This window comes from Poromitra crassiceps (genome assembly GCF_964638095.1).
Source record: "Poromitra crassiceps genome assembly, chromosome: 6".
In the NCBI taxonomy this organism is placed as follows: Eukaryota; Metazoa; Chordata; class Actinopteri; order Beryciformes; family Melamphaidae; genus Poromitra; species Poromitra crassiceps.
In genome coordinates this window covers 30,430,921-30,503,009 of record NC_139627.1, presented here as the reverse complement: position 1 = coordinate 30,503,009, position 72,089 = coordinate 30,430,921, and the positions used below count along the sequence as shown (strand labels likewise).

At 44.0% G+C, this 72,089-nt stretch overlaps 2 protein-coding genes across 2 annotated transcripts; one reads left to right on the top strand and one right to left on the bottom strand.

The window, feature by feature from the left end:
• Positions 1-16,806: 16,806 nt before the first annotated feature.
• Positions 16,807-37,187, top strand: LOC310778947 (gap junction gamma-1 protein-like). The gene is given in 4 exon segments (XM_083639419.1): positions 16,807-16,953; positions 33,660-34,488; positions 34,490-34,841; positions 35,636-37,187. Coding segments are annotated over 3 exon segments (1,161 nt in total). The 5' UTR covers positions 16,807-16,953; positions 33,660-33,693; the 3' UTR covers positions 35,650-37,187.
• Positions 37,188-40,664: 3,477 nt separating this feature from the next.
• Positions 40,665-61,713, bottom strand: LOC310777838 (lactase/phlorizin hydrolase-like; the record flags this gene model as incomplete). Its single annotated transcript, XM_083638188.1, has 17 exons — positions 40,665-40,912; positions 41,245-41,481; positions 41,784-42,007; positions 42,777-42,908; positions 49,154-49,260; positions 52,563-52,765; positions 53,323-53,521; positions 53,636-53,926; positions 54,369-54,637; positions 55,119-56,669; positions 56,753-57,401; positions 57,493-58,165; positions 58,288-58,372; positions 59,149-59,242; positions 59,727-59,801; positions 60,244-60,311; positions 61,098-61,713. The coding sequence occupies 17 exons, from the start codon at positions 61,711-61,713 to the stop codon at positions 40,665-40,667; spliced, it is 5,721 nt and encodes a 1,906-aa protein (XP_083494314.1).
• Positions 61,714-72,089: the final 10,376 nt, after the last annotated feature.

The window sequence follows — 72,089 nt, the reverse complement described above, 5'->3', positions numbered from 1 at the left end:
GAATAAGAACCATAATGAACTAATAAGCGTCTATCACAGTTATGCCTGAGAAACGTGTCCGGGAAATAGCACAAAATTGCTCATAGGGTCAAATGATGTATGACTAACTGGGTGGTTCGCCTGTCGGGCGTCTGCACTTGTTTTCATGTAATGTGTTGTGCATGACTGCATTTGCAACTCTCTGCGGTGAAGAGGAGACCTGCATCTTTTTTGGCCAGTGCACGTGCATGCTTTTTGTCTCGTTGGTACATGCCGCCTGATAGAGTACACTCCAGGTAAACAAAGAAACTTAGCCTATTGTATTCCAATTTCAGAAGACTCCCAGGAGCCCAGCTATATACTGTATGTCTGCTTTTCAGGCAGACATGAAGTTGTCGTGAGCAAAGTACGGTAAATAAAACAAATGTCAAAGAAAAGATAGAAAGTCCACATGGTTTGGATTATCTATGGTCCAGACCAGACGCCTTTTCCCACCTTTTTGACTTTATTGAGAAATCTGGTATTTTTATATTAATATTATTGTGAAAGCCTTGTGGTTTAGGCCTGGTAGTCAAGCCACATATTGAGGAAAAATGTCAAGAAGTTAGTCTTACTCCTAAGATGTCAAACAATTGTGAAAGCAAGAAGACACATTGTGTGTGTGTTTTGATTTGAGAGGAAATGTCACAGATTCATAAAAGGGGTAGAAACTAAAGTGCACTCGGAGAGCGCAGACCTCCGCCAAGGCCAATAGTCCAGTCTGCTATGATGTGCAAATTTTGTCAGTCGGATCGGATCCACTCCAAAATCTAATGGGTTCTTTCTTACTGGTCCCATGCTACATCCTTCCACCAGGTTTCATGAAAATCACCCCAGTAGTTTTTCCATCATCCTGCCAACAGACAGACAGACAGACAGACAGACGGCAGACAGACGGCACCAGAAAGATAACCATCTTGGCACATAGTTTAGAGTAGTATATACACAACAGCAGTACCCTGTGACTCTATTGACTGTAGATGCCCTCTAACACAGCTCAAAAAGTTGTGTTTGTTCTACAGCCCCTTAAATCAGTTGGACATTTATAGTTGATGCATGGGTGCAGGGTATGATTTATTTTTGTCAACTGGCCATAGTGGCTAATAGATTCAGACTTTCATCACCAGCCAATTAAGCTTTTAAAACCACTCCTGCATGAACAAGCATTTGAAGACAAGATAACTCCATACATTTAGGTCTGAGAAGCCTTTTTGGTCCACTGATGACATGCACCAACTAGCTCCAGCTTATCTTCATTGGTGATGAGAGGCAGAGCAGGCTTGCGTACGTCCGGAGCAATGTACGGTACATACTTTCTGCCTGGCTCTCATTCCTTTCCCTGTCACATTCACAGACTATAGAAGAAATAAATATTCAACAAACCTTTGAACATGGTGCTTTGAGCCTTGCATTTGTTCCTATTGGCTGCCTGTGATGTTGGCGGTACGGCTTAACGCTGAAAGGCAAATAGAGCCAGGTAGGACTTGTTTTAATATCACGTGGTAAAGGACACACCTTTTACTCTGATTTCTCCTCAAGCCCTGTGTTCTTCACATTAGTCATAAATCACACCTAATGCACACGTTTTTAGCCTCAGAGCGACATGAGGCAAACCAGGGCTAAGTCACTATGAATGTGATGCAATATGGTCTGATGTGCAGGAGGTGGAGCTGGCTACAGCCAAATGGATGTCCTTAATTCTATATATTCTATATATATATATATCCAGATTTCTTTATCAAACTTTAAATCCATTTATCTTCCGCCTTTGTGTCAGTTAAGGTTAGGGCTAGTATTAGACGTGTTTGATGTTTGGTTGCTGATTCTGACTGCTGTTGGCCCCCCTCAGGTATTGATCGCTTTTTTGTTATCTGTGAATCCATGAAATAACACTTCACACTTCCCACTTCATTTAAAAGCTGCTATTGAGCCAATGATCAATCACTTAACTTTTTTCTCTTGTTGGACTGTCGCTAGTCTATGCCACTGTTTTTTCGACATTGTCCATGGGACATTATAGATGGCTTGATCACATGGCAACAGGAGGCAGTTGTGCAATTAGAGCAGCCAATGGAGAGCAAGCTCACTGACGTGTTGTCCAATGAGGAAAAAAAGGGGGATGTTGTTGGGGTCACAGAAGGTTGCCCAGTCCATCAGCATTAACAGCATTGTCCGTCTGTTGCCGTGCAGTTTCCCTAGTCAGGACATAAAACTTTTCAATGACGTGAGTTTAAAAGAGCAAAGTCAGACCTGCCCTTCATGCGCATTCTTGTGTCGCACTTACACAATAGAGTCAAAACAAGGCTAGACGTGCTAAAGAAAGCTATAAACACTTCCCATGGCCATGCCTGTCCAAATTCAAAGTCTGTCCTTGTTTGTGTGGTCCACAAGACGGTTGTTTTGTTTGTTTGCTTATTTTTTAGCTCAACTGTTTTATTAGATCCACTCACTCACAGAAACATGTTTTCTGTGTTTTATAAAAGTAATATGTAGAAATAAACCACACTACTTGTTTTGTTCCAAAATGAAATGAAAAAATACAGCATTATGAGAGTTATTAGTTAGCCAGACATGTAGGCTATCCAAGGTTCGGAACAGCGAACGTTTCCATCGCATGAGTTGACGGGATGGTAATGATTGTTCCAGGTATTAGTCGGTTTCCCAAGTGTTGCTAGGTAAACACTTATATGGCTTGTGAAAAACGATTTTGATTGCTAAACTTGCACCAGAAATTTGTGAATATTTTTTATTTTATATTGGAAAATGAGCATGGTATAAGCGGGATAATCAACTCCTAGGTGTGCGTTAAACAACTTGAATGCACTTTGCAGAGGCAACCGAGGAGGTTCTTCACCTCCACGTCACGCATTAAAATAGTTTAACGCACACCTAGGAGTTGATTATCCCTTACAGCTAACCATGAAACACCACCATTGCAATGATGCAAACTTATCAGCTGACCATTATCCAGCCATTGCTATTTTCCTAAATAAGGTGACGTTAGCCACGTGACCTCCATGTACTATCAGTCACAAAGAAACTTATGTTACAGGCATAGTCTGTGACGTCACGTTGAAGGCTGGGTTCACGCAGGCTAAGGTGACGTAGCAATCGACTGCCACAACCTCCATGTCCCAACTCCAGAAACTGGAAAATTAGGACTATTTTGTGATATCAAGATTTTAATCTGACTGTGAGAGCACACAAGAGGATGTTCTTCTGATATGGGACATTTTCTGGTTGTGAACTGATACCACTTGGATTAAAAAAAAATCAACTCCTGTTGAGCAGCTCTAGATTTTACAATTAAATGACAGCACAAATAATTCAGCTCTCTCAATCTCTGGTTTGGCTTCAAACCAGCTCATGTAGAGTCTAACTATTTGCCCACCGACAGTAGGCCCCTACTGTTACCAACCATATCCTCTAACTAACAGATGGAAACAGTATTTTGTCACAGATCTACCAATTTTGTAAGTCATCTTTACTGGATATACCGTACAAGCTTTGTGAGAAATCAGGACTCATCGCTCTTAGTCATGTGTCCAGAGATGTGAGTGTTGCCAGATACAGCTAATGGTTTGCAGTCCAAATACTGTTCAAAACCCACCAAAACACACACAAAACCACCCAAACAGATGCAGGTCTATGGAAACAACCCACCTGTACATCTACTTTAAACCCACCCACGCCCATTTCCCCCCGCACAATGCATTGAGCTTATATATTAACTGGAGAAGGCACTGAAAATGACGCCACGTTCATTCCAATAAAAGTTGATCACTGAAAAGGTTTCGACTCCTACTTCCCAGTATTTTTATTGGGGGAGAGAGGTATAGATAGAGAGAGGGAGCTCCTGAAAACAGCTCTTGGTGGCTTCTCAAGACAAATTTTACCATAATTTAAAACTTGATAATTCAATGAGTGGTTTTTGACTTTGAGTGACAGCCAGTAAAATGTTCCCTGAGTTTTACAGCTGCTTCTTTCCCCTTATGTGTGTATGGGGAAAAGCGTGACTTGCAATACTTGCAATGTGGCTTGGACACAATGCCAAAATTGCTTCACAGCCCAGAGCTGTTCCTGGGGGCTTGGCACAATGGAACCCAAAACAGTCCAATCGGCGGAAAACCACCCAATCTGGCAACACTGGATATGTGCCCTTACAAACAAACATTTACCTGGTTCATTGTGTAACGAGAAGCTTCTGGAGACACTGAACCGCTCATTTAATTGGGGCTATGTTGATGACATCACCACTTAGACATGAGAGGCCCGGGCCAGATGGAACAAAACACGCACTCGCTGCTGGATGAGGACCTCTAGCTATACCCCCCCCCCCCCCCACACACACACACACACACACACACACGCATGTACGTACGCACACACACACACACACCCACACACACCTCCTATCACCCAAGTTCAGACTGTTTTGAAACGTAATACCTCTTGTCGTTTCCTCAATTACTTGGATGTGGAATTGTCCAAATAGTGGGGTGAAAGTTCAGCACAGCTTTCACTGTTGACCCCTGGCCTCAGCATGTTAACCAGAACAACAGCAGTGAGTGACTGGATTGATGGGAGAAAAATAGTTGCCCCTCAACCTATGGAGATGGAGAGGGTGACTCAAGTTGAAGGATGAATTCATTCCTTAGTACTGCAACCAGTCGCTGTGTGTTTTGGCATTTGTGTTGATGGTATGTCGAGTCATGTGACTCCTTTTTGTAGGAGGAATATTCAAAAACATACCTGACTGCAACAACAAAAAAATCCACTCTATAGGGCTCAAACTTTTTGCTAACCTCTAAGTGTGAAACTCCTCTCTATATATCAAAACTCTTCACTTTCTTTGCATTCTCATAGTTGTACGGTCACAAATCCCCCCCCCCCCCCCTTCCCTCTGCAGTCTTTTACTGCGGCCTTGATAGAGTATCTCATTTTCCCGTCACCTGAAAGGAGTATACTTGCTGAATCAATGGTGATCTTAGCACTTTTACTCAGTCCATAAGTCCTCAACATCAGGCAACATGGCTGCCAAGTCTCTGACACATTAATGAGCCTCCGTTTGGCATAGTCATGCTGACATCACCAGTGGTGATGGCAAGAAGATGTTGGGGTCTGATACACGGAAATAGCTAGGTCAATTACATTACGTTTTAGGTGTTTAACTCATGCTCTTATCCAGAACAGCGTAGAGTGAGTGCTCCAGTAGAATGAGTTTACATTGCTGGATCGCCAGCAATGAATAGAAATGGTACAAGGGTCAAAGCAGTAGTAGCCCAGACAGTAAATATAACAAATGTCCCTATAACATTCATGTAAAATAGATGAGTGCTTTGTAAATTGTTAATATTATTATTATTAATAATAACAATCATCAACATCATATTCATAATCGATTTATTGATTGGTTTTTACAAGACAGAAAAGGATGGGGTGTAACTAGAGGAGAGGGGGGACGGGAAGTGTTTCTTGAGGAGAAGGGTGAACTTTGGGTTTTTTAAAGTAACAGTGATGAAGCACTGAGTTACGAAACCTCAAAACCAGATGCAGGCAGCTGTGGGGTTGAGTTACATGTGGAGGGCGTTAAGGGATAGGGTGCACATGCTTTTGGAAAATGTTTAACATAGTTTGTAGGCTACTCCTACACAAGTTCTTATCTACGGTGTCAAGTATAACAACGAAGATGTTTTTTTCTGATTCTGAGTTAGAGAGCCAGAATAAGCCCACATAGGGTTTCCTGTCTCTACATGCACATGCTTTTGTTGATTCCCTTTTCTCTGTTTCTGTTTACTTTCTTCTTTTTTAATATGTGTGTGTGTAATATGTGTGTGTGTGTGTGTGTGTGTGTGGGGGGGGGGGGGGATAGGCAAATGCTACAACTTTGGAGTAATCAAAAAAACTAATGTTATTATAAATGCAAGTCTCTTCCAAACCCAAAAGTGTCTTTTGTTCCTTGTTTTGTTCTTTCCTGTGAAGCGTCCTTGGGTTTGAGAAAGGTGCTATATAAGTCCAAGTTGTTATTATTATTATTATTAAAAGAGATCGAAGTTGGACAACGAGGAACCAGAAGAGAAAACGGAGATAAACATGCATTGAAAATGTTTTAGTAATGTTTTTGAAATACTGTTTGTGAAATAAATTTCTCTTCAAGGATATAAGTTCACTCCAAAACGAAAATTCAGTCATTATCTCACCTCTATGTCGGTGGAAGGTCGGGTGACGTTTTTAGTCCATAAAACATTGGAGTTTTCCACGGAAACAGAATTATCCTAAACAATTGAGGTGAATAGTGACCAACTTTCAAACGATCTTCACCGTCTGGGGGTGAGAACATAATGATTGATTTTTCATTTTGAGAAGATAATGACTAAATTTTAATTTTTGGGTGAGATTAATCGATTTTAAATAGATTTGACAGACGGACGGACGGACGGACGGACGGATGGAGAGGTTGATTGTACTGTACTCAACAAGTCAACATTTTCAGAAATGACATCCACTATTTACACATGTCTACTCTTTCAAGATGATGGCGGACATGAAAGTAATACACATGCCAGTGTGGGTGACATCACTGATGATGTCATCAGTGGGACAGACAGACAGACAGACCAGCTCCCATTTATATACTGATGATGATGATGCATTTCTGACGCTCTCCCCTCATCATCGCAGGAGGAGCGTCATCATGGAGCCATTATGCCAAACCTGAATCTTGTCTTATTGTATATCATTAAAGTTTATATTGTGAACTTTCATTCTAGTCTCTCATGATTGAAAGACCATAAAGGTGTTTGGTGCAACTTATTCCACACGCTGACTTTTTACAGTTTTCTATGTGTACAGTTGCAAGCAAAAAAAAAATAGTCGTTTCAAATAAGAACAAATAAGTTCTTCAGGAGCCGACTACTAGAAAGGCAACAAAAGGGTCAGTGCTCTGTGTTAAGCAGAGAAGTGTTGTGAGTGCGGGGGCAGGGGCCAGCAGGGCTCACAGCTAGGTCATCCTTAATAACCACAAGTTTCCTGTGCCTTGAAGTGGCCCTTTTCCCTCGTTCTTAAATGACTGCCTTTGCTCTCTTCTCTCACATCAACATGTTTGCATCAAAGATTCAAACACTGCACTCCTGGACACGTCACTTGTCAGTGCTGGAACTTGCAGATATGTCTACATTTCACAAATAAAGACTAGGAGTTGCTGTGTATTTATTGTATTGTACATCATGATTAAAGTGATTCTGATTCTCTGAAGCTGAAAAGCTAAGAGAGCTGGAAAATTCAGGACTTCAGATGAAAAGCAAAATATTTCAGTGCTTCAAATTCAAAAATAGAGTCAAATAATGTGGTTTAGGGCAATTAATTCAAATTGAAATTAAACCAAAAGATGCAAATGAAGCACTGCTCTCAAGATGAACTAATCAATAACTCCTGTAATCCACACCTACTGTATAAAGCTCATTGATCGCATACCTAAACTAACTCGTCAAGACACTTGACACAAGCCTAAATTTAACTGACATATCAAGTTCATGATCAGCTGATGCACTGCCCTTAATAACCCTCTCTAAACACTTTGTTAATGTTAATGTTTCCACACAAAACCAACCCATCTAATCAACTGCTCTTTGTTTTAGGAGACACACAGAAGCTGTTGTTTAAGGAGGGAAACCTGGAAGAGATAATCATCTGGGTCCCGCCATCAGTCTACAACCAACCCCCGATACCCTCACAACCACCATCTGTTCCGGGGGTAGGGCTGTCTGTTTCCATGGCAATATAGCCTATACCCCTCCTCCCTATAAGCACTGGGGGTTCTTTTGTGTGTCCCACGTGCATTCTGTTCCAACTGTAACCCGACCATGCTCCTGAGGGGCTGCTTGTGTTGACTGCATGGCAGAGACACACTGTAGCGTGACCATCGAGGGACCTGGGCCGGATTTCGTAATAGCATCTTAGCAGCTTTTTCATAGCCTAGTGAAGCAAAGATGGTGTTACCCTTGGAGTGAAACTGGACAACTCTAACCAATACCTACATAGGACAGTCCCATTACTAAGAACATCAGTCCCCCTCCCCCATGCTAAAGAAGGTGACCTTGCAAATTAGGTCCACCCACCCCCCTTTAACCCAATGCCCAGTCAGCTTGTCCCGCGTACGGACTGTCCCAGAAATGGGGTGATAGGCGGGAATTATATGGAAGTGGCGCATTTTTAGGCGCTGAAGCTGTAAGGACTCTAGTTTGCATTTGAACCGATTTGAACTGACCATGTCACCTACTGCAGCAAGGGAGAGGCAACAACCCAGAATGCATTTATTTCAGAGAGAGGGGGAGAGAGAGCAGATAATTCACATGCATTCACCCTAAGGAGGGTCAAAGTTGTTTCTGTGAAGTGCACAGATTGATGTCAGCGAGAAATCTTATCTTTATTGAAGGGCATGTACCTCCTGGACACCACCATCATTTCCGGCCCAGCAAAAGCTGCTTAGTTGTATAGTTTGTGTAGTTTTTGCTTATTTAATCCGGGCAATGTCGAGTAATTGCTAGTAACCAATAATGATTACTTTCATGCTAGGAAGCATTTTGGCAGTTTATTCAAATGGTGGATATCTTGCTTTGAAGTGACACTCTTCAAATATTTGCCATTTTACTTCTAAACTCTTGATAAGAGTATGCAATGAGGATTGAAAGCTGTTGGAAAGTATTCTTGAACCAGTTTAAGCAAAATGTAGGTTTCTGTAACGGGTGTTATGGTGTCAGTTGCTCCATAGAGCCCCAGTCAAAAAACAGACAACAGAGATCATGCTTGCTCTGTTATTACAGGAGCTCTTTAGGATCATAATTATTAATTGCTCTGATTTTGTAGGCTTAATGCACTGTACATACTGAGTGTAGAAGACCCTGTCCCTATCCACAGTTCCGCAGTTCAACTTCATCACACTGACCCCCCCCCCCCAATATTATTAATCCCCAATATTGAATAGAATGTATGGGCTATCTGTAGACAGGCGCATATTTGACTGTCCATAGTTTGTGTTGTTGTGTTGGACTCTACTGAGATCATATTGCCCTTGTAGCCTACAGTACCACGTGTGTCAGTATGTGGTGTGAAACACAGTAGGCTGCCAACATGTCTCTACCAATGACACCAAGTGAAATCCTTCTACATCTAGTAGCCTATACTTTGGGGTTAAAGTGTTATTCTGATCTGAGGCAGAGCATTTTAGGAACTGTGCAGGATACACAGACTGCTAAACAACACACAGATGGAAAGCATTAGTCTTGCTGGCAGGAAACTCAACTTCCCTGTATAGTACTGTGAATGAAAATGTAACAGTGTGGGCTAAGTTTACTGCTCAACTTAATTACTCTAGTATGTCCCATTGTATAATTGCCAACCCCCTTACAGGTGCAGGTGATATTTTGCTACGTGATATTATGAAAGACAAACCAAAGATTTCACCAGTTTCTACATTCACCTTACCTTTGTAGCCAAAGGCAACGATGACTGCAAGCTCATGGGTGCTTGATAAGAGGATTCTGTAAAGAATAAAAAACAAACATCTGCAGTGGACAAATGAATAGAAACAAGTTTCATAACTGACAAACAGGCTGCAAGAGAAAAGAATTCCATTCTGGTCTGCAGCAATGACTTGCCTGGTTCATTTTGGAACGTTGCCATTCAACAAATGGCTCCCACTGCTGCGCATTTTGTCTGGGTGTGTTGGCAGGGAGATGTCTGGGTGTGTTGGCAGGGAGATGTCTGGGTGTGTTGGCAGAGAGATGTCTGGGTGTGTTGGTAGAGAGATGTCTGGGTGTGTTGGCAGAGAGATGTCTGGGTGTGTTGGCAGGGAGATGTATGTGTGTGTTGGCAGAGAGGTGTCTGGGTGTGTTGGCAGGGAGATGTCTGGGTGTGTTGCAGAGAGATGTCTGTGTGTGTTGGCAGGGAGATGTCTGGGTGTGTTGGCAGAGAGGTGTCTGGGTGTGTTGGCAGAGAGATGTCTGGGTGTGTTGGCAGGGAGATGTCTGGGTGTGTTTGCAGGGAGATGTCTGTGTGTGTTGGCAGGGAGATGTATGTGTGTGTTGGCAGAGATGTCTGGGTGTGTTGGCAGGGAGATGTCTGGGTGTGTTGGCAGAGAGATGTCTGGGTGTGTTGGCAGGGAGATGTCTGTGTGTGTTGGCAGAGAGATGTCTGGGTGTGTTGGCAGAGAGATGTCTGGGTGTGTTGGCAGGGAGATGTCTGGGTGTGTTGGCAGGGAGATGTCTGGATGTGTTGGCAGAGAGATGTCTGGGTGTGTTGGCAGGGAGATGTCTGGGTGTGTTGGCAGAGAGATGTCTGGGTGTGTTGGCAGAGAGATGTCTGGGTGTGTTGGCAGGGAGATGTCTGTGTGTGTTGACAGAGAGATGTCTGGGTGTGTTGGCAGAGAGGTGTCTGGGTGTGTTGGTAGGGAGATGTCTGGGTGTGTTGGCAGAGAGATGTCTGGGTGTGTTGGCAGAGAGATGTCTGTGTGTGTTGGCAGGGAGATGTCTGTGTGTGTTGGCAGAGAGGTGTCTGGGTGTGTTGGCAGGGAGATGTCTGGGTGTGTTGGCAGGGAGATGTCTGGGTGTGTTGGCAGAGAGATGTCTGGGTGTGTTGGCAGAGAGGTGTCTGGGTGTGTTGGCAGAGAGATGTCTGGGTGTGTTGGCAGAGAGATGTCTGGGTGTGTTGGCAGGGAGATGTCTGTGTGTGTTGGCAGAGAGATGTCTGGGTGTGTTGGCAGAGAGATGTCTGGGTGTGTTGGCAGAGAGATGTATGTGTGTGTTGGCAGAGAGATGTCTGGGTGTGTTGGCAGGGAGATGTCTGGGTGTGTTGGCAGGGAGATGTCTGGGTGTGTTGGCAGAGAGATGTCTGTGTGTGTTGGCAGGGAGATGTCTGTGTGTGTTGGCAGAGAGGTGTCTGTGTGTGTTGGCAGAGAGGTGTCTGGGTGTGTTGGCAGGGAGATGTCTGGGTGTGTTGGCAGGGAGATGTCTGGGTGTGTTGGCAGGGAGGTGTATGGGTGTGTTGGTAGGGAGATGTCTGGGTGTGTTGGCAGAGAGGTGTCTGGGTGTGTTGGCAGGGAGATGTCTGGGTGTGTTGGCAGGGAGATGTCTGGGTGTGTTGGCAGGGAGATGTCTGGGTGTGTTGGCAGGGAGATGTCTGTGTGTGTTGGCAGAGAGATGTCTGGGTGTGTTGGCAGAGAGATGTCTGTGTGTGTTGGCAGAGAGATGTCTGGGTGTGTTGGCAGGGAGATGTCTGGGTGTGTTGGCAGGGAGATGTCTGGGTGTGTTGGCAGGGAGGTGTCTGGGTGTGTTGGTAGGGAGATGTCTGTGTGTGTTGGCAGAGAGATGTCTGGGTGTGTTGGCAGGGAGATGTCTGTGTGTGTTGGCAGAGAGATGTCTGGGTGTGTTGGCAGGGAGATGTCTGTGTGTGTTGGCAGAGAGATGTCTGGGTGTGTTGGCAGGGAGATGTCTGTGTGTGTTGGCAGAGAGATGTCTGGGTGTGTTGGCAGGGAGATGTCTGGGTGTGTTGGCAGAGAGATGTCTGTGTGTGTTGGCAGAGAGATGTCTGGGTGTGTTGGCAGAGAGATGTCTGTGTGTGTTGGCAGAGAGATGTCTGGGTGTGTTGGCAGGGAGGTGTCTGGGTGTGTTGGCAGAGAGATGTCTGGGTGTGTTGGCAGAGAGATGTCTGTGTGTGTTAGCAGAGAGATGTCTGGGTGTGTTGGCAGAGAGATGTCTGTGTGTGTTGGCAGAGAGATGTCTGGGTGTGTTGGCAGGGAGATGCCTGGGTGTGTTGGCAGAGAGATGTCTGGGTGTGTTGGCAGGGAGATGTCTGGGTGAGTTGGCAGGGAGATGTCTGGGTGTGTTGGCAGAGAGATGTCTGTGTGTGTTAGCAGAGAGATGTCTGGGTGTGTTGGCAGAGAGATGTCTGGGTGTGTTGGCAGAGAGATGTCTGGGTGTGTTGGCAGGGAGATGCCTGGGTGTGTTGGCAGAGAGATGTCTGGGTGTGTTGGCAGGGAGATGTCTGGGTGAGTTGGCAGGGAGATGTCTGGGTGTGTTGGCAGAGAGATGTCTGGGTGTGTTGGCAGGGAGATGTCTGGGTGTGTTGGCAGAGAGATGTCTGGGTGTGTTGGCAGGGAGATGTCTGGGTGTGTTGGCAGAGAGATGTCTGGGTGTGTTGGCAGAGAGATGTCTGGGTGTGTTGGCAGAGAGATGTCTGGGTGTGTTGGCAGAGAGGTGTCTGGGTGTGTTGGCAGAGAGATGTCTGGGTGTGTTGGCAGGGAGATGTCTGGGTGTGTTGGCAGGGAGATGTCTGGGTGTGTTGGCAGGGAGGTGTCTGGGTGTGTTGGTAGGGAGATGTCTGGGTGTGTTGGCAGGGAGATGGCCTGAAGAATGCGAGTGAAAAGATTGGAACCAGCGAGACTAGCAGCACGCATCCGCTCTGCTAACTCAAAGACCCACATCTGAAAGTTGGCAGGTGTGTGCACGCACATGTGTTCCCAGCCAGACAACCAAGACGTGACTAATGCAGAGGGATGTGTTACATGGTGATGAACACACATCGTCTGATAGAAAAGGCAGTTGAGGAAACGGGAACAGCTGGGTGGTATTTGTCTCTTTTTTCTTTTCTTTTTTGCAGAGATAAGATCTTAGCAAAAGATGAAAATGCACAGCAATGCCACTGCAATAACCAAACACTGTGTGTGTGTGTGTGTGTGTGTGTGTGTGTGTGTGTGTGTGTGTGTGTGTGTGTGTGTGTGTGTGTGTGTGTGTGCGTGCGTGCGTGCGTGCGTGCGTGCGTGCGTGTGTGTGTACTGCATGCAAACAATGTCATCCTTTGTCATGGCATCACAAATGTCAGAGATTGAGTTCTCGAGTCTTTTTTTCTTTTTCCTTTTCCATGGATTTCTCAAGCAGTTCAGCTCCTCCCGCTGACCATAACTGCCTGAACAGAAACCATGGTGGCACTCAAAGCAGAACTTGCACAAGCGACAGGCACAAAGCAGTTGTAGGGTGGCTCTTTCGTCTTTTGGGTGTGTGTGCGTGCGTACGTGCGTCTGAGAGGAAAGCAAATATCACGAGGGGATGATTCACTGCGGGTCAGGTTCTGTAGTGGACAACTATTGAGCAAAGCCCTTTCACCTCTTTAGACATTTTGCAACATCATATCAGGAAGCAGTGAATAGAAACTGAGGAAAACCTATACGTTATTATAGGAAGCAGTCACAAATGAGGGGGATTCACTGTTCAATATCAACAGCTCAGACATGATGACATAAACGCTATTCGTGATGGTATGATGTTTTTCCTCATGCAAAAAGCTTATTCAGAATAAGCTTGTGAGTTGTGCTATCGTATCGTATCTTCATACAAGACATCTTGGGATTCAAACAGCATTTAGCAGAATGATGAAGAGCCATTATATTTACTTTTTTTATTTCAGTTGGTATTGTTTAATGTATTGTCTTTTGGTCCAGGGGTTTTCAAAGTCTGAGACTGTGGGCCTCCCCCCAGACAAAGTTTGGAAAAAGGTGCCCCAATTCTTGGATGCCTTTGGCATCATGATTATGTTATTTGATCCCATAGACACTCAACAGTTATGACAACATACTTCAGACTATACATACATGAAACAGGTCTGTCTGAAGGCATTTATTAGTTTCTGACTCTGACTCTCAAATTCTCCAAAACTACTGTTGTACTACCACTACTAATACTACTATCTCTTTAACCAAATCATACACATTTAGGCTATTATGTGATCTCCTTTTGATAACAAATGACTAATAATGTCATATGTTTTCACTTCCATTCACTGAGCCTCCCCTGAAACTGCTTGGAGCCGCCCCTCGGAAGGCCCGCCTCCCACTTTGATACTGTTTTAGTCTATTACTATTGTCATTATTGATAACCTAAGTTAACTGTCTACAGTACAGTATGTCATTCAACTGCTGGCTCCAGCTGAAGTTCCCTTCTGGGAAAATAAAAGTCTATTTGAGTCTACTTTATATCATGATACCCCTTTGTGGAAGAATAAACATAATATTCTGTGCAAAACAGTTTTCAAGCTAGATGTATGCCTCAATATCCCAACCTCCATATTAAGGATCATATGACCCTGCCTGAGTGATTTCAGATTAATTTACTTGCTCGAAATCACAGATTACTCCTTCTCAAACTACTTTCTACAAAGTGCTACTCTAGTCCATCAAAATGTCTTAGCTGTCATTGATTGTGTTGCATAGTTGTTTTCTGTACTGTTGACAAAATGTGATATTGTAAGTCGCTTTGGACAAAAGCATCTGCTAAATGACATAATGTAATGTAATGTACTCCAGTGTCGAGAATAACTGCACAATGGTCTTGAAGAACCATGAGTCTGTCTGTGTTGCTCAGGGGAACCATAAGTCTGTGTTGCTCAGGGTTTCAGGAGGACACTGGGGTTTGCGGTGATCCAGCGCACCCCAAATTACACCCTATGAATGAAAGCACGCCTGCAGCTCACAATAGTCTCCCTGCTCCCTGAGAAGGGGGGAAGGGCATCACATTCCTCCACTGACCCCCTGTTGCAGCAGATATTAAACAATACCTGGCCCTTTTATGGGCTTTTTCGACAGCCTTGGCCACATATAAAAAAAAGATGAGTCACGGCCAAGCCGTCCCTGATTTCTGCAAAGTCCTTTCAGAAGCAATTTGTGAAATTCTAATAGATCTGCTTTGCACTTCATTTTTCTGTCCAGAGAGGTGGTTAAGCAATGAAGAAGCACTGGAGACTCGCATTTTAGGGGATCTGGGGAAAACAATGTGATTATTCAACTTGAGTGACAACCACAGGAGAGTGGTCCAGACTGTTTGGATGCCTGCAACATTTCATCTGGGCACTGAACACAACTCATTGAAGTCTAGTAAATGTGCAGACTAAGCCTATACTGGAAGTTAAACTGCTTAGAGGAATTCTCACTTTTGATTGAGTGTGAGGGCTGATATCATGGTGCAGATGGTAAATGCCACCATTTCCCCCCACATTATATGAACCTGCAATTTAGCAGCTCCACACAATGCTGAGTTCAGACTATTAGTGGACACAATTAAGTCGGTGAGTGTGGCAATTCATGCCCTATACTGGATCCCATTTAGTCCTTAAGTGGGGACATAAATCGTGGCCTATTAAGATATATAGAGTACACCTCCCATTGTCTTTATGTGATGAACCTTTTAGCGGTACGTGCATCCTCTGGAGCATGGTTACTATAATGGCAGGGGACACAGGGGACACCTCTAGGTTCAAACAGGCTGACATGAGGAAGAGCATACACTCGCCCGCACGCTGCCATTTCCGAAGAAAGTGTGACATGGAGGAAGGGTCTCAAATAGCAACAACTTCCGAACATCCGCCTAGGCAGGAAGACGGCGCCCACCGAGGTGCCGCTTATCAGCAGGGCCTTGCTGTTTCACATCAGCCAGACAAAGGGTTATGGTGATAGGGCTGCTGCCAAACACAATACACAAGCAAAGCATGGCTCCTCTGTGATTGCTGGTATCTGCTGCTGTATAGAAATGGCAAGCAGTAGATCAGGGGTTCTCAATGTGGGGTCCAGGGACTACCAGAAGTCCTCGATGAGGGGGTTAGAGGGGTCCACATAAAATTGATGAACTGTTACTTCACAAGAGGTTTATTAATGTATTAATTTAGTTCATTTACAAGACATTAACACAGTTAATAGAGGAATGACTGTTTGATCATAGACCCCATTTACACCTGGCATTAAAATGTGTTTTGGGTGATCAGACAATCTGATCACCCAAAACACATTTTAATACCAGGTGTAAATGAGGTCTAGGTTTCACTGTTATCTCTCTGCCTATAGTACAACAGACAGTCATGGTCTGGAATTTTGGGCACAATCTTATTCTCAGATTTGGGTCCGAGAGACAACATCTCATCAAATAGCCTAGGGTTTTGTGGCTCTAAAGGGGACTAAATCAGAGGTCCTTGATATCATATGAAACTGGTTGAGTTTTTTTGTTTGATTGATTTATTGGGTGAATGTCAACAATACAGGGAAATCACAGACAATCACCGAGGATAAAAACACAATAAAGCCATTGGCTTATTTCCATTGCGGTCCTCTACAAACAACAGAGAGACAAAAAACAACAACACACAAACGGGTATCACCTTCTATACTCAAATTAAGACTATTTTTAACATTATTACTAGATTTGAATAGCAATAATGGCACACTTGACTATTATACAATACATAAACATTTGTTGTTATATGTAAGGACTTAACATACACAGAGAAACATGAAATACTAGGGGCGGGAAGGAGAGGAAGAAGCCTATACCATTATGTTAATACACAGTAAGTAGCCTAGTTGTAATGTTCTGTTGGTAACACAAAAATCTATTCTCTCTGTATAATTAAAATATTTTCAATTAATTTGTTTGGTTTGAAGGCGTGTTAGTATAGTGTAGCCTATTTTGGTGTAATTTTCTGTTTATTTCCAATAGCTTGAAAACTTGTGTCTCTGAATTCAGTGACTGTGTGAATTATAGTCCGCATCTGCTTCAGAGGTTAAAGTAGTTAACAAAATACGAGGCAAGGATTGCATCAGGAATGTTGCTGGGAGTTCTTCGTTTTTTCCTCCTTTCTGCGCAGATAGGGGGTGGGGCACCCCGACTGAAACGGGGAGGAGAGAAGGGGGGAGAATTGGGACTAGTCTTTGTCTGTCTTCACCCCGCATTACAACCCACAACTGGAGGAGGACACACAACGAGCCGTCTCACAAAAACTGAATGGGTTGATCGGAACGCGGGGGCTTTTTTGTGAAGGAGGAAACGAAGGAAAAGCTGTTGGGACGGAGAACTTTTTGGAGCGGTCGGACCAAACGGAGGATCCAGATTGGACTTGAAGGTAAAAGCCCTCTCTCTAAACAAAGCGTGCTAAGCCAGAGACGCCAATCCAGCATCACCACATATCACTAGCCTTTTTTTTTATATTTAGCCTCTGCTAGCAGCGTTAGCCTAAGTTTTATTCAACCTTTAGTCTGTAAACCTGCAGTTTTTTAATTCAAGTGTTCTAATGATAACGGCCACGAAACCAGGATAATAAAATGCATGTTTATTGCCAACTTTGGTCTGTGTTTTCGCGCCCATATAGCCCAGAGGCTAACATAAAGCACACTAATTGACAGCCTTGTATGGATTTAGATTTAGAATGACCTCAGCGTAACGTTACAATCTAATGCCATAACGTCATAGCAACAGATGCTGAAACTATTGTGTAGTTTCAGTGTTTTTTGTCTAACGGACATTGTGGCTTGATTGTCGGCTGGGTTTTGTGATGGAGGAATGCATGCACAAGCAGCCCTGAGTTCGACACATGATGGATATCTCTCGACTCGTCCTTTATTTTCTAACGTTAGCTGGGAAGTGACCCTCAAATCATCTCACATTCACTATGGGCTCATTGTGCCTCGTTAATCCACCAGGAGGATTTGTTTTTTTTTTCTTATTGTCTGCAGCTAATTCAATTAATTTTCCATTTTGGAGATGGGGTTGGCCTTTGAACGAGGCAATCACAACCACAGGTCCTTGAAATCCTTGGAAGTTTGTGGATTTGAGAGAGAAAAATCCAGGCCTTGGAAGTTTTTGAGAAGATACATAATTGAAAGTGCTTTAATATTTTGTGCAGGAATAGAAATTGGGAGCTTGTTTTTTGTTACACAGGGTTGCCACTCTTTTGTAATGATTTCAAGCACTTTTTAAGGACAAATTATTTCAAAAGTCCGGGCCAATATTCAGAGATGTTCTCGCATGCCGGTCTCATAAGTCCTCTAATGCAAGCATTTTCCAGTCATGCTTACACATCAGAATGATCAATCACCCGAAAACATAGTCTTTTCTATCGTCTATTTTACTCTAAACAGGTGAGTTATATAAAAATTCACCCCCATACAGTTGTTATGAAAGGTGAAATTACCTATAGGCCAAAACAGTGTTTTGGACCAGGCTGTAAACACGATTAATCCTGTTACAAATGGGTCATTTTTTTAACATGGGGTGAACGAGAACAACTCCCTTTTGCATCCAGCCTCAAGTGGCCAATCAAGGAACTACAACTTCGAGTATCACTTTCTGCGGCTTCCTCTTCCAAAGCCCACTGGTGGCAACCCTGGTTATAGTAACGTGTAAGACAGCACAGTTAAGAAGTGTTAACACATTCAAGCCTGGATCCTTGTCTGAAACAGCCCTGCATGCTGGGTTGTTACATCACAAAGCCTAAAAAACTATTCAATCTCGGTTTGACTTGGATATTGTGGTCGTGACCACAGCCCAGGGCCTCCCAGCCGGAGGGCTTTGGGATGGAGCAGCGATGATGACTACCGTAAATTCCGGACTATAAGACGCACCGGTGTATAAGCCGCGGGACCAAAATTGACTATTTTTTTCTTCTATAAGCCGCACCGGACTATAAGCCGCGGGTGTTTTGATGTTTAATTACCATATGAAAGGGTTCGTGCACAGAGAGGAATGTCGGGAAAGCGATGGCTGTTTGGGGAAGCTCCCATTTATTAACATTTCAACAAAACAAAACAAAAGTCAGGTCACTAATCCCCAGACAAAATCACACAACAATAGGCTATATGTGCAGCAAACCTGTAACCAGAGAAGTCAAGTCACTAATCCTCGTCTTCCTCTTCTTCCTGCGTACTGAAACCACCAAAGTCCTCATCTTCAGTGTCGGAAACGAACAGGTTCAGGGTGGCTTCGTCAACCACTCTCCTCTCTCCTTCATTGTCACTCAAAACCAACGAACTCCTCTTCATCTATAGCTGTGTTTCCATTACAGTTTTTCGCAAAAGAATTGCGATATTTCTACAACTTCGACAATGTACAATTGCGACTTGTAGGCGTTTCCATTGAAGTTGCGTTTGAGTGATTCCCCGTTGCAGCAGCTGCCACAGTGATTACGCACGGGGATCTGCCCCATATCCCGTCCCCTGCATGCTCAAATCCAACCAATGGTCAATGGAAATCCCAACATGAAGTTACAATGCATATAAACGAGCCTGATTATCAATTCAAAAGAAAATGAGTCGCAAAATGTTGCTGGCTGCGTGAATGCAGTCAGCGCGACAGGCAGAGGAAAAAAGGTAGCCTAATAGCCTACAACTGGTCCGATTTAGAGATGGAGGGGGGAAAAGGCTGATTTGGTTCTATAATTGCACCTGAAACGTGTGCAATGTATTAGCCTACTCACAGTCACTGTATTCACTTCAGACAGCACCACCGCACCAGTGTGTGCTTTTCATCCTCTCATCTCGCCGCTGTGCCAAATGCGCGCACACAGGCAGCCTGCTGTCACCATGGACCGATTTCTGCCATTAAACATTATCTAATTTGCCCGGCTACGCTTTTGCACAACACTCGTCTTTCTGCTAGGTAGCGTTGCTTCAAAGTTTTCCACTTGCTGCGGAGGTTTTGACACGGCTATCGAACCTTACTTACCAAACTTATTTTCCGCTCCTTTTCCAAGGGATAATATGGGTCACATGACGTGCAAATGCGAAAAATGTGTTTCCATTACACTTTTGCGATAAACTGCTATATCGACACGTCTGAAAAACCACCTCATGATCATCTACTGCTCGTTCTCATGCTGTCGAGAACGAGCAAAGCTTTTTTTTGGTGAAAGAATCCTCCAGGGCGCTTCTTGTTAACAGTCCGAGTGAGTGGCAGGTCGAACGTCAAAGGCACTTCATCCATATTTATGATCTGCTCCGGTTCGATGGAATATTCCTTGATCTTCCTTTGTGTGAATTCGCCGAAGTTTGTGATTTTCTCCTGGTAGTCGGGGGAGGGAGTTGATGGGCTTGTGGCCGTTTGCTTACCGTAATTACCATATGTAAGTGGTCACGCACAGAGGGGATTGTCGGGAAAGAGATGGCTGTTTGAGGAAGCTCCCATTTACCGTATTACCATAACATTTCAACAAAACAACATAACACAACACCACCGTTGTTTATTTTTACAGTGCACACAGTGTCCGCGGTGTGGTGAAAAGAGGGCAAGAGAGGAAATTAAAACAGAAGTGGATTTATAGTTAGAAAGAGTGCTAAAAAAGAGAGATTTTTTTTTTTTTTTTTTTTTTTTTCCTGAAAAAATCCATAGATAAGACGCACCGTTATATAAGCCGCAGGGGCCAAAAAACGGGAAAAAAGCCGCGGCTTATAGTCCGGAATTTACGGTAGTCTCCCAGATGTGAGAGCCACAAAGCCCCTCTGTTCTGCAGGGTCCAGTCGGCGTTGAAACTGGCTGCCAGCCTCTCTCTCTCTCTGTTTGCTGTACTTTGCTAATTTCTTGGAAGCAGGGTTGTTTGAAGTGCCACTGATAAAGGAGGCCAGGGCCCCTTGAGACAACAGGACGTGGAAACACAAGAAATGACATCCGCAAGTTTCATGTATGTTTAGTTAGTTTCAGACAATGTATGGGCATATCTTGGAAGCTAGAGGCATACAGAATTGATCAGGAAGTTTGTTTAACTTTGAAAAGATGGACACTGACATAATTTGGTGATATAACTAACTTATGGCATAATGTCTACGTCTATATGAATAATTTGCGCTCGGTGCACATCAATCAAGAGTTAAGTGAGCATTTATGAGATTGTCTGAATTGGATCCATCTGTAATATCCATCCACTATAAAGTTATATAAGCAGTGCAAACTGATTTGGTTATGAACCGCACTGATTTGGTGCCTCTGGCCAGCTGCATGGGGGGCCTCTTGAACCACCACGAGAGACAGACAGACACACACACACACACACACACACACACACACACACACACACACACACACACTGATAAGGCAGTTGCATGGGAGAAGCCTTTTCATAGCACATGGTAGAGCTGCCAGGATATTGTTTTTTTCCTTACCGCACAAATAGTGAAGCCAGCAAACAAAACAAACAAACAAAAACAAGACCAGGCAAGCCTAGTTAAAGGAGAATTCCAGCTTTTTAAAATGTGGACCTTATTTCCAACTTTAAAATATGATTTTTAAGTCACCCTGATGAGTTCGGTTTGATATACATGCGCTGAAACGATCATTTGTTTTGAACTGCGACCTGAGTACGACGATAACGGGGCATGTGAAATGCTTGTATTTACATCCTGTAAATAGCTTATTTTCTGACACGCAGCTGCTCATATCCTTATTATATCATATAGACAATGAGAAAATTAACGATGTATTTACCTTGGTTCACCCTGGCTCTCCCATTAGAGAGAGCTCCTGTTCCCCCTGCTCCTTGTAATCCATATGACGTTATTCCAGACAGTCTCAAATAAATACAGGCGGCCATCCGAATCCAAATGAATCGTCTATATTCTCAAAAACAGACAAATATCAGCAGTTAGCATTAGCATGCTAGGCTAACGACAGATCAGCTACCTGCAAGCAAGTCCCCTGGAAGTGCTTTGACATGGCCCTTTGACATGTGGGACTTGCAGGGCAGAGTTGAGCGCTCAGAGCTAAGTTAAGTTGTCCTTTATTTATCCCCGTGGGGAAATTCATCCTCTGTATTTGACCCATCCTCTACTAGGAACCTTCCTGGAACTAGGAGCAGTGGGCAGCCACAGTGCAGCGCCCGGGGACCAACTCCAGTTCTTTTGCCAGTGCCTTGGTCAGGGGCACTGATAGGAGTATTAACCCTAACAACATTTTGGTGGTGGGAGGAAACCGGAGCACCCGAAGAAAACCCACACGAACACGGGGAGAACATGCAAACTCCACACAGAAAGGACCTGGGACGGACCGGGGTTCGAACCCGGGACCTTCTTGCTGTGAGGCAACAGTACTAACCACTGAGCCACTGTGCTGTCAATCTGTAGCTAGCATAGCATGCTAAACACAGCTGATATCTAATTTTGAGATTATGGACGATGCATTTGAATTTGATGGCCGTGTATTTATTTGAGCTGGAATAGCCTCATATGGATTACAACCTGAGATGCTGGAGGAACAGGAGCTGCTATCTACCAATGTGACGGACAGCAAACCAATCTGCTCCCACAATTCTTTCTCTGTCTGTTGTGATAGTTTCTCCATTCTGATTAGTTGCCTGAAAAGGAGCACCCGACACCATCGTCTCTCTGAAAAGTTAAAATATTTTCTCCTGGAAGCGCTGGGACCCGGCGTACAAACAGTCGGAGGGCTCTGAAAATAGACGCTGGTTGCAGCGCACTTTCTCTAGACAAAATAGATCATTCATTTTCTTATTGTCTCTATGATACAATAAGGATATGAGCCGCTGCCTGTCAGAAAATAAGCGTTTCACATGCCCCGTTTTCAGGTCATTATCATTTCAGTGCATGGGAATCAAACCAAACTTATCAGGGTGACTTAAAAAACATATTTATAGCTGGAAATAAGGTCCAGGTTGTAAAAAAACATCTCCTTTAAGCCGGACCCAGACTGCTGCCACTCAGTGTTGTGCATGTTCACAAGTTCAACCAAAATATTCCCACTTTGGAGCTGTGGAGTTTGGTTGACACAGGTGAATGTAATTAACTAGGTGTGTCACAGGCTTCATTCAGCTGCCTGCTGCTGCTCAACACACACACATGTGTGTTTCAACAATGGGGAGTCAGTGAGTCAGTATTAAGCCAGCCCCTAAGCCCTTGTTCACACAGGACGCCGAACGTAAGTAGAACTGAAGCTTGAAGCAGGCACAATCTGAACGGACGCCTAACCGTTCACACAAGAAGCCTTCTCTTTTCCTCTCAGCGCCGACTCGGCGCGCCTTGAACCCACCCACATCTCCCATTGACGTCATGCCTGGCTTGACGCGTCACGCTTTGGAAATATGCATGAATCCTGAATGATCGCTTGAGCGTGGCTTCAGCGAACGGCTTTGCCTGTTAACAAGGACGCCTAAATGAAACTTGTGGGTTCAGCTTAGGTTGAGCGTCGCTTCGGCGTATAGTGTGAACTGTGAACGGGGGGCTAAGGCTCTTCTAGTCCGGCCCTCCTGGTTCCGGCAAAAACTCAGATGTTATAATTAATTGGTTCCAAATAAACGTTAAGAAGAATGCATTTATTACTCTAGTAGTCTATCCTTTATAATATAGCCTCTCTAGTCGATCTCTATTCCAGTGTGTTCATTAAAGTGTAAAGGCTTTTGCACACCAAGTCCGTATTTTCGTCCGAAATTGACGCACGAAAAAAAAAAAGAATACGACCTCATTTGTGTCAATCATCGTTGACACACCGAGTCCGACAATTACGTCCGTCATTTAAGTTTTCGGACGAGGTTCGATTTTCTGCGTTTTTCGCATCAGTCAATAGATTTTTGCGAGCTGGGACCCGTCTGTGTTTTCAGATGACGGATTAAAAAACACGCATACGAAAACAATCGGACTGTGTGTGCAAAGACCTTTACTTACCCCCAAAACGCTTTTTCAGCTTTTAACCAATATACAGTATATGGCTTTTGGGGTGGTATCAGTATGTGAAGGATTCTGGTCAAAATCTCCACATTTGAGACCAATCTGTTACAATTTTACAAACCCCTATCATTTCAGCAGCATAAGTGCCCTCTATGGGTTCAAACCTGCTTTTTTTGTGCCCTCAAATGAATGGGAGATTCGGTACATCGTAACGTCACGGTGGTATTTGCTATTTGTAGTTCACGCGGTGCGAGCCCTTTAAGAGCAATGCATCATGTGTGTGAACAGAAAACAACGCAGCTAAAACAGAACTGTCCCGGCAGTGGAGAGGTTTGTGCACTGCTCCAATCTCCATTCAACACCATACCTTGAACCTTCATCTCTCTGCCACCTGGCACCTGCTCAGCCAGGCTCTCCTCACTCGCTCCTCCAAGGAGTGACTCATAGTCCTAATTGGCCTGCTTTTACCTCCGCTAAACTGACAACTAACGTTACATCGTGTGAATCAATCAGTCAATCAATGGCTGGTGCTTTGTGCCTGACTGCATTCACTTTGGTTCCAGAGTGAGGTTTGTTTCTCGTGCCGTGCAGGTAAAACATATCTGCAGCTCATTAGTGTTTTCTCTGGACACTGGAGAGCCATTTGCACTTCTTTGTTGCCGCTATTGTGGGCACTGTGCATTGCTTGGCCTTGTATTGGCACCGTTGCAATTCTAATTCATTATCTGCGGCTCTGCTCGTTTGCGTGCGTTGAAGCGGTATTCGGCTTGACTCTGCGTTGCCCTGGCATGACTCATGAGTGCGCGGTAACCGCGGTAATGCCATAACTGCTACAGGCCTATCACATGGCTGCTGTGACTCTTTGCTTGCGGCAACTCAGGACCGTCCTATCCATTAAACTACATTCCATTGTGTTGTAGCCTGGTATGGGATAGAGTGATGCATTATGTATATGATGGTATTAACTTAAGTCCTCAGACATGATAAAGAGCTATAAAGGACACTGTGGGCTGTTGACTGCTGTTCCTTTTACATGTCTGCCTCGGTGTGAAAGGAGAGCCATAGTTATTTCCAATTTCAAGTATTTGGCCCAGAGGTTTTCAAATGGCCCATTTCCACCGCTGGTATCAGCGTGGCCCCGCCCAGCTCGTCTCGCTTTTTTGTCTCATTCCACCGATCAAAAACCTGGACAGCCCGGGTTGAGTCGGGGTTGAGTCGGGCTAGTTTTGGTCCCTGCTTTGTTGAGGTTCCAGCGCTGTGGACCCGGTACCATACGGTGACGTGAGAACACTGCAGACGACTGATTGGTCAGGCAGAATCATGTTTACTATCTACTGTCAATGCTGGATACCAGTTTAGTGGGGCTTACCTTCTCTTCTGTTTAGGGATGTTCATCAATTATCGAAAATCGATAATTGATCGTTAAGGAATTGAATCGATCATGTGGAATTTGGATAGATTATTGTTATTATTATTATTATTATTATTATTTTTTTTTTTTTGCGGACTAGGTTTGGGTGGAATTCGTTCCTCCTCGCCCCACTCCATTGCACAGCCGACTAACGTGAGGTGGAGCTTCATATAGTCTCTAGTTTTCTGGCTGGGCACGGGCCTTTGTGCCAACAAAACTGTTTTAAACATGGGGAATTCACACCGATATGCGCCGGGGACAAAAACAAACGCACCCAGCGGTCTGGCTCAGGCCTGTTGATTTGACTCTTGTGCTGTCAGCTAAGCTGGAAGACGCCGATTGCCTTACATCATGTAACCTACCTGACATGTAACATGTTTGTTTACCTGGCCACAGCGCTAGTGTCTGATATTCTTACTACACAGCGGCATCGCCATTATAGCTGGCCGAGAACGCGCAACGTTATTACCAGACCAGAGTAAAAAATATATATTTATATATATTATTATTATTATTATTATTACGCTATCGATAATCGATAATTGATCGTTAATTTTTCCCGATTTCCGATTATGGAAATTGTTCAAAATGAACATCCCTACTTCTGTTATTTCCATCAGTCTTTTGTGTTGCTGCCTTCGGCTCTGGTGAAATAAAATCGATCTCCTTGCTCAGCTTTAACATGACAGTGGTTTTCAATTGTAAAAAGGCCGCTCCTCAGGAAGCCCTTTGTAGTTGTGTGCTACGTCGGCTCCGCTAGGCCGGAGGCGGGGGTTTAGCGAAGCCGCGGTCATGCCTGGAGAGTGGCTGCCGGGGTAGTGGATTCCCTTCTCCCCGTAGCTCCCGTCCCCCGCGCAGCGTATGCATGTGAGTTTGAGTAACATCAAACCCTAACCCTAACCCTATCAAAGTGATATCCATTCTCCTGGCCGATTGTCACATTTGCCCATGTACACTGTAGGTCATTTAGAGGCACCAGTATTTCATAACCAGTTTATAAGTTTGTGTATGGATTTAATTTTAAAGTTATACATTATAGCCTACTTCGGCTATGGGCGGAGGGCAGATATGCGGTCACTATGACGACCGGGTCTGGGCGGAGGCGAGTAAACTTGCTATGGAAACAGAGTCTATATCAAGATGAGACGAGTAAGACCAGATCGAGTAGAGCTGTACTGTGCTGTTATATGTGGTGGAAATGAGCCAAAATTGGGAGGCAGGCCTCCCCAGGGGGGCTCCAAACAGCTTCAGGGGAGGCTCAGTGAATGGAAGTGAAAAAATATTACATTAGTTATTACATTAGTTATGCAAATGAGATCTCATAGAATAGCCTAAATGTGTGTGATTTGGTTAAAGAGGACTTTCAGAGAATTTTCAGTTTGAGAGAATTTGACAGTTTTTCCAACTTTCCCACAGTCAGAAACAAACCAATGCCTTCAAACAGACCGTTGTATGTATTTGGTGCAGTCTGAAGTATGTCAAACAGTAATATCAGCCTATCTTGGCTCAATTGTTGAGTCTATGGGATCAAATAACAATCATGATCCCAAAGGCATCCAGGAATTGAGCGAGGGGGGCTCCTTTTTCCAAGCTTTGTCTCGGGGGAGGCCCACAGTCTCAGACTTTGAAAACCCCTGGCCTAGCCTATCTGATCATGTTGAAATTACGATTACGATTATGCAGATTTATGGTGGCTCAAAAACATTGTATTCTTTTTTGCAACACGTATACTGAGCTGGTGGTAAATATTCCTCCAGATGCATTGTCAGCTTGAAACCACAAGCTCCTGTTTAGGAGAAGCTGTAGTGTTATCTCGCCCTCAATGGAAACCTGTGAGTGCATTGTTAAAAACAACAGATAGTTAGTAGTCAATGAATAAATGAAGGCTATAGGACCTTGCATCCACATCCAGTCAAGACAGTATAGATACACTTAGTAGAGTTTACATGAACACTCGGTATACAATCTTTCTTTTAGGGCTGTGGCGATTCACTTATCTCCCGATTCGATACTATCACGATTCTTGGGTGCCGATTCGATTTATATTGCGATTCTTAAGTATTGCGATTCTACGATTATTGCGATTCGATATTACGATTTATTGCGATTTTTGTTTATTTTTTTCTTTTATTTTTTTAGTTTGTTTGCTTTTTTACACTAGATTAGAACATGGGAAAAGTTGAATCATACACTAGAGACTGTATATATCATGAGTAGGGCTGGGCGATATAGTTAAAAACAGGGGCGGACTGGGATCATAATTCAGGCCGGCATTAGATACCAAGCAGGCCAGGCCGATATGGGCCGACGCGCGTGAAATTTGGGCCGTTTGAAGCCCAATTTTGGCCGTTTGAAGCCAGATTTGGGCCGTTTGAAGTCCAATTTTACAATGAGACGCACCCACTTTAACCCTGAAGTGTAATTATTACTTCAGACTAACTAATAATGTAATAAAACCACTAGTAAACCAGTAGGCGGCGCCTGGCCTGCTGTTCAGTGAGTGGCCTGACTGCAAGCACCCAAATTTTTTTTTTTTTTTTTTTTTTTGCGATTATTGATTCTGGAATAAAAGATCGATCCAAAATATCGTGACATTAAAAATCGCGATACTTAGGTGAATCGATTTTTTCCCCCACCCCTACTTTCTTTATACCTAACTTTTCTTTCTTTCTTTTTTGCATAAGATAGTTGTGCTTCACTATTGATGATGTTGGTGATATGAACACTAATCATACACACATAGATCAATACGCTCCTCTAAAAGAGTGGATAGAGCAACCATGTAGCCTATCAGGAAGGAAGTGATCTTTTTTATGGAAGTCCGTCCTTCTAATAAGCTAATCAGCCATCAGACTCTCAGGAGTGCCTTCAACCTAATTGCTGCAGCGTAATGGAAACCCTGTGCCGGGTGTGCCCTATTGCTAAGAGTGCTTTATTTATTCCAACCTGTATTTATCTAGGGATGGTTCCCTCAGAAGAACACACTCCTTCTCAGTAACGCCCCCCGCTTCACATTCATAGAGTTACACACACACACACACACACACACACACACACACACACACACACACACACACACACACACACACTCCCAGTAGAACCAGTTCTCATACTGTTGGCCACTGAGGGTGCTTTCACACCTACCTCGTTTGGTTCGGTTGAATTGCACTAGAGTTCGTTTTCCCCCGTGGCGTGGTTCATTTGAGCAGGTCACAGGTGTGAATGCAACAAATCGAACTCTGGTGCGCACCAAAAGCGGACCGAGACCTGTTGAAAGAGGTGGTCTCGGTGCGCTTCCAAACAAACTCTAGTACGTTTTGTTTGTGGTGTGAATGTGATCCGAACTTGATCTGACCCAAATTCAGGAAGCCTCGTGCATTTTTGGATGAAACGAGCTCCCGTTATCAGCTGCTCTGTGCTTAATAGGCTGAGGACCAGAATGTTATGGTTAAAAACATCTTCATTCTTCACATCATGTTTTGGTGACTGTGTTTTGTTTTGGGGGTTTTTTTGTGGGGGGGGGGGGGGGGGGGGGATTATTTGCATGGTTGCAGTCATCAGCATTCAGCAGACCAATTTAACGTTAGGCTACCTCTCGTAGTGTGGCAAATGGCAAGGAGATGGTCTCATCAGATGCCAGCTAGTGATAAGAAAATTGATGCAGCCCTAATCATAGCCCTTTATTGGGCTATTTATTATTATTGCTATGCATTCATTATAGTAGCCTACTGTGGGCAGAAGTTGTGAGGATTTTGTTTTATTTTTACCGGCGCCAAATTACCGCTTAATGACATATCAGTCCGACTTTTGCATTTATGGCCGCAGTCTTTGATTGACAGGTGATGTTATATAGCATGTTTGGGACATGGAAACATTGTTTCTTATCCATTAGGTATTGAGTATCGTATCAGTATCGAGTATCATGATACTAAACTTCCTATCGGTATCGAAGTCAAAATGTTGGTATCATGTTGGTTGACAACACTAGTTGACGTGCGATGCAGTTATCTGTTCTAAGATGCAGTCTATAAACACCGTTGTCCGTTGGCGTTATCAAATGTAGCCTAATAAATAGTTGTTTTGCCAGACACAAAGTCAGAACACAGCCCCTGGAAGTGGCTGGCAAGACACAGACCGAGAGATGCACTGGCACTGCCCAGCTAGGCAAGACAGAATACTTAACGTTGTTACTGTTTACTGACAACAAACTTGGAGAGAACTAGGGCTGTCCCAAATACCCTATTTAGGGCTTTGAAGCTCCAGGGAGATGCATTTGATCATAATACACTGAGTGTGGATATTATGTGATATTATATGTTTGCCACAAAATGTGAATTTATTCATGTGGGCTCATTACATTGTAACAGCGGACCTCTCCTTGTTTTCTGAACAAGCAGGTGATCGTCAAGGTGAGCTGTGTATCCGTCACTGCTGCTTCTTCATGTACAGTTAGGTCCATATGACATCGGACACAATCTTCATCATTTCGGCAATGATTGAAATGAAACAATGAAGATGTGCTTTAACTGCAGACTTCCAGCTTTAGTTTGAGGGTACATCCAAATCAGGTGAATGATGTAGGAATTACATTACATCTTAAGTAATTGGACAAACTAACAATCATAAATCAAATACCGTAAATTCCGGACTATAAGCCGTGGCTTTTTTCCCGTTTTTTGGGCTTTTTTGGCCCCTGCGGCTTATATAACGGTGCGGCTTATCTATGGATTTTTTCAGCAAACGGCCACTCGGGAACCTCCAAAATCTATGGATGTTGGTATGAGGCAGAACGAGAGCAAGACAGACATTACGAGAGCGAGACCCTGATTGGATGATGTTGCAAAAAATGTGCCTCGCGACCTGATTGGAGCACTGTGCCACTACGCTCTCTCAGCCACTACGGTAAAACACCCTCCCTCCTCCCTCGCTCCGGGGGGAACATGGCAGCGATTGAGCCTGAAAGACAGTCTGAATGAAATTGAATGTAACATTCCCAATTCTATGTATTACATTCAAAAAAACTAAAGGCAACATTTTGGAAGGCTAAGCCACACAACTAGCTCGTTGTAATCTAACATCATGCTTCAAAAGATGGAGAACTGGCTGTGTTACGACGATGGCGGCGAGAAGAAGAAGGAAAGAAGGAAATCGAGCAGCAGCACGTAACCTTGGCATCAGGGTGTTGACACAGAGAGCAGACGGCCGAGGTGCCGTTCAGATCCGACTGAAGGCTCAAGTTTGCCAGTGGATCCTGACAGCGTGGAGGAGTGTCAAAACATCCACGATCACCAACGGGTTCCGAAAGGCTGGACTGCTGCGTGATGAAGAGGAGGACGCCGCCACAGCTGAGGGCCTTCAGAGGCTGTTCGATTCCGACAGTGACGAAGAGGAGTTCGTTGGTTTTGAGAGCGACAACGAAGGAGAGAGGAGAGTGGCTGACGAAGCCACCCTGAGCCTGTTCGTTTCCGACACTGAAGATGAGGACTTTGGTGGTTTTAGTACGCAGGAAGAAGACGAAGATGAGGATTAATGACTTGACTTTTCTGGTTACAGCGTACTGCACCTTAGCCTAAAAGATGAAGACGAGGATTAATGACTTTTCTGGTAGGCTGATTACCGTATATTTTAAGCAGCCGTGTTACTGCAACTTTAGGCTTACTGTCGTGTTACAGGCACTTTATTTTGCACTTTAAAAAAAACACATTTAATTTAGCCATTGATATTGCCTCGTCAAGCGCTGTAAGCTTTGTTTTTTGTTATGGTACTACTGTAGGCTATAATGTAGATCAGTGGTTTTCAACCTTTTTCATGCCAAGGACCCCTAAATTTACACAGCACAGTACATGTTCTGTAGCTACTATTGCACTAAATGGTAACACTTGAATACGTTATGCAAATATGCAACTTGTTTTGTTGAAATGTTAATAAATGGGAGCTTCCCCAAACAGCCATCTCTTTCCCGACAATCCCCTCTGTGCACGAACGGTAATTAAACATCAAAACACCCGCGGCTTATAGTCCGGTGCGGCTTATATATGTAAAAAACAGTCAACTCTGCAGGTGCGGCTTATACACCGGTGCGCCTTATAGTCCGGAATTTACGGTAGTCACTTTTAATACTTGGTTGCAAATCCTTTGGAGTCAATGACAGCCTGAAGTCTGGAACCCATAGGCATCACCAGACGCCTGCTTTCATCCCTGGCGATGCTCTGACAGGCCTCCACTGCAACTGCAAATAGGATATGATCATTTCACATTAACTGTAAGCTCGACGTTCACTATGTATCGCCCGGCGGCTGCCACCCTCTTTCCACTCTAAAATGTAGTCTAAAAAATCCCATATCGGTCGGACTTTAGTACCACCTCCACCTCATTTTGAGCTAGGAAAAACCCCAGAATGAATGAAATAAACGAGGAGTTACATAGCTCTTCAACTCATAAATAAGTCTCTCTATCGCTCAACTTGGACAATACAGTATATTGTTTTGCTGTGCTGTGTTAGAGAAGGCAAGAGACCACATAGTCTGACTATTTTGTAGTCATAAATTATGTTGGCTACATTCAGTTCCTCTCTAGGTTTTAGATCCCCGGTGTAGAGTGGTGCAGGAATACTTATGCAGAGGAAAGTGATTTCATATCTCACTACTATAATAAGACAGAGGGGTTCTGCGCGGCGCACAATTGAGCAGAAATGAGTGTGTGAAGTGCGTGATATTTCTCGTCTTTAATATTGTTTAGAGCAATGGTGTAACATCATGTGCCATGGACCGCCAAGAGAGTATGCAGGTTTTTTTGGGAGTGGATTGGATCTATTTAAGTTCAAATAAATCCATGCACATTTCGCTCCAGATGCCAGCACATACATTTAAATAAAAATCTATGATAAAAACGCAGTGAAGTCAACAACTTATATTTCCACTGTGGTCCTCTTAAGAACAAGACAATACATAAACAATGCTTTACATACTGTAAACTTTACAGTAATGACATGCAGTGTTTATGTATTGCCCCCCGTAATATATACTGTACAGTGTAAAGCATAGGGGGGGGAGAACACCTATCTGTACAAATGCAGATTATCACATCAGATTTTCCAAAATCAAAAGAGTAAGTAAAAGTTATTTTTCCTATCGGTGTCCAAAAACGATGGGTTAACACATCAGTGTCACTGGCTCTGGTCCTATTAGTTATGGGGGTCACTGACTCGTGTGAAGTAGCCTCAAAAATAATTGGGCAAAGTGTCAAAAAATGACTGTGAGAGGCCTTCCAACCAATCACTGTACCGGGAGATTTCACCGATAAGTTGCTCCCTCTCTGCTTGCAGTGTTTTGATTGGAAGGAAAATCTGCTGATTCGTGGGCCTCCAGGCAGGGTATATGATGCGACACAACTGGTTTACAGCAACAAGGGCAAATGTGAAAAAGGCCATGAGGCAAATCCGTTATGTGATTTGCGTGCAAATTGTTGCTGTAAAAGACAAGACGTGAAAGTCCTTGATCTGAAGCCTTCTAGTGAGCGGTAGAATGCTGTGACAATACTATCATTGCATCAAGCCGGTTTAGTACTAGGCACAAGTCCGGTAGCATAGTTTTATAGTTGTAGATAATTACTCTTCAAACGCTGGTAAGAGGTTGGTCACAGATGGTGTTAAACCACAGGAGTTCTTCCTTGGTTGTAAATTGTTTCACTCTGTCAAGTCATCCTCCTAGCCATCTGACACACATTATTACACCATGACTTGTGTTTTCAGTGGTTGTAATTAACACATTTCAAGCAAGGTTTCTACACAGATCTGTTTTGATGAAACTTTAACATTACAGCTGTTCAATAACAATCCTCACGTGGCTGCATGCTTTAGTGATGGCAGCTATTCAAACTTTGCCGGGGGTCCTTGCCTGAGCATGCTGTCTGTGGCAGTCAGACATGGAACAGCCTTCTCCTTATGGAATGTCTCTTTTATACTAGACTGAAACGACGTCGCCACCTAGCGGCAAGAAGTTGCATGTCAAGAGCCACAACTTTAAAATGGGCTGTATGTGGTTTGCCAAAATGACCAAACCATTTAGTAAGGTAGTGGAAAAATTACATCTTTGATTTTGTATTATATGCGTGATAATTTACTACTTCCTAATGTCCCCTTCTTTATTTTATTAATTTTATTTTCAACCCTGTTCTATGTTTTAATGGCATTTTCTAACCTAAACAGAAGAGAATAGTTGAAAATACCCCACAACTGCCCTGGCCTACATTGTCTATTTCATACAGTTCAATATTTAGGTGTATTTCTATTTGCATGCCTCACCTTCATTGTGATTAAGTCCACCTAAATGACTACTTATGTAATCGAGCCCCGCAGGCAGGACGTATCTTTGTAGGCGGAAGGCGGAAGTCCCGAAGATGTTTGAAACACCCCCCACCCCACCCCAAAAAATGCATTTATGTTTCAACAATGATAAAAGTGATTCACGTTTGTGAAGATTATCCTGCTGAACACAAATTACCACTCCCATAAACTTTTGTTAACCACAGACCTTATTTTAGGCATTTAAGCAAAATCCCCACCATTCTAAAACCCCATTCACTTTTCCCCTGAAGATCCAACATGCTACTTCCGGACTTATTCCTGCAGTGCTCTGTGTCACCTGTGCAAACCACCTGTGCATATCAATGTGTTTCCACGAGCCAATATCCTATTCTTTCATCTGTTCAAAACCACAACCAAATCTGAAAGTTGTCTCTCCTCTTCCCACACAGATTTGAGAGGCCTCCCCCCCACCCCAGAGGCACAATGAGCTGGAGCTTCCTTACACGTCTGCTAGACGAGATTTCAAATCACTCCACATTTGTGGGCAAAATCTGGCTCACGCTTCTCATCGTCTTCCGCATTGTGCTGACAGCCGTCGGGGGCGAGTCCATCTACTACGATGAACAGAGTAAATTCGCATGCAACACGCAGCAGCCTGGTTGTGAGAACGTGTGCTACGATGCCTTTGCGCCGCTCTCGCACATTCGTTTCTGGGTCTTTCAGGTGATTATGATCACCACTCCCACCATCATGTACCTAGGCTTCGCCATGCATAAGATTGCCCGCATGGAGGACGATGAATACCAACCTCGCACCAGGAAGAGGATGCCTATAGTGAGCCGCGGTGCCAATCGGGACTATGAGGAAGCGGAGGATAATGGCGAGGAGGACCCCATGATCCTGGAGGAGATTGAGCCGGACAAGGAGAAGGAAGCTGTGGAGAAGCCGAGCAAAAAGCATGACGGGCGCCGGCGCATCAAGCGCGACGGCCTCATGAAGGTGTACGTCTTTCAGCTGCTGTCGCGCGCCGCCTTCGAGGTATCGTTCTTGTTTGGCCAGTACATCCTGTACGGGCTGGAAGTGTCGCCGTCGTACGTGTGCACGCGCTCCCCTTGCCCGCACACGGTGGACTGTTTCATCTCACGCCCTACGGAGAAGACCATCTTCCTGCTCATCATGTACGGCGTCAGCGCCCTGTGTCTGCTCTTTACCCTGTTGGAGATCCTCCACCTCGGCATCAGCGGCATTCGGGACTGTTTCTGCACGCCGCGGCCGCGGCCCCCCCACCCCCCGCCACACAGCCCTGTCCAGCCAGCGGCCCTCCATCTGCCGCCAGCCGTCCGCCCCTCCGGGCTACCACACGGCTCTGAAGAAGGACCCGTCAGGAAAGATGGGCTTCAGGGACAACCTGGGCGACTCCGGCCGCGAGTCGTTCGGGGACGAGTCGTCCTCGCGGGAGCTGGAGAGGCTGCGGAGACACCTGAAGTTGGCCCAGCAGCACCTGGATATGGCTTACCAGAACGAGGAGGGCAGCCCGTCACGCAGCAGCAGCCCCGAGTCCAACGGCACCGCTGTGGAGCAGAACCGACTCAACTTTGCCCAGGAGAAGCAGAGCAGCACGTGCGAGAAAGGTGAGAATTCCAGCTTTTCATACAAGATAGATCTGATCCCCCCCCCCCCCCCCCCCCCCAATCCTACTATTGATCAGTTCCCTGATAACAATAATTAAGGCTTTTATCTTCACTCTGTTGTCTGTAGTCTATAACCAAACACTCTTTTCCCAAAACATTATTTCTGTGATTTAAATAATGTTATGATAGAGATTTTGAGCTGGGCTATAGTTTCAAATAAAAATACATTTTGAGTTTTGAGTTGGCCTTGACTAGGTGCTGTACAATTAATTTGCCTTTTTTTTTTAAATTGGAATATGAACCACAATTTCCTAAAAGCGAAGAAGCTGCAATTATTTTGTATTATTTGTGGTGGGTGGGATTCCTAAAGGCCTTGACATACTTCCATGTCAAACCCCTCGCCGAATGCGCCGAGGGGTGTGCCGCGGTCGGTGAGCCTGCCGGCACAGCCTGCGTGCAGCTTCTCGGAAATGTGACTTGAGGCGAACAGCGCGAGTATAATATAATGTAGATGGGGAGATAACAGGAGAGAATGAAAGCTATGACCAAGTATATTCACTACATTCTCTCCTTGGGCGAACTTCTACTCATTGAAATCCTAGTGATGAGCTACATTTAAACTTTTAACCGACTAGTCTCGCACATCCCTGTTGTCAATATTCAATATTATTATGCCTTTAGCCTTGATCCGGTTCCACTTGCAATGTAAAACTAACTCCTGTGTTCTCAGTTCTTGGGTGTATTAAACCAAAAGGCCTAAACGCACTACTGACCCCAAACTCTCCTCTCCCCAGGTCTCCGAGCATAGAACTCATCAGCCCAGCTCACACTGTGGATAAAACTTCACATCAGGGACAGTGAGCGGACATAAGGGAATATCGTGGAGATATGCGAGTGTGTGAATGTGTCTGTGATCTTATGAATTTGCTTGAGGAGGCTGAACTCAGCCCAAGCCTTTCAGTATTACGGCCAGCAGTGGTCAAGGATCAAGTGGAACAAGGAGAACACAACGGGCGTCTCAACCAATCCAGCTCTTCTTGACCCACTCTAGCCTGTCTAAAGATCCAAAGTGCTTACAAACCGCCGCTGTGCAACAAGAGCGGTTATCTATGCTTCTCCCTCAGGGCAGCTGCTGTTGTCCCTTGTTTTTTTGACATTTAGGATTATTAGTTGTTCCATTTTTGTAAGCTTGTCCGCTGTTGGAAGTTCAGAGGGGGGAGTGCATCTCAAGTTTGCCTTAGACCTAAAACTGGAAGTCCATTTTCAGCAATACCGATAAGATAAGATGAGGCCAGGCCAATTGTTGTGCAAAAAAAAAAAAATCACATGTAGAAGTGTAAAGTTATGAATCTTGTGTTTTGTGAGGAAGTGAACTACATTGAGTCAGCTTGTACATATAAACTGGCAGGCTAATGGACAAGGCACCACTCATAACAGAACAAAGAAGGTACTGGAGTCATTGTAATACTGACAGACTTTGGGAGGTGTCAATTTTCTTCCAGGTGTGTCCGCTGACATTTTCAAACAGTTCAGACTATGTCCCCAGCTTGTAATGACTGATGTAAGCTGTACAGTTGTAATTGTTTTCTCTTTTTTGAAGGGGCACCGTGTTAGCACTGCACCAGTCACTGCTCCCAAGTCTGGTGCCAGGTATGGTAACTGGAACACACTTGTGGTGCCTTTGTCCAAAGGAATAAAAACCTGGTTAATGCTTGAAATACATGTAAATTGTGACATTGTCTTGTATTGTTTCTAAAAAGGAATTTGATACTGTGTGTTATTTTGGAGTATTTTGTCATTGAAAAGAGGCTTTTGTCACTGTGGCCAACATTACTGTTCAGTTTAAAAAGAATCACATTCACTATCCTAGCTCCCTAAAAGCCTAATTTTAGCTAGAGACTGTTGCATCTTTAAAACGGTCCATGACAATTTGAGGACAAGTGCAGCAGTTCAACCCACGACTCATTTTATAGATCATATTCCTTATTATTTCCATGTTGACCAGCAGATGCTGCTGTTGTCACTCGGGACCTACACTTATTTGAGCTGTTGGTTTCTGTGAAAAGACAGAACATGCCTGCCATGTCTGAAAGTGCTGGTTTTTGGATTATAATAATACTGTTGTCACTGTCTCAGTGAAAGCTATAAACATGTTCTCATTTTGATGGTAGGTCCATACAATGCCTTGAATGCTCTACACCAGGATGCCACCATTTGTATTCTGAATCATACCCACAGTGCCAACGCAAATGTCATCTCAAGTTATTTTCTAAAAAATGCTTTTTGTACTTTTTATACTTTTTTGTATTGATAGTATTTTTGTGGCTAGTTTCTAAAATAAACCTTTTTCAACAAATACTGGTTTTGTCAAGTGGTTTAAGTCTGATAATATGTAACTTCAGTGTGATAGTGAAGTTGTTTGCCTCCCAATTCACAGATTCACTCTGCTGATTGATCATATGAATTCTCATACCCAGCTTGCACCCTGCCCTGTCAGCACTTGTAGAGGAAAAATCTGCCTATTGTAGCATTTATGGACATGCAAATTGACACAAAACTGTATTGATCTAAAGTTGTCTTTTTTGAGTTGTTGATGGTATACCTTTGTGTTGTACTAATCATTTCCTTTGCATGAAAATCCTGCACAAAGTTAAGATTTAAATTCAAGGTAACACTTTCTTTGAAGTTCATAATGCTGACATGACACTTTTCATAACCATGACATGACAACACCTGTTATGAACATTAAGGAGGCTTTATGAATCTTTGTGATACGGTAAATTATGTCACTGTTAATGCAAAGTTGACTTTGTTTGAGATGTCTTCGTTATGACATCTTGACATTAACCAAGACAACATAAATTAAAATGTCATGTCATGTTAGGAATATTTTCAGTCAAGAAATGCTGATAGCAGCATACAGGTATGATTATGGAGCAGTAAAAACAAAGTAGGCAAAATCCACTTATAGTTAACTACTGTATAGCCTGATATGAGCATAAGCTGCCTACAATTAATTTTGCCCTCAAAACATACTAATTTGGCTGGCTGACTGCCCATGTCTCGGAGGAAGCATGGAGCCAGTCTCGGCTCTCCCCAGATCGGCAGAGGATGGAGTAGCAACCAGGATTGAGAAATCAAGTGAGCACTAATGGGGGATAAAATGGGATAAAAATCAGGGGGGAAAAAAAATACATACTAATTTTAAGTCTTTAAAAACATCTCTTCTATTTTAGGTAATAAACAAAAATGCTATTTTAGTCAACTAGGCATCTCGCACGCTACGTGAGCTAGATTCCTAGGCTCGCCCGCTGCGCAGCCTCACTAGCTCGGCCGCTGTGCGGCCTTGCCCGCCCTGCAGCTCGGCTGCTACGTGGCCTCGCCTGCTCTATTGGCATGCACAGCGCACAATTGCTCAACTTCGCATCACAAAAACATGACCGAAATCGCAGAACCCACTTACTCTGTTTTATTTATGGATAAATACAATGGTAGCCTTGGATAGCACTTTGCTATGGTATTGAATTTGGTTTTGAAATTGACTCGTAATAGTTTTGTGGTCTTGGTCTCGAGTCAGACTCGATTCACCAATGACTCGATCTGGAGTTGGACTTGACCAAGGCAGTTTTGACTACAGCCCTGCTTCTGTTTCAAGGCAAAATTCAAAGTTCAAGTTTCAAGGCAAATTACAGGCAAACGGAAGACGGACACAGACAGAGATCCTGGTCAAATGATGGACAGATAGACAGATGGTGGGCAGAATAATATAGGCAAAACAGTTTTCAGCCAGCCTCCGTGACCATCGAGAGAGAGAGATTTGATATTGCACACTAAGCCAGGCAGTTAAAGACGCATTAAGACACCTGCTTGTTCATTCAGTGCTGATTCAATACGATCAACAGTGTATCGCACTTCCATCAAGCTTATAGACATACCAGCGCAGAAGAAATAAAATACTTTAGGTGGGACCACTGAAGAAGAGACTGGCATTCAGAAAACAAACTAGATTACTAGAGAATAATACAACAGAATAATAATAACTTTCTTTGAAGGGGGTGTTCATAATGACATGACACTGTCATAACCATGACATAACACCTGTCATGAACATTAAGGAGGCTTTATGAATGTTTATGACTGTTGTTATCAAGTGTCATTCGGGAAATTATGTCACTGTTGTGCAAAGTTGACATTGTTTGAGGTGTCTTTGTTATGACAACTTGACATTAACCAAGACAACATACCCTCATATGATGCCATGTCATAAACATGAGTTAGCAGGCCTATCAAACTTAAATAAACTATTTAGCTTTCGTCACAACATGCCATCATGCCATTATGCCATTAAACTGCCATTATGTGGTTAGTTCTGACATTGGCTTTGATAACACCATTATAACAGTGTCATTTATATTTTTATTTATATAAATTTTCCATGACCTCAACATTGGTATTCTGGACTTTTCGTTAAGATGTCAAGTGTAATTACACTGTCAAATGAGTTTATAACTATGTCATGAGGGTTTTCTACAACCTCAACTAAAGTGGATTTTTTTTTACTTTTCTTTAAGCTGTTATTAAGTGTAATTACACTGTCAAGTGAGTTTATAACTATGTCATAAGGGGTTTCTGAGTCCTCAACTACAGTGGTTGTACAATTTGAACTTTTCATTAAGATGTCATTAAGTGTAATTACACTGTCAAATTAATTTAAATACCTTTACAAAAGCAATAGACAAGTCAAGAGATAGTTTTTCTTTATGTATTTATTTTAAACAGTGTTAAACGGTGCATTTCGCAGGGGAGGGTGGCACAACAATGCAATTATGATTAGGACACCCAAATGGCCAGCTGCGGTGCTGGGTGAGGCCACCTGTGTAGTCTGCATTTTAGCCCTGATGAAGACCTGATGGTGCTGGGTGAGGCCACCTGTGTAGTCTGCATTTTAGCCCTGGTGAGGACCTGATGGTGCTGGGTAAGGCCACCACCTGTCTAGTCTGCATTTTAGCCCTGGTGAAGACCTGATGGTGATGGTAAGGCCACCTGTCTAGTCTGCATTTTAGCTCTGGTGAAGACCTGATGCTGATGGTGATGGTAAGGCCACCTGTGTAGTCTGCATTTTAGCTCTGGTGAAGACCTGATGGTGATGGGTAAGGCCACCACCTGTCTAGTCTGCATTTTAGCCCTGGTGAAGACCTGATGGTGATGGGTAAGGCCACCACCTGTCTAGTCTGCATTTGAGCCCTGGTGAAGAGTACAACAGTTGTGTCTCCTGAATTTAAATATTAATAAGTTTGTATGTCTCAGGAATATATATATATATATTTTTTTTTTGGAAATATGCAATATGATGACAAAATAGTAAGAAAATCTGCAGACTAACTTCATTCAATCAAACCAGAAATAGCTTTATTATCCCAGTTTAGCAAAAATGATGACGTAATGAGTGATGTCCCATTTCCTAGGTCAGGGGTTCCCAAACCTTTCTGACCAAATGATACCTTTTGCATGACTGGTGGAATCAGTAAATTAAATTAAATGGATTATCGGCAAAATGCAGATTTAGTTGATCAGAGACACGTGGATATAGCAGTAACATACTATACACAGGTATATATTATAAGAACACAAACATCAATTCAACTCTGGATGTTTCAATTACAGCTTTCTTGACATGCAGTGAATTGATTTAATAGCTTAGGTGGGGGTTATTTAAAGATTCAGTTTATACTTTATATTTTGTTATACATTCATTGAGATACTTCAGTATATGTCATTTCAGACTTCTAGTGAAACTCTTACATAAATATTTTTCACACTTAACTAGAATTTAGATTCTTCCGAGTGTTTTCTCTTGGAAATGTTTTTAGATTCAACAGAGCGTTTTCTCTTGGAATTGTTCTTTGCCTTCACAAAACAACAGGATGCACAAATAACCCCAATGGTTGCAACAATGAGCATAGCGAATGTGCTGTTAAGTCCAGTCTCGGCATCGCTGAGGGAGAGCTTCATACCCAGGAAGTTCACAATGTTGTCAGGGGGGGAAGGGGGGGTGGTTGGTGCACTTGTTCCTGTGACAGAGGAGGTGGTTAGTGCACTTGGAACAGAACAGATTATCTGCATTTGAACAGCTTAACTCATTTTTTTAAGTATGCGTACAGAAATATAATGTCAAGAAACTCTGAATACTATAGTCTCGACTCCCAGACAATTGGAGATCTCTAACAGCTAACAGATCTCTAACGTCTAATGGATAGACACTGAGAACTGAGTCATAGTTCCATGTCTACAATATACAGCAATAATATAAAGCTAGTTGGCAAGTGCCCAAAAGTATTTAGAAACACACAAAGTTCATTCATCAGAGCAGGTTTGTTATAAACTGTGACAACTGTGATTTTACCTTCAGGTTCAGGGTTCAGGCACTCATGAGGTCCTGAGGCGGGATCTGGGAATCCGTTACAGTTGATGATCGTGGAGTAGTAGGTAGCAGAGTTCTTGGCCAGGCGAGGAAGTTTCGGGTCAGAGCGATTGATGTAGAAAAGGCCGAATCTCTCTGAAAAGCCAGTGGCCCATTCTAGATTGTCCATCAGTGACCAAGCCGTGTATCCACGAATATCAACATCATCTAGTAAGTAAGCTGCAACAAGACAATTAACATCCTTAGTATCTGGAAAAACTGATTCCAGAAATGGCTGCTGAAATATTGTGTTGTACAATGCACAGAAAATTGGGAATATCTTGGTCTCAACATGCAAATAATAGCGCAAAGTACTAACTACGAAGGAGCAAAATTGTCATGAACTTAACTATACTATACAGTGGGTGCTGTCATCTGATAAGCTGTATCTATTGTGAAGCATGGTGACTTTTTTATGGCTTTAGGCAAATGTTCTCCCTCTGAATGTAAAGGGCTTCATAACAATATGAATGCTTTGATACCTTTAAGCAGCTGGTTGATGTATTTTTCGTAGTAGTAGCTCCTGTGGATGTCTTTGAGGTCTACAGGCCCTCGCTCTGAGATGCCATTCTCTGTGATGATGATGGCTGGGTTTCCATACTCTTCCTTAATGAAATTTAATATCCTCCGGAATCCAAATGGCGATACCTTCAGCCAGGAAGAGCCTGAGTCCAACCAGGTACGATCAGCAATCGTTCCTGCGCCCCTGAGGAAACATCAAGGCCCAGCTTTTCAAATAAGATTTCACTAACCAAAATGGGTTACATCTAATAAATAAAAAAGGGCATTTCAAAACTGTTAAATGACATACAGTACACCACAGTATTTATCATTCAGATTTGGATTGGATAATCCAATCCTACCTGTAATCACGTTTAAATGTTTATACATTTTTGAAAACTCAAAGGCAGAGTTCAGGATTATATTGGATGATTCACAGTGGATTGAGAAACATAATGGTTATTATATACTGTACTAGAAATCTTGCGCGCTACACGCGCTCGATTCCTAGGCTCGGCCTCGCCAGCCCTATTGGCATGTGCAGCACACAATTGCCCAACTTCACATCACTGATGACATCACTCACTGAACGGATGATGTCACAATGCCTATGACATCAACAGTGATGTCATCAGATGATTTTGGAAAATAATGATGTCACTGATGATGTCATAGACATTGTGACATCATCAGTGGGACAAAAATTTAAACAAACAAACAGAGCCCACTTGCTCCCTTTTGATGATGATGATGATGATGATGGAATCAAAACATTTGGTGAGGATGTGGGGAAACAATAGCCTGTACAACTTAAATATAGATCACAAATATTTTCTAATGTTGAACTTTTTTTAATGAACAAATTATTCAAAACAAATTATCATAACAACCGCCATTTTGTAGGTTTTGAATCACTTTTGCCATCCGATGAATGTCATGAACCCCTCATCATCAGTATTCTGGTTCTTGCTTACCTATCGGCATCATAGTGCTGAAGGTTTCCGTAGTCCACGGGGAAAGCCAGGACAGTGGTGTAATGGTTGAAGCCAAAGTAATCATAGGTACCTTTAATCCTCTTAATCTGCTCAGGGGTGAACTCAGGCAGCCTGGAGAGATTGATAGACTCAATTTACTTTATGAATTTAAAATGAAATGTGCCATCAACCATGTGCCATCATGACCTAAGAGTAGACTACAGATTTCACTTATTAGTTCCTCTCTGGTGTCTCTGGCTGAAGGTGCTGATCAGTGGACTCAGCTGCTGCAGTGTTTGGTTGAAATCACTGTGATGATATATCATTACATTTCAATCATGAGAGGCCAGTTGGTAGGATTAGACAAACTTTATTTAGCAATCGGCATGCATGGCAAATACTTTGGCGCTTGACTCCGTTGGCCAGTGGCGCTGCTCTTGAGGCAAGAGGAGGGCACCTGCATAGGCTAGGAGATCCCCCCCCCCGTGGGGGATCGGGAGTCAAGACTCGTTGGTGGCGGACTGGGGAGGTGGGTGGGGCAAAACAACGCTCCGGAGGACGGCTTCGAGGGAGATGGACTGCCGTGAAGCTACTGCTGCTATGATCGGCCAGAGAGAGAGAGGTGACGTAGAACCCTTGCTATATATATGAGGATTAACTGATGTCATATTTGACGTCATAGCAGACGTCATGCTAGGACTTTGACTGACCACGTTATGCTAGGACTTGACTGTCGTCAGGGGATGATCGGATTATGCATGAGTGGCCTTCAGCTTGAAATATGGTCTGGAGACCTCACTTCAATCATGAGAGGCCAGTTGGTAGGATTAGACAAACTTTATTTAGCAATCGGCATGCATGGCAAATACTTTGGCGCTTGACTCCGTTGGCCAGTGGCGCTGCTCTTGAGGCAAGAGGAGGGCACCTGCATAGGCTAGGAGATCCCCCAAAAGGAAGATCTGATTACCGGAGGTTAATTGAGATCTGCAGGCGCCGGTAGTTGATTGTACTTTTCTGGCCTTCGACCTTTTTAGCGACTTACAGCTATTTGCGGCTGGCGCTCCCAACTCGGTCGGGCACCTCGCGATAGCGCTTCCCAGCTTGGCTCACCTGGCCGCCTTGGCGCTTCGCGATTGTACTTTTCCGGCCTTCGACCTTTTTAGCGACTTACAAGCTATTGGCGGCTGGCGCTCCCAACTCGGTTGGGCCTTCGATCTTGGTACGTACTTTTCCTGCCTTCGACCTTTTTTTTTGCGACTTACAAGCTATTTGCGGCTGGCGCTCCCAACTCGGTCGGGCTTCGATCTTGGTACGTACTTTTCCTGCCTTCAACCTTTTTAGCGACTTACAAGCTATTTGCGGCTGGCGCTCCCAACTCGGTCGGGCCTTCGATCTTGGTATGTACCTTTCCTTCGACCTTTTTTGCGACTTACAAGCTATTTGCGGCTGGCGCTCCCAACTCGGTCGGGCACCTCGCGATAGCGCTTCCCAGCTTGGCTCACCTGGCCGCCTTGGCGCTTCGCGATTGTACTTTTCCGGCCTTCGACCTTTTTAGCGACTTACAAGCTATTTGCGGCTGGCGCTCCCAACTCGGTCGGGCCTTTGATCTTGGTACGTACTTTTCCTGCCTTCAACCTTTTTAGCGACTTACAAGCTATTTGCGGCTGGCGCTCCCAACTCGGTCGGGCCTTCGATCTTGGTACGTACTTTTCCTGCCTTCGACCTTTTTAGCGACTTACAAGCTATTTGCGGCTGGCGCTCCCAACTCGGTCGGGCACCTCGCGATAGCGCTTCCCAGCTTGGCTCACCTGGCCGCCTTGGCGCTTCGCGATTGTACTTTTCCGGCCTTCGACCTTTTAGCGACTTACAAGCTATTTGCGGCTGGCGCTCCCAACTCGGTTGGGCCTTTGATCTTGGTACATTAATGTTTGACTTGGCGCTTCCCGGCTTGGCCTACTTGGCTGCCTTGGCGCAACTATCCGACTCTCTCTTTCTCTATCCCCCAAAAATGAGCCGGGGAATTTACTGCGCCTTACTGGGCGCCATGCTTACGGGGAGCCACCACCAACGAGACATTTTAAAGTCCGGGACACTGTTCGTTGCCATGCTCGCCGATTAAGGGAGGAGGGTTCTTTGGGCCGCCAGTATGGCCGCCTGCTCCGGGCGGATGTGGCTGGAGAATGCCGATGAGGACCAGCGGCCCATTTGCTGGAGGGAGGCGGAGGACACTCCTTGCTCGGCGGCCGAGGTGGCCGCTCCGATCCTGAAGGAGTGGCTGGAGTAGTTCTTCGTCGGGAGGTTGCATTGCTGGAGCGTCTGCTTGGGGTGCAGGGTGAACCAGGATCTTGTCATGTGGTGACAAGGTGCGATGAGGAACAGGGGAGCCGAGGGGCCGGTCCAGGGCGGTGACGGCCGGTGATGATGACATCAGATAGCAACCATCTTTTCCCCCTGAGCAAACGCCCGTTTGCTACGGACTGCTCATAGCCCTGCTGGCGCAGCTGGGGCCAGACCACGGGGAAGTCTGGGCAGATTCACGCTGATTGACGGGAACCGGCTTGGAGAAGCGCTGAAGCTGGAGTGCCGTAGCCTCTCGGGCACTCTGGGCAGACTGAAAGGTCCATGGGGCGAACGGTTCATTCTGGCGGCAACAGCTGAAATGTAGTGCTTAATGCATGAGATATAAAGAAACTGGTTAATGAACAAGTGAGAGAAAGCGATGGTTTCACCGCCTTGCAAGTGCACCATGGACTGCTAGTTGCAACTCGCAGTGATATGTTATGGTTGGCCACATATAGCGATGGGGTTCGCAGCCTCTTGTTACCTGACTAGCGTGACACTGTATCAATTATTTTAGCTTTGGTATTGTTTATGGTTAAGAGGGGGCAAAGCCGTCTCTACTTTCTGAGACGGCTGAGGTCCTTCAACGTCTGCCGGACCATGCTGAGGATGTTCTATGAGTCGGTAGTGGCTAGTGCCTTCCTGTATGCTATTGTGTGCTGGGGCAGCAGGCTGAAGGCAGCGGATGCCAACGACTCAACAACTGATCCGTAAGGCCAGGGACATTGTGGGGCTGGATCTGGGCTCTCTGACTGCGGTGTCAGAGAAGAGAACGTTGTCCAGGCTACGTTCCACCATGAACAATGACTCGCACCCACTCCACGGCGTGCTAGTCGAACACGGGAGTACGTTCAGTGAGAGACTGATTCCGCCTAGATGCAGTACGGGGAGGCACGGGAAATCATTCCTGCCTGTGGCCATTGGTCTATTTAATGCCTCTCTTAAAAGAGCACCTCGGAGTCGCTCAGTCTCCCTGAGACTGAGCCAGCCGATAGGTTAACTGTGCCTGGCTGAGCCACGTGTAACGTATAGGGCAAGCCGACTTAATATAGTCCAGGGTGCAATAATGATAATTGGCACGGAATGTATACTTGCCTGACGTATTTTGTATTTTGCTACTTAGACATTCCACTTATTTTTGCTTCTAGCGCATTTATTAGTTATTCTATGCTATGTTGTGTTTTTTTTTTTTTTTTTTTTTTTTTTCTTTCTTTCTGCTTATTGCTTACTACTGCATTTGCATTGCATTTACTACTGTTTATTTTATTTTAAGCTATGTGTGTTCTGTGAGCGAGCTACTGTAACTTGTCCCAATTTCCCCTCGGGGATCATTAAAGTCATTCTGATTCTGCTTCTGAAGAAATGCCAGAGGCATTTTACTTTGAAATTCGTTGAGCACAGGAAGTGGTGTATTAAGACCGGGTAGCTTGACACGGAAAAGACGTCAGCATTCCCTGGGCCGTCTGGCTTTGGTCTGAAAGTTGTGCAGTAACACTCATCCTAGCTGATGCTCAGACAAGCTCCATGGGCCAGGGGTGTTAGAATGGCCCCTTGCGTGGTTATTATTATTATTATTATTGTTATTATTATTATTATTATTGTTATTATTATTATTAAATTGTGACTCCCGCTGGCCATTTGCCAGAAAGCGATTTCCGCCAGCGTTGCCAGACGTACGATAATTATCGTATGTGTACGATAATTTCGACCTCTGTACGATGTACGATCAATGATCCCAAAATCCCCAGCGTTGCCAGACGTACGATAATTATCGTATGTGTACGATAATTTCGACCTCTGTACGATGTACGATCAATGATCCCAAAATCCCCCAAATGTACGATAATTTCATCATTTTGTGACACTTAGACGAATCCTACGTCTATCACTCTATCTGTTATACAATCATCTCTTCAAGCAACATATTTGCCGCCAATACGTGCAGGGTGTTTTGTTGTTGTTGCAACGCAGGCTGAGATCACAGTGGGCGTACGATAGTTTCACTCCAAAAACGATAGTTTTGACCCTCTGGTACGATAATTCAACATTTGCCATCTGGCAACACTGATTTCCGGTTAGGCGTCGGAGATAGGCAGGCTGAGATCAAGCCCCCAGGAATAGCGCTGGGCTTTGAAGCCATTTGAACATGCTGGCGAAGCTCTGTATTGCAAGTCACGTGACGCCATGCAGCCCAGAAAGGAAAATTCCCATCCACTTGCATGGGGACTCCGGCAGCTGTTAAACCCAGGGGAATTATTTCCGGGTGTCACTCAAAGTATAAAACGACTCTTTTAATTATGAACTAATTTTTTATGGGGCATTTTTTTCTTCAGAAGCCACTAAGAGCCGTATACGGGGGTATTTTCTTCTTGTAATACAATCCATGGGTGGGAGGGGTGGGAGACGTCATGGAACACGTCATGGCACACATGCGCACTTCGCCTTGGGCTGCATAGTCAGGAAGTAAAACCAGGAAGAAAAAGCCCCCATGATGGCTTCATGCGCCAATGAGCTACCTCTGTCCGAATGCATGGGTGGGCGTGGCAGGTCCCCTATCCAGTTCTTTTAATACATCCATGGCTGAGATGCCCACTGGATAGAATGGTCAGATCACAGGCCGAATAACTAGTCAGTCAGCCTCGCTTTATTTAGTCAAAGCACGAGGGACACCTACGGTACATGTGGTGTTTTCAGAGCAATGTAAGACAGTATTTCTGTTTGGTGAGGCGGGCCGTTGCGGGCGGACGGAGTATTAAAGAGATGAATACGTCTGAATTTTACTGGACTGGTAGATTGCCCGTTTAAATACTGAAGTAATGATACTTTCCTCATGGGTCCTTTCGCGTCCACGGGTGACTGGTCCTGGTATGCTCGGTATGCTGTGGTCGTCAACCCCGTCCTTGGTAGAGCCTGGGGACGCGATGATCGCGGTGCGGAAGCCTGAATGCTTGGACGCCTGGTGCTGCTTGCTGAACGAAAATGTTAGTCACTGATTGTCAGTCTGAAAGTCTGTTGTTGACTTGGGGCGGACTCCTGGCTGGAGGGAAATGGCCGCTTTGCTTGAGCCGATTTGCTCCGTGAATGGAGATAGCAAGGAAAGATTGACGACGTGCAAGACAACGTGGAACATGGCGTCTCACGGCGGCCCCTCGCAGTGGAGCGCCCCGCGTTGGCAGCCTGCGGCCCGAACAGGGTATCGTTGTTTGAGCTGTTGTCGCTGCCCATGGACTGTTCTGGCTCGGGATCCGACATACCAGGAGTGGGGATTGTCCACGGGTAGAGAGGACTTGGGGGTGCTGATTCGGTCTGCAGATATGGTGCAAAACAACGCTCCGGAGGACGGCTTCGAGGGAGATGGACTGCCGTGAAGCTACTGCTGCTATGATCGGCCAGAGAGAGAGAGGTGACGTAGAACCCTTGCTATATATATGAGGATTAACTGACGTCATATTTGACGTCATAGCAGACGTCATGCTAGGACTTTGACTGACCACGTTATGCTAGGACTTGACTGTCGTCAGGGGATGATCGGATTATGCATGAGTGGCCTTCAGCTTGAAATATGGTCTGGAGACCTCACTACATTGATGATGATATACCAATAAACACACAGTAATAAACACACAGCACCCATGTTAGTCCTTGATGGGTTTTGGAAGGCACAGGTACAGAAAATGCTTACTAACCTAAGACTAAAATTAAGACACCATCTTCATCACGCCATCAAATATTTTGATTGTTCTCAAAATGTACACACATCTGAAAGATCTCTTCTGACTCCCGGGAAGAAGAGATCTTGTATCTCAATGGGATCTCCCTGGCTAAATAAATGATAAATTGGAAGAAAAAAAAGTGCAGTGAACTCTACTTTTTAAGAATATATATTGTGGATAAACATAGATAAATGATATACATTTGTATTTTATGTGTGTTGGGTTATGGTTATATCCCAGACATTATGCACACTATAGGCTACAGACAAAGGATGACAAAGACTTCAGTTTCAGGTATTTGTCTTACATTGTTTTATATCTTACCTAGATTTTGACAGACCAGCAGCTAAGCTTCTTTCACGAATGATCGTTTTCATTATATTGTTGTAGTCCCCATTGAATATAGGATGAGCAAACCAGCCAATGTAGAACTGTAACAAGAGAGACACACCCAGCACATTTTTACCATAAATGGAAACTTACTTACAGACTTCAACTATTGCCCTGCACGTCCATTTAAATCTTCAAAACTTCTTTTTTTTTTTTTTTTTTTCTTTTTATTTGGTTTTTCTGATTATAACAAACAAAAACAAGAGCATGACAGCTCAGACACAACATTGGTCTGGACAGTGACAGAAGGTGAAAGAATAAACCAAAAAAAATAAGTGAGAAGAAAAATAAGGTCAATCTCCAAAGACATGATGCACTACATGATTGTTTGGTGCAAATTTCTCTTCTCTTAAATTTTTTCCCCCTTCTGGTCCTTTATACCAGAACAAACAGACTCCGACAGAAACAAAACAAAACAAAAACAGACAACAAAAACACGCGCGTACACACACACTCCAATGCTACAACATGGTGATTTTTGTTGTAAAGATAGAAAAACAAAAATAAATGAATCTTGTGAATAGGATCCTGCATAGGGGGATCCAAGGGAGGTCAGTCAGGCGAATTACCCGCCGACCCTGACCACATCGAGGTAGGCCAGAAACGGGTCCCAAACAACAACAAATTTTCCAAGTGAGTTGGTCCTCAGGAACCTGAGTTTCTCCATCCGTATAACAGAAATCATATCCGCCAGCCACCGCTGAAAGAAGGGTGGAGAGGGGGACTTCCATTCCTGCAAAATTTGTTTCTTGGCAACAATTGTCCCCTGTGCCAGAGCTTGTTGCACAGCTATGGGGAAGTCCAGAGAGGACTCCGAGCAGCCTAGGATGGCGAGCTCTGCTTCCGGCTGAAGGGCTATCCTGTAGGCCTTAGAATACCAGTTGAATACCTTGGTCCAGAATCCAGTCAGTAAAGGACAAAACCAGAAAGCATGAGACAAAGTGCCCTCGGATACATGACACCTGTTACACAGTGGTGAGACAGATGGATAAATCCTGTGCAACTTATGGTTAGAATAGTGGAGACGGTGAGTGACTTTAAATTGGATCAGTTGGTGTCTACTATTAACTGAACAGAGTTGTATCATAGACAGGCTCCTATCCCATATAATGTCAGACAGCTCAATGCCGAGTTCGCCCTGCCACGCTTCTCTAATCCTCTCAGTCGAGGCTGTAGTGCAATTATCAAACAGGCATACAAATCTGGAAATTAGACATTTGGAGTGAGGAGGGCTCAGCAATACATCAAAGAAAGCATGTTCCTTTGGGAGCACTTCAAAGGTGTGAATCCTGGATCTAACATAATTTCTAAGTTGCAGAAATCTGAGCCAGTTGGTACTAGACAGCTCAAACTTCCTTTTCAGTAGATCAAAGGATGCAAAATGGCCATCTATATATAAGTCTTTGATGGAAACTAGACCCCTCTCACTCCAGGCATGATAGTTTCTGTCTGACCATGGGGGCAGAAAAGAGTGACTGAAACAAATTGGCATGTGAACAGAAACATCTGGTAAATTCAAAACATTCCTAATTTGGTTTAGGATTCTAACAGAGTTTTTCACAACAAAGCTTGGATTTTCTAAGGTCCCAGGGTTATCTAACTTAGCAAACAATATAGCTGACAGTGAGGAGTTGCCAACAGAGCTGGCCTCCATTTTTAACCACAGGGGGGCCCCGGAAGTCAGATCACCAGGCGTTCCTTGAAGCCAAAACATTAGAGCTCTAACATTAGCAGCCCAGTAATAGTGCCTAAACACTGGTAAGGCCAGGCCTCCTTCAGACTTGGGTTTTTGCAAATGAATTTTTGAAATTCTATGATTCTTATAGTTCCAGATGTAAGACATAATTATGGAGTCCAGTTTTGTAAAAAAAGCCACTGTGAGAAAAATGGGGAGGTTCTGACACAAATAGAGGAACCGGGGAAGTGAGACCATCTTAATTGAATTTATCCGACCAATCATAGACAGAGGCAAAATTTTCCAATTTTCTATACATTGTTTGAGTCTTAGAATAAAGTCATCAAAATTCAACTTAACTATTAGTTCCGGATCTCTGGGTATGGTCAAACCAAGATAAGTAAGGTGATCCTTTGCCAGTTTGAATGGGAGATTTTCCAGAAAACCGGGAGTGAAAACATCAGAAAGAGGCATGAAGTCACTCTTTGTCCAGTTAATTGTGTACCCAGAGAGTTTACTAAAGGAGGTGACTAGTTCTAGGAGAGGGGGAATCGATTTTTCTGAGTTATGTAGATATAATATTATATCGTCAGCATACAAACTGATACGCGTTTCAGTCCCACCAACCTCCAGCCCGGCAAGGCTTGGGTGACTACGTATTTTTAGGGCTAGGGGTTCAAGTGCAACAGCGAAGAGGGCCGGAGAGAGAGGGCAACCCTGCTGGACCGAGCGAAGTAGTGAAAAGCTAGTTGACTTGTCGCCATTAGTTATTACTGAGCATGTTGGACTAGCATATATGAGCTTTACCCAGGATATGAATGATTTGCCGAACCCAAATCTACGCAGTGACTCAAACATATAAGGCCACTCAACCTGATCGAATGCCTTCTGTGCATCAAGCGATAAAATAGCTGCGCCGTTAGTCTTACTATAATCTGTATATATAGTATTGAGGAGACGTCTGACGTTAAAGAACGAAAACCTATTTGGAATGAATCCTGTTTGGTCGGGGTGAATAATAGATGACAAATGCTTATTTAACCGGGTGGCCAACGTTTTAGTGATTATCTTTCTGTCAAAGTTCTGCAGCGCTATGGGTCTGTAGCTTGCCGGGTCTACTTCCTCCTTCCCCTTTTTTAAAATAAGGGAGATGTTAGCTTCATACAATGTTTTAGGTAAGGCATTATCTTTCTTAGAGCTGGATATCATTCTGAGGAGGAGTGGGGCAAGAATGTCAAAGAATTTCTTGTAGAATTCAGCGCCAAAGCCATCCGGTCCGGGCGCTTTGCCTGATGGGAATGATTTAATAGCAGATGTTATTTCTTCCAGTGTGAAATCAGAATCTAAATCGTCTCTGGCGGCATCGCTAAGTTTGGGTGTTTCGAGAGGGTCAAAGAAGTCATTCAGATCAGACTGAGCAGCATCATACTTAGATGAATAGAGTTCACTGTAAAACTCCCTAAAACGATCATTTATTTCTTTTGGGTTCGTCAGCAAGGTGCCCCTCTTTGATTTAATAGTAAGAATTGACCTGGAGGCTTTAATGCCCTTAAGCTGGCGCGACAGGAGCCCCTCTGGCTTCAAATCTTCAAAACTTCTTAAAACGAGTTTGCATGCAAAACAAGGAGCTATGCGACCAGTAAAACATTGTTGTCTATCTGATAATACCTGCACCACACGTCTTGCAGCATCAATGTCCTCCTGCTTGTTTGGATTTCTTGGTTCTGACCAGTCAGAGTTGATGGTGATGGAGATGATTCCTTTCTGTGTTGCCCGAAATGTGTCATTGTAGAGGTGCCAGGCCTCAGCATGGGCCTTGATCAGGTTGTGACCCACAATGTAGGGCAGAGTTCCTGGTCTGAAGCTGATCCCTGCACAGAGATGAGCTCATTCAATAACTGGATGACTGGGCGTAATTCAAAGATGTATGTCGCTGCCCTTTACTACGGAGTCCGGTTGTGCTCATGTGAGAACCAAATACAGAGGGAGAGGGAACGTTATCCTAAATCGTGTGCACAATTTAGTAAAACATGCACACAAATGTACTCAAAATGTGGGAACGAAAAAGTATTTCATGCTCTCGTAATTACTCAAAATGCAAACTGTGCACACGATTTAGCATAATGTTCCCTCTCTCTATATATATATTTTGTGTGTGTGTGTGTGTGTGTGTGTGTGTGTGTGTGTGTGTGTGTGTGTGTGTGTGTGTGTGTGTGTGTGTGTGTGTGTGTGTGTGTGTGTCTGTCATTTCCGATCGTAAAGGTCGATCTTAAGGATGGCTTTATGCAAAATGATTAGATTATTTGATCGGAGTCACTCCCTTGAGAAAGATCCTTGCACCAGCAGTTAACCCACACCAAACAGTAGGCTACTAACAAGAAACAGCAGTAATGCTGTTTTGCTGAAATTCATCCATTGCACATTTTACCTGGGGCAGCTGCTCCATAGCCATGGCCCACCATGGCTACATTGTACGGCTCATTAATGGTGATCCAGAATTTCACTTTGTGGCCAAGACGGCTAAAGATGAGATCGGCGTAATCCCTGAATCTGACAATAATAGTGTCATTCTCCCAGCCCCCGACATCCTGGAGAGCTTGTGGAAGGTCCCAGTGGTAGAGAGTAATCTGACAGTGAAGGCAATGGTCAATCATTAAGGAATAATATGTGCACAAATTGATCAACCTTCCCATTGCATACTGTATAATATTTTTTGCGATGCTGAAAACAGCTACACATACATGAGGTTGAATGTTTGCAGCGAGCAGCGCATCTACCAGTCTGTGGTAGTAGTTGAGTCCAGCCTCATTGATGTGTTTGTTGGTGCCATCAGGAAGCACCCTGGACCAGGATATGGAAAAACGATAGTGAGTCACCTTAAGTTGCTTCAACATGGCAACATCCTCTTCAACCTTGTTGTAACTGTCACAGGCAATGTCCCCAGTGTCGTCATTGAACACTCGGAGGGGAGTGTGAGCAAACTTATCCCAGATACTGAGACCCTTTCCATCTGCCCTCCAGCCTCCTTCAATCTGAAAGCCATATAATATCATGTTAAGACCACGCAATTCAGAGCATGCAATTCACTAATTGAAATATTTTATGTTTCTGTTAATCATAACAATGATGTGATGTACACAAAAGGCATGTGACAAAGTGGAGCTCTGGAACGAGTTCAGAGTGAGAACAGGCTGATCACTTAGATCTAATTAGAACTCATTCAAAGTCCTTTGAGACATTATTGTAATAAAGGGGATATAAATAAACAAACTTGAACTTGAACAATATAGTATACAATATAATACAACTTTATTATATCTATATGGGGTGGCAGGGCAGATGTTAACAAGAGGGGGGTGACCCAGTCTGCTAAACCACACCACGGGAAAAGTGTATAAATCATGGATTGGTCTCTATTTCCATAAGGATACCATCAAAATATGAAACAGCTGACATGTTATCCCAATAAGTTACCTGGTATGACGCTGTTGCTGTACTCCAGATGAAGTCCTTGCAGAAGTGTCCATAAAGTAGCTTCTCATCATCTGGTTTAGGGAAGCCATTGTCCTGTATGACTTGGTAGTAGTAATGCGCTGAGTGTTTGGGTGTCCTTGGTCGGTTTGGGTTAGTGAAGTCCACATGATGAAGCCCAAATCCTACTGTGTAACCATTGAGCCATTCAAAAGAATCCATGACAGATGCTGCTATGTATCCTGTCAACTTTACACCATCCAGGTCATATGCTATAGAAACACAAACAATTAACAAAAGATCAGGACATTGACTTAAAGCCCCATTCTGTACTTTTTCTATGTGGGGAACCTGCGCCCCCACCTAAATGCTACACTTCCCTGTTTGTACATTCAGATGCAGCCTTATTTGACTGTTTCTGTGTGTACTCTCTACTCCACTTACCTTTCTGCAGTGTTTATAACTGTTGGTGGGGGGGGGGGGGGGGGGGGTAGATCCAAACATCCTTTAATGTTCTCGTCTTGACTCGACTTGTTTTAGTGAGAGAAGTAGGTAAGCATGCCGCTAATCAAGCTAACAAGCGGAACACATTTCACATACTATGTACTTCACAATGATGCCCTGAGTTTGTCAGTGACAATTTTTTTAATTTGAAGGAGCTGTGCAGGAAATGGACCTAAAAGGTCCAGGCAACTTGAACTATCAAGCTGCTCCAGGACGCAGACACCAAAAATCCAATGGGTTTATGCTGACCTTTCAGAGCCTCATCAATGTAGGTTTTATAGTAGAATATTCTCCCAGTGTCATCAACTGTGGTCTCTGTGTCTGTAGCCACTCCATTCTCTGTGATGTAAATCTCTGGATCTCCATACTCCTCCTTGATCCAGTTGAGGAGCCTTCTCAAACCCCATGCTACAGCTCTCTGGTTACTGATGGCAGTGGTTGGTGAATCACCCTCCTCTGCTTCTGACAAGTCCCGATCATAATCATAGGACTGTGGGGTGAGCAGAGCTGTGATATGGCTTGTTATCTTTGTAGTGTAATGATTGATGCAGAAGATGTCAGCAGTTCCCCTGATGTAGGCCTTTTCTTCTTCAGTGAAAGCAGGCATTCTGGACTCTGAAAGACCTTGGAGTTCACTCTTGTTTCCAACTTGCCACTTCATTGCATCAGGATAGTCACCATTTTTGAAAATGGGATGTGCAAACCAACCAAGTTGAAACTGCAGAGCGCGGTCAGCAGCCACCACTTCCCGAGGGATATTGACATCTTTGGGTTCAATCCAATCAGCATTGAGGGCAATGGATACCAAACCACCTTGGGATTTGCGATACTTCTCATCATATGTGTGGTAGGCCTTGGCATGTGCTTTTATAAGGTTGTGTGCAACTCTGTAAGGTGCATCTCCTGGCTTCTTAACATTTGGTGGGATCTGTCCGAGTCCATATCCAGACCATGCGATTGTATGAGGCTGGTTGAAGGTCATCCAAAACTTCACTCTGTCCCCAAAGGTGGCAAAGCAGAAGTCACAGAAGTCATTGAAAAAGTCAATCATGTTTACATTGTCCCAACCACTGAGGTTTTGCAAAGCTTGAGGAAGGTCCCAATGGTAAAGTGTCACCATGGGTGTTATGTTATATGCTAAGAGGCCATCAATGAGCCTATTGTAGTAGTCAACACCTTTTTGGTTCAAGGAAGTATGCTGACCATTGGGAAAGATCCTGGACCAGGATAGAGAAAATCTGTATGACTTTACCCTCAGAGCCCGAAGCATGTACAGGTCCTCTTCCAGTCTATTGTAGCTGTCACAGGCTACATCTCCATTGGCATTGGCAGGAATAGTGCCAGGTTTCTGGGTGAATGTATCCCAGACACTAGGCCCTTTACCATCAGCATTCCAGCCACCCTCAATCTGGTAAGCAGAAGATGACACTCCCCAAAGGAAATTGGAAGGGAATGTACCATAGTGGTACAGTTTTCTCTCAAAGTTGGACTGGTGTGAGAATTTCTCCCAGACAACCATGGATTTAGATGGAACTTCAGAGGGTGGTAAAGCAGATGTACGCCTGGTCAGTGGCAATTTTACCCCTTTAAATTCACCGCCTTTGTTTGAAACAAATCCATTATGCTTGACAACCTGAGAGTAGAAATACGCAGATTGCTTTGCCGTTCTTGGTCTGTCCGCATCTTCAAAGTTGACAAGGTGAAGGCCAAACCTTTCACTGTAGCCACGTTTTCCCTCAAACCCATCCATGAGTGACTGCACTGTGAATCTCTGCACATCCACTCCATCCACACGTATTGCTAAAATTGGAAATAGAAAATGAAAGAGTAAATAAATAAATAAATAAACACATAGTTTCCTATCGCACCAAAAAGACACCAACCTTTCAGTGCTTCATTGATGTAGCTCCTCATGTACTCTATTCGACTGGTATCATTGAGAGTGTCCCCACTGTACTCAGTGGGCATTCCATTGCCAGTTATGTGAACAGGCACCTTGGTAACGTTCAGGTACTCTGCAGAGATGTAGTTGAGAAGTCTTCTAAGGCCCCAAGGTGCAGAATAGATCCAGTCAGATGCTGTAGAAGACCAGGAAGGGTCCACATGGGCTTGGAAGTCACCCACCCCCTGAGGGCCAGGGATGCAGCCACCATCACTTTTGTTGACCAAACGGGAGGTATAGTGGTTTAATCCACAAAAGTCAGCTGTACCACGTATCCTCTGACTCTCTTCTACACTGAAGACTGGAAGAATGGCAGGCTCAGAGAGGGGACACTCAATTGCTTTCTGTTTAATCTGAGTCTTGAGTGTTGCAGGATAATCCCCATCTACAAATATGGGATGGGCAAACCAGCCCAGCATGAACTGCAGGTAGCGATCAGCAGCTGCTACATCTTCAGGTCTGGAGGGATCCATGGGCTCAGCCCAGTCTGAGTTCAGGGCAATGCCCACTTTCCCTCCCTGCTTCTTCCTGTGTTTATCATTGTAGACATGCCAGGCCTCAGCATGGGACTTTAGCATATTGTGAGTGACCTGCCACAGAAATGGTAAGCTAATGAGTAAAGAAGATCATGGCGATATAACACAGCATGTATTTTTGCAAAAGTAATAACATCACTCTCACCTGGTAGGAGGCAACCACATAGTCCTTTACTCCAGGGGGGTGCTCACCAGTTCCATAGCCAGCATGGCTCACCACCCAGGGGCTACTCAAAGTGTTCCAGGTCTTGACCCTGTCTCCAAACCTGGAGAAGCAGAAGTCTACATAGTCCTTAAATGCTTCAACAATGGAAGCATTGGTCCATCCACCATAGTCCTGTAGTGCCTGGGGAAGATCCCAGTGGTACAAGGTGACAACAGGTTCTATGCCAGACTCAATGAGAGCATTGATCAGCTTGTCATAGTAAAGAGCCCCTTTCTCAGAATGGCTCCCCTGGTGGCCAGAGGGAAAAATACGGGCCCAGGAGATTGAAAACTGATAGGTGTTGACATTTAGACCTCGTAGAAGATACACATCATAATCCACCTTGTGATAGCTGTCACAAGCCAGATCAGCTGTCTGATTTGCAAAGACTTGGCCCTCATGACAAAAACGGTCCCAAATAGTTTCTCCCTTCCCATCTTCTGACCAGCCACCTTCAACCTTGAAGGAATCACTGGATGTGGCCCACTGGAAGCCAGAGGGGAATGATTCATTGAGAAAAAGATCTCGCTCTGTTGTGATCTGGGCCACAAACTTATCCCACACACTCTGGTAACTGTTTATAAAGTCTGTATCTTCAATGTACTCTGGGATACTGTGAAAAAGAAGGGGACATAAATACATGTAAAACAATCATGGCCATATTAGACTCTAACACAACATATATTGTCGGCTACATGTTCAGAAACAAGGTATTTTAAAATGGTGGACTGTTACCTTTTCGGAGTGTCAGCCATATCCAGCTTATCAAACATATCCACCATGTCACACCCTACAATATTCAGGTCATTGTTGTTCAGAACTGTAATAATTTCAGAACAGAGTTGTCAGATTAGTGGTACAGTGGTAGCCTGGGTAAACCCAGTCTCCACATGAGCTCTATGTGCAATCAGTCACAAGAAACTTATGCTACAGGATATAGCCTGTGACGTCACGTTGAAGGCTAGTACAGTGGATCCTCATTTAGCTTCCGACATCGGCAACGCTTTATATTAAGGTTCTATTAATAAGTGTTAATTAATAGGTAATAAGGCTCTTATAAGGTGCTTATTAACACTATTATTATGTTAATAATACTATATAAGTGTTAATAATCACATTATAAACATATTTATTGGTAGCTTATAAGACATTTATAAGCACTTTATAACCACCTTTACTAGCTGGTTTTGTTACTTCATTAAGCTTAATAAATAGTTTGTTATTACCTTATTAGCAGTTAACTATGCACTTATTAACAGGTAACTATGCTTTTTGTGTGTGTGTGTGTGTGTGTGTGTGTGTGTGTGTGTGTGTGTGTGTGTCTGTGTGTGTGTGTGTGTGTGTGTGTGTGTGTGTGTGTGTGTGTGTGTGTGTGTGTGTGTGTGTGTGTGTGTGTGTGTGAATTCTCTTTAACCTTTGCCACGGATATTCCACTTGAAACATGGTGCATTCATTTTATCATTTTGATTCGGTGGCAGCAAGATATTTAGAAGAAACACAGGCACACGCAAATGGAAGTTCTGAGAAAAATACCACCAACCACAATCACAAAGCTGCAAAGAGTGATCTCCATCCATTCATCTGTAATTAAATTACCTTGCAAGACATTGCCAAGGGACTGGAATTGATCGGAGGAACAACCCTGAATATTTATCTTGTATATCAGGATAGGTATCTCCCCACTGGACCTCTATAATATGACATGACATGACATGACATCACATCACATCACATCACATCACACAACACAACATCACATCACATCACATCACATCACATCACATCACATCACATCACATCACATCACATAGCATAACACAACATCACATCACATCACATCACATCACATCACATCACATAGCATCACATCACATCACATCACACAACACAACATCACATCACATCACATCACATCACATCACATCACATAGCATAACACAACATCACATCACATCACATCACATCATATCACATCACATCACATCACATCACATCACATCACATAGCATAACACAACACAACACAACATCACATCACATCAGCCTAACATAACATTATTATCAAATCCTATACTGACACATATTATAATATGTAATAATAATAATGTATTATTAGCAAGACAAAATATGTAATAATGCAAAGGACAAAGAAAAACATTGTAATGATTACTGCACCTGTAAGCTCCTCAGCTCCTCTGCAAAGTTTGATTGAGCACAGTTATATTCAATTTGCACTGACAAGAAATCCATCTGTTCCAAAATATGAGATACAGAAAGTATATTATTACATAATTGGAGTATATAAGACAAACACATGGGCATAAAATGAAGCAAAGTTTGAGGCACTTAAATTTAGATGTCAATTTAGATATAGGTATTTGATAACATCACTCATTTCAAAACAAAGTCTACACACCCTTCCAAAGTTTCTGGGTGTTATTGTGCTGGAGCCTACAATTATAGTTTTACATTTTTAATACAGTCTCAGAAATGGGCAACTGTTTGTTTTTACCTTGATTTTGCTGGTTATTTCCAAATGCAAGTGAAAACGTCCAATTTACCTTTTCATTTAAGGCCTCAGTGCAATAAAACCTATAACATTCGAAAGTGTGTGTAGATTTTTGATGTCCTCTGTATATGTGGTTCTTCATATAAAGGATTCAAGAGTGCACAAGGACAATATACGGCTTACTGTTGAAACTTTAATCTGCGAAAGAATAGCGACATCAACAGCTCTGAACCCAACTGACAGACGTCTCCCTATGAAGAGATGAAAGCAAAAGAGCACTCAATCACAAATAACTTCGAGTGTGTGTGTGTGTGTGTGTGTGTGTGTGTGTGTGTGTTTGTTTGTGTTTGTGTGTGTGTGTGTGTGTGTGTGTGTGTGTGTGTGTGTGTGTGTGTGTGTGTGTGTGTGTGTGTGTGTGTGTGTGTGTGTGTGTGTGTGTGTGTGTGCGCGTGTGCGCAGTCTGCACACTTATTTAATTTCCACCAGACCAGGCATATTTGACAAATGTCTTTTGTCTCCCCAGCTCAGATATTAATGGAGTGCAGCCTGCAGCCCCACAGTGAGAAGGAAGTTTACCACCTCCGTGATGATCGTACCTTGGCCTTCACCTGGATTAAACTGCTCAGATAAGCAGAATAATCTACACATATCATCTTTGTCATACATGATAGGGTGAAGGGTTTCAGATATAAGAAAATATAATAGTTTGGCTATACAAGAGTACTGACAATATTGACCATGTGGCAACATATTGAATAACTGAATGTGAAATCAATTAAAATATGAATGAAAATAAAGAACCCAACTTCTTTTCATTTTTGCAGAATACAAACCAATTGACAGATTGCTTTAAAATATGTATATATGCATTTTGAGTAGACACCATTTATAGTTATTGATATTTGCAGGAAAAGAATTATAGCTTCAATATAAGGTTAAACATTACATCGCCAATCCTTGAATCAAGAGCTGAGTCAATGAATCAGTCTAGATATATTGAATCATCACCTCCTTTTCACTCAGTCTTAAGCACTTACCTTTCTCAGGGAACCAGTGATGATAGAGCTGGTAAATGTTCCTGTTGACCTGGAGGATATTGTGGAGCGGATTGGGAGCACCTGCATGCTGCCTTTCATGCCCGATGTCATCCAAGTGGCTCAGCGTCACCCAGGAGTTTGCCAGCTCTCCAAACTCTTGGAAAGCAAACTCTGCATACTGCTCAAACACCTCCAACAGCTGGGGACTCTCCCAGCCTCCAAACCTTGATCTGAGGGCTTCTGGTACTGTGGATCCATGGAGGACAACCAGAGGCTGAAGGCCCACCTCCACTAGCTGTTTCAGCAGAGTCTGGTAACACGTCACCACAGACTGTTGGGGCTGGCTGGAGAGGCCTGTCGGCAGGAGCTGAGCCCATGACAGAGGCACTTTGAAGTGGGTTACCCCCCTGCTCTGGAGATGCTCAAAGTAGACTTTGGATGCTGAAGGTAAGGGATGAGTACAGTCAAAGGCATCATTGTCTGAGTTTCTGGCCGACTGCTTCATCAAAGGGCCTGCAAGAAGCATGAAATCCTCTTGTCCGTCACCTCTCTCATCACTCTGACAGCCATGCAGACACAAAAGCCACAGACAAAGCACCCACACTGAGTGCTTCATAGTGGCTTCAGTATGATGAACTGATATTATCCACCGATAGGCAAGCTCTTAAAAAGCAATCATATTTCTTCCCTGCTTGAACGATTGCATCGTTACATAATCGTGATAGAGAGATTGAAGTGGTGTCAATTTCAGTGTTTTATTGCACTTGTGTTGATGATTACAGTCAGAAAGACTCTGGACTCACATGTCAACTCAGAAGAAGCTCAAGAAATGAATAGTTGCAACACCGAACAGCACGGTGTAATGTGTTATATCGACTCAAGTTTCTTTTGAAGATTGTTTGGGTGCAAGTCTGCTTATTTATATACTTTAATATACTTTATGTATGTATGTATGTATGTATGTATGTATGTATGTATGTATGTATGTATGTATGCATGTATGTATGTATGTATGTATGTATGTATGTATGTATGTATGTACTGTATGTATGTATGTATGTATGTATGTACAGTATCTATGTATGTATGTATGTACTGTAGTAACACCCAGTGTTCAGGCAAAGATCAGACTAGAGCAGAGTAGGATAGGCCAGATTAGGCTGTAGATTAGCTAGATACTATGTCCCAGTTAGCTCTGGTTAATGCTTAGAGTAGTCAGTTGTCTGATCTCCCCCCCCCCCCCCCTCTCTTTCTCTTTCCCCCGCTCCTTTCCCTTCTTCCCCCTTCCTGTTCCCCCCTCTCCCACATTTCCCACTCCCCCCCCCCCGCCTCCTCTCTTTCCATGCTCTTTCCTCCCCCACATCCCACCCCCCCCTCCCTTCTCTTGCTCTCTCCTCCTTCTCCCCCCCTCTGCTCCTTCTCCTCTTCTCCCCTATTTTCCCGAACCCCTACCACTTCCTGCACCCTCCCACCTCTCCTTCTCTGTTCTCTCTGTCCTCTCCCCTCTCTCACATTCCCCCTGCTCTCCTTCCCCTGCACCCTCCCACCTCTCCTTCTCTGTTCTCTCCTCCTCTCTGTCCTCTCCCCTCTCTCACATTCCCCCTGCTCTCTTTCCCCTGCACCCTCCCACTCTGTTCTCTCCTCCTCTCTGTCCTCTCCCCTCTCTCACATTCCCCCTGCTCTCCTTCCCCTGCACCCTCCCACCTCTCCTTCTCTGTTCTCTCCTCCTCTCTGTCCTCTCCCCTCTCTCACATTCCCCCTGCTCTCCTTCCCCTGCACCCTCCCACCTCTCCTTCTCTGTTCCCTCCTCCTCTCTGTCCTCTCCCCTCTCTCACATTCCCCCTGCTCTCCTTCCCCTGCACCCTCCCACCTCTCCTTCTCTGTTCTCTCCTCCTCTCTGTCCTCTCCCCTCTCTCACATTCCCCCTGCTCTCCTTCCCCTGCACCCTCCCACCTCTCCTTCTCTGTTCTCTCCTCCTCTCTGTCCTCTCCCCTCTCTCACATTCCCCCTGCTCTCCTTCCCCTGCACCCTCCCGCCTCTCCTTCTCTGTTCTCTCCTCCTCCGCGTTTTCCCCCCGCCTCATTTTCCCCCCCCTCTGCTCCTTCTCCTTCTCCTCTTCTCCCCTATTTTTCCCGAATCCCTCTCCTCCTCTCTGTCCTCCCTGGGGGGGGGGGGGGTGGAGGAGGAGGGGGCAGAGAGGTCTGTCCCCTCCCCCGCCTCCTCCTCTCACGTTCCCCCTGCTCTCCCTCCCCTGCACCCTCCCACCTCTCCTTCTCTGTTCTCTCCTCCTCTCTGTCCTCTCCCCTCTCTCACATTCCCCCTGCACTCCTTCCCCTGCACCCTCCCACCTCTCCTTCTCTGTTCTCTGCTCCTCTCTGTCGTCTCTGGGGGGGGGGGGGGGGGGGGGGGTGTGGGGGAGGGGGGGGGGGCGGAGAGGTCTGTTCCCTCCCCCGCCTCCTCCTCTCGCGTTCCCCCTGCTCTCCCTCCCCTGCACCCTCCCACCTCTCCTTCTCTGTTCTCTCCTCCTCTCTGTCCTCTCCCCTCTCTCACATTCCCCCTGCACTCCCTCCCCTGCACCCTCCCACCTCTCCTTCTCTGCTCTCTCCTCCTCCGCATTTCCCCCTGCATCTCTCCTTCTCTGTTCCCTCCTCCTCCGCGTTTCCCGTTTTCTCCCCGCCTCCTCCCTCCCTCACACTCCCCCTGCTTCTCTACCCTGGCTCTCCCTCCCCTGCACCCTCATCTCTCCTTCTCTCCTCCTCCACATTTCCTATTTTCTCCCCACCTCCCCCCTCTCCTCCGTCTATATTGCTCATTCTCTCCCCACCTCCTCCCTCCCCCTGCTCTCTTCTCCCCCACACCTCCCCTCCCTTCCCCTCTCCTGCTCTCTCCTCTTGCTCCTTCCCCACCTCCTATACCCTCCAGCATCTCCCATTCCCTCCCCACCCCATCACTCTCTCACATTCCCCCTGCTATTCTCCCTTCTCCTGCGCTCTCCTCTGCTCTCCCCTCATTCCTATATTTTCTATATTATCAATTGTTCAAATGTTATCTTTATTCTGTATATTCTTGTTACTGTTGTGTCAGCTAGAATTAGCTAGACATACTTTCTGTGAAGCCCTCTGAGACATGCTTGTGAATTAGGGCTATATAAATAAACTTGACTTGACTACTGTATGTATGTATGTATGTATGTATGTATGTATGTATGTATATATGTATGTATGTATGTATGTATGTATGTATGTATGTATGTATGTATGTATATATGTATATATGTATGTATGTATATATGTATATATGTATGTACGGTATGTATGTATGTATGTATGTATGTATGTATGTATGTACTGTATGTACGTATGCACGTATGCTTTATTCCAGTGGAGCATGCAGGAAAGATGGGAGAGAAAGAGATAGACAGGGGGACAGATTTGAACCCACAAAGATGGTTAAAGCAGCTACGAGGAAGTTTTAACTGCATGAAACCATCCAAATGTAATACTGATGCCCTATGCGAATTTTCGCAATACTTCCGAAAATCGGCACAAGCCTACTCCTCAGGGTTGATGTGTTATTATGTAAAATATTGTCCATAAGATTTATTTTATTTGTTTATTTATTTATGTATTTATTTATTTTAATGCTCTGGCAGACCACCAGGCGGAGCCCCGTAGTATGTAATCAAAATTACAACATTATGTTGCATTACCTCTACCCAGCCAATGAACTGTTAACAACAACAGTGTTGTACAGCAAATCAAATGATACTCATCAGAAATATAGCTTTCATTTGCATCCAGCTCTATGTTTTCCATTTACAGTAGATGGTTTGTGAAGTCACAAAGCTCCAGGGGATCTGCCATGTTTATTATTCACAAGAGTATCCAGAAGTCCCGCCTCTCCCATTGATCCGATTAGAGTCTAATCGGATCAATGGGAGATACTCTTGTCTGTCTTTTATTTTATTCGTTTATTTGGATGGGACAGTGCAAAATTAATGAACACAGAAACCACAGAAACAGATAGTAAAACCTGGAATATAGTAAAAGTGTAAAAATTGCCGGATTTAGCACGAGGCTAATTTCCATCCGTTGTCCCCGTTGTCTAATCACTTAGACAGTGAAGAGAAAGAGAGAGGGAGAGAGAGAGAGAGGGGAGGAGGGAGAGAGAGAAAGGAAAAGGTCGGAGAGAGAGAGAGAGGGGGAGGGAGCGAGAGGGGGGAGGGAGAGAGAGGGAAAGGGTGGGAGAGCGAGAAAACACAAGTGATGTAGGGCACCTTTCTGCTCTGAGTTTTCTTTTTCAACTTGGGGTGTTCAAGGGGCTCTTTCAAAGACATCAATTGTAATTTTCAGATATGATTCAAGTGCATCTACAAAGTTATGCATGGAGCTGATATGTAGCCTACAAAAAAAGTATGTTTTTTTCCACTATGAATATCATACACTATGAATATCATACACTATGTTATCAAACACAAAACAGTTTTTGCTTTTTAAAATCATTTCTTTGTGACCTGTGCACAGATATTTAGTTAATCATAAAAGTCCTCTGCCTGCTGTTTGACCCTTCATATTTTATCACAGCCATTCAAGGCTGTGACCACTATCAGCACACATACCCTAAGGTATCACATCAGTGCAATGGTTATGAAACCCATGGTCCGAGTGTGAAAGTTCATATCGGTAAACAACACCACTATAAATGGTTAGCCATCCAAACACACAGACAATATGGTGCTGGGGAAGGTTCTCTCTATATATTTCATAAATATCTATGGGTGTCTGTGCCAGGAAGTCAATGATCAACACAAGGCCATACTTCTTGCTGGTCCCATATATATATATATATATATAAAGAAAAACTAAGAATTATGTGCATAATGAATTTTGACTATGACTAAATGTATGTACTAGGATTGACATTGACTTGGTTGTGCCCTGGATGTTCTGAATGTGATCAGCTGTAATGAAAACCATCAATCATGAGAGAAGCCTTGCTGCAGGTCTGCCTAAATCACGGTATTGAGCGATAGGAAATCAAGAGGATCAAAGGGACTCATGATTACTTTGGCTTCAACCATTACACCACAGTTCTGGCATTTCCTGTTGGCTTTGGCGATCGACAGGATTATGAAGGCGACAGGTGAGCTTAGACTTGAAAAAGACGCTGAGCCAACATAAGACATTTGGTGGATGTTTTTATGGGTGGTCCCGGTGGGAATCAAAAAATCACATCACAGAGTAGGTGTCAGAGTGAAGTTAATATATTTACATAGATGTATCTAGAAACGTTTGTATGGATCGTGAGTTGATGTCCAATCCAACATCCAGGGGTGCTGGAAGCATCCAGGACTTCAGCTGGATTGAGTCAGGCTCCTTCTAGCTAAAGATAATGCCATTTGGATTCAGGAAGATCCTCAATTTTATCAAGGAAGACTATGGAAACCCACCCATCTACGTCACAGAGAATGGGATCTCAGAACGAGGAGCAGTAGACCTGAATGACCTCCAGAGAAAGCACTACTATGAGGGTTACATCAACCAGGCCCTGAAAGGTACTAATTAATTGTATGATCTTATTATTATAATTAAGAAATTCTGTAATTGAGAATTTGGAAAAGATTATGGAAAAAATATTCACTAATGATGTTTCACTTCATTGCCACAACTTGTCTGCATGCATTCCTTTTAATTTGAGAGGTGAATTAGAGAATAGGACACTTTGTTAGTAGCTCAAGCAACTGCACAGCAAAGAATGAGTCATTGATTCTTTAATCATATGTACATAGATGATCATGCTAGTTAATGTTGACCTATCAGCCCTTTGTCGGGATGGAGTTGATTTGAGAGGCTACACAGCCTGGTCATTGATGGACAATTTTGAGTGGGCTGCTGGCTTTGCCGAGCGATTTGGACTTTTCTTTGTGAACCGGTCTGACACGAAACACCCTTGAAACTGCTTTCAGGCCATGTGCCACTAAAACTAATAGTAATGTAATTCTTTGAAGCAGACTTTATCCCACATATGAATGCAGAACGGTTGCAATAAAATAGTTGGAATTAATGATGACATATTTGTGTCTTGTCTCTCTCTTACCACAGCTACAAGTACCCCCACTGTGACCACACCTGCCCCTGTCCTCCCCCTGAACATGGTGGACTTCTTGGGTCTGGAGCTCTCAGCTCCTGATGCTGAAGTGGCACTCTGTCATCTTTGTTCTTCTTCTTTTAAGTGTAATTGGGGTAATCTTTGTCGTCTACCAGCTCTTGGGGGCTCAAAGGAAGTTAAAGACAATAGAATCCCTCGGAATACAGTAAATGTGAAGACAGTTTTGGAATTATATGAAAACATTTATTGCTCCAGACTGTTATACTGTACACATCTGGATTAAATAGTATTTGCTAATACTTGTATGGGTTTGAGATGCTATTTAGGTGCCATCTAGCTTTATTTTCAGCCTTGTGTTAATCTTCTATGAACACAGACCTACAAGCTAAACCTTAAAACAGACTCCGCAATATATCACCAAGTAGCTATTGTCTGTTATAAAAGATATGAGAACCAAAATGTTGTTGGACCCCTGTGCATGTTTGAAAACTATTATGTGATTTCACATTTTGGCAAGTTATGATAGTAATGTGGCTGTATCTTTCTTAAAGCATGCAGCTGAGTTGTGCAGTGTATTGAACACTAAAGTTGATCCCCATTGTTTGGATATTGGCTGACAGAGACCCAGGATATATTGGGAGTTTTGTTCCAAAATGATATATCCACCTTTTAAAGCAACTTGAAATGTGATGTTATGATCATTGCTACTACAATGCTACCAATTTACTTTTAAGAAATAAATGCTATACCTGGAAGCTTTTGACATGTCTGATGTCATTGTAACCCACTGACCACTGGAGGGTGCCACTACATAATTTTCTTCAGACATGGGTGGAGTCTTTTTTTCTAAACTCGCTTATCACAATATCACAGAGAAGAAAAATAGGAAAATGTAACTAACACACATTGCGATATTACTTTGTGGGCACAAGTTGGTGGGGGTTACACAGTGCCTTGCTAAAGGACAACTCAACAGGAGTTGTTGAGGGAGAGAAAAGCGTTCTTAGGAGCCAGTCAAACACGCATCTGCATGTCTTTCCCACTCGACCCATATAAACCAGTTCCTGCTGGACAACCTGCTGTGAGGGAAAGATGCAGCTTCTCCTGACTCCTATATACCAGGATGTGTGCCTCTGGTCTCCAGGATGACCTGCTTTCTCAGCAGGATGTACGCATTAACACATGGTGGGTGTCTCTTCTGCATGATCTCCCCTTCCTGCTCCTCCACAGCTCTGACCAACAAGGGGTCCGCTCAATACCTCAACCCCCACAGTCAGCCAGGATTGAGCATGAGCCAGGCTGGAGAAGAAGACAATCTCTTGCAGTTCCATGTTCAATGTTTTTAAGTCACTTTGATAGGTTAAATGAAAGTTAATTGCAATGTATGGTTTGATTTGACACATCAATAAGCAATGGAATAATTGCTTATACACACAAGAGTTAGACTGAGGAGCTGTAGCCCACTGCAATTCAAATTAATTGTTAAAGGAACACTCCGCCCATTTTCAACCAGCTTTGTAGCATTAGAACATCAGTAGTATATCAGAAAACTGTAAACTGTTTTGAAGTCTGTCATTTAATTTGACAGTTATTGAGTGTTAAAGTGTGGACCAGTGACATCACTGGTCCACACTAACTCAAATTAATAACTCATTAACTCAAATCAACTCTCAATAACTGTCAAACTAGATGAATGATGAATAGTTTGACAGTTGTTTGGGATAATTATAAATGTGTGTTCAATAAAAACAATGTTGTGAATTTCAAGTGGAATTCAAGTGCTCACATTGTTTTCAAAGAAAAGACACAGGGCTCTATTCTGCCCCTGGCCTTAGGCGCTAAACTGGCCTTAAATGCAAGAAAACACGCTTTACACCTGCCTACCGCTGACTCGGGAGGATACCGTCATGTTTTTACGCCCCGAAATGCGCTTTACGCTGAAGAGGCGTGGCGCAGTGCCAGTGCCTTAAATACCAGCCTAAAGCGATCTTCCCAACGGGCATTCATTTTGTGGTTGACACTTGACACAAAACCAGGCCTTATTCAGCACCTCCGTGGTGACACAGCGCGAGGATTCCCCCTCTCTCGTCTCATCAACAGCGCTGTGCTGGAGACAATTCTGCCATGTCCCAAAAGTGAAAGGAAGAAGTGGCCAAAACAGAGGGACTGAATGGGAAACTATCCATCAATGAGCTAAATATATATAGAGTTATTTCCATGTTGCCAGACACTATTGACAGTTTGAGCCCAGCCATCTCACTCTCTCTCTTCCCTCTCTCTCTCACTCCCTCTCTCCGTCTCTCTCTCTGTCTCTCTCTCACTCTCTCTCCCCCTCTCTCGCTCTCTCTCACTCTTGGGCTTTTCTGACCGGACTGGAGTCGCTCCACGGATCGGAGCTTGGAAGGGAATAATGTGATTGGTTTACTGGAGATCACCAATCCAACACTTGTGAATAATTCTACGGTTAAAAAGGCGTGGTTAAATGGTTAGCGCACATTCTGGCATTTAGCGTCAAGGAAATATTAGGAATAGCGCTGTGCCAAGCCATAAACGCAGATTTAAGGCCAGGGGGAGAATAGATCTGGCAATGCAGTAATCCAATCCGCTGACGGAGGCGGGCACTTTTTCCAAGCTACTTGGCAGGTGATTGGATGACCCATCTGTCTATCACCGCTGGTGCGTGTTAACTTCAACCAATCAGATCGCCATGCCTCTGACGTCACGTTTGCAACCGGAGGAAGGTGCCTGTGCCTGTAGAGATCTCCGTGGTAGTCTATGATTGAGTCCTTACCGTCCTCATCGTCGTAAAGTTGCCTTCGAAGCATGACGTTCGATTATAACGAACTAGTTGTGTGGCTTAGCCTTCCCAAATGTTGAGGGTCGTTTTTTAGAATTTAATACATAGAATTGGGAACGTTACATTCAATTTCATTCAGACTGCCTCTCACTTCCGCGGCGGCAGCCATGTTAACGAGTGAAAAGAACTACAAAGACCATGTACCCACTACACACAGAAAGCCCGCCTAAGGCTGCCGCTGATTCGTCGAGCCGGCCATGGTTCGGCCAATCATCCTAACTGCCTGTGCATGGATGGATTACGTCGAGAGAATCTCTTTTGATCTCGCGAGGTTATCCATCTTGCAAGCAAGGTTAGAGAATAGAGCCCACAGTGTCAATAGGTACCACTGCACGGCTAATACATTATGTTTTGTTCATGTTTGTGTGAGTGTCAGCAGTATATTTGAGTGGAGTGTGCAGTAGTGGATGTATGTCTGATAATGTGTGCTGCTTCACTCTGGAGCACAGATGTGGGCTACACTCTGTAGCTCTCCATGGTGCTGAACCTGTCTTGAGTCATTTTGGCCATTAATTATCCATTTTTGCCCCTTTAGTCGGCCCTAATTACGTAATTCAAAAATCCGGCTCCGTTAGGTCACCCCCAGGGGGGCTCTTTACACTTCCTGAAAAATTCAGCAAGATCGCACATATGTGGCGAAACACAATTCTACTCACTCACTGACTCACTCACTCACTCACTCACTCACTCACTCACTCACTCACACACACGCGCACAGACAGACAGACAGACAGACAGACAGACACTTCATATTCTTATTATAGGATGCTCGCTGGGTGGAAGTGTCCCCTCTGTGTCATGGAGACACAGTGATGGTCATTCCAAACTGCTATATGCTAGCTTTGCTCCTTGGAGGCCCTGTGCATTTACGAGCGTGCGATGGAACAGCTACTCTTGTCGGGATGTTGTGTGTGTGTAGTATTAATAAGGACAAAGAAAGAAAAGGGTAACACTTTGGGGAATACTTTATTTAGTCCACCTACAGAGTAGTTCATTTCAACAGCTTATTAGTTGACATTCAACAATTCAACTCTTTTGGTTTGTATAGATGTTTAACAGATTATGTATGTGGCAATTCATGCACTTTACCAAAGCAAATGCGTCTTTGTGGAAAGTGAGTTTTCCACTCAGACTTGGGTGTCTCACTCACTCTCTTTCCAGGAAAGAGGCTGAGGTCTTCGTAGTTGAAACACTAGAGCAGGAAAACATTATTGTTAAGGAATTGTGCGGGATGGGATGCTGGAATGGGAACCTCCCAAAATGGAGTGGGAATATTTTTACTCCAATAATGGCAATGTGATACTGCAAGAATGTTTCCAGCTGGGCCAAGGCGATTGAATTCTCCACCCTCTGCAATAACACAGATCTTTAGGTTATACACAGTAACCTTCTGCGCTGCAAAGCTCTGGGCTTTCTTCACTGGGTGTCACTCTTCAAAGAACCATTTTTGTTTCTCAGAAGAAAAAAGTTAAAACAAGCTGCACAATATAAATACCACCACTTTTGGGCCCTTTGAGCATCCATTTTTAACAGTTGTATAAAAATAAATTTTCAATTCTGTGAATCCAGAAATAAACAAAGCCAGTCGTTGGATGATGGTATTTCAGCAAAAATTGAGCGTGCAACAAAAAGTGGGAAATTGTTAATTTCAGTAGTCAGAAACATCTGTTAAGAATTAGACAAATAAATGATTGTCGGATGTTGTGTCTGCTCCCCATGGCAACCTTAGATGTTGAAATACAGGTTGGTTAACATGTTGCTGTGTGTTAGTTTTATGAGACTAATTAGTGAAACACATGCTCTCTCTCTCTCTCTCTCTCTCTCTCTCTCTCACTCCCTCCCTCCCTTCAACCACTGACTTTCAGCTGAGAGAGATGAATAAGCTGCCTTCTAACCATATGGGAAAAAAAATCAATTGTGCAATCAATGTGCAAAAGTCATGTATTTCAGTGCACTTGGAAAATTCAAAATGAGTCATTGCCGGTCTCACAGCCTTGGATATTTGTTGTCTTATACTTTGTTATTGC